The 72089-nt window shown below is 28.0% G+C and overlaps 2 protein-coding genes across 2 annotated transcripts; one reads left to right on the forward strand and one right to left on the reverse strand.

Moving 5' to 3' along the window:
* The first annotated feature begins 3097 nt into the window (after positions 1–3097).
* Positions 3098–4272, forward strand: LOC124934287 (auxin-responsive protein IAA34-like). The gene is made up of 4 exons (XM_047474791.1): positions 3098–3269; positions 3408–3563; positions 3632–3773; positions 4036–4272. Exons 1-4 carry the CDS (start codon positions 3146–3148, stop codon positions 4082–4084), a joined length of 471 nt encoding a protein of 156 aa, XP_047330747.1. The 5' UTR covers positions 3098–3145; the 3' UTR covers positions 4085–4272.
* Positions 4206–6830, reverse strand: LOC124934286 (receptor protein kinase-like protein ZAR1). The gene is made up of 2 exons (XM_047474790.1): positions 5187–6830; positions 4206–5037 (listed from the first exon to the last, which is right to left on the reverse strand). The coding sequence occupies exons 1-2, from the start codon at positions 6646–6648 to the stop codon at positions 4409–4411; spliced, it is 2091 nt and encodes a 696-aa protein (XP_047330746.1). The 5' UTR covers positions 6649–6830; the 3' UTR covers positions 4206–4408.
* Between the last annotated feature and the right edge of the window lie 65259 nt (positions 6831–72089).

The raw sequence follows: 72089 nt of genomic DNA on the forward strand, positions 1-72089 counted from the left end.
ATTCTTGTTGTGTATGCATGATATATTATATATAATTGTCTAAGATTTCAAACCCATTTTTATCTTGTGATATGATTATTGTAACATTAGTTACCTTAATATCATTTGCCCGGGGAATATCTTACCACACTCGACAATATATATCGTTCTAGTTTGAGAGTTTAAGAGGTGAATATCCCAGCCTTCTTGAGAAGTCATGGGTTCGAGTCTGTCAGGCGACAAGTTCTGCAGCTGTTAGATGGTTAAGTTTGTTTGCAGGCAATATGCTTAACCCCTTGTGATCACATATTTTTTTCTAGTTTGAGAGTTTTTTTTATTACCATTAGTGCTCTGATTCAATCGCGATGCAACATATTATCTGCATAGGGCCACATATTTTTTTTTTTTACTCTTAAATATTTACTTTCTATGCCCATTCCCATCCTTCTATTGTCCATATATGGAGATTGTTGTTGTGTATGCATTATTTATATAATGATTTCAAACTCATTTTTATCTTGTGATATCATTATTGTAACATTAATTAATCTATATTATAAACCCTAATATCATTCGAGTGGGGGAATATCTTACCACACCTGATAATACCGTTTGGTTAATTTGAGATTTTTCTTCATAATATCATCTCCATAATCTTTTAGTATTAGAAAATCCATGCGTGCGAGACACTATTTGTTTTGTCTATCATAAAATCATCATATTGATAATATAATTTACAAAGATTGTAAAGAAATAATGAAAATTTCATAAAATATATTTCAAACCCATTTTTATCTTGCAATGATCATTGAACATTAATTAATTTGTTAAAAACCCTAATACCACCATTCTTCTTTGAATTGTCTTCTTACTTCATGGTTTTAGAAAAAAAACATGATATGCACCATTTTTTTCTAGGATATAATTATTTTATTAGTCCATAATTTTTATGATAAGTAAAAGTACTTATGACATGATTTATAAAAATACCCATAAAATATAATCAGGCACAAATGATAAGATTTATCATATAAAACACTCAACACCAAATTACTAATCAACATACTTAAGGACATCAAAATAGAAACTCAAAACACCAGTAAGACGAGAAAGTCTAAATCGGAATCCTTATCGTCTAAGAGTTTTTCAAGACCGTGCTAAACGCCTTACGCCTTGCTCGTCAAAGAGTTTTCCTTTTCACCTTAATTTGCCACCCACTCCGAGTTTCAGCCTCTAAATAAATGGGGACCTCATTTCCACCCTCTTCTGAGTTCTTAGCTATTAATTGTCAAGCACAACCACCTTAGGACCAGACTCTCAGCCTCAAGTATGGGTTTCATCCCTGGTTTAAGGGCTACATATTAATTGTTCACAGACAGGTAATATTTATACTATAAATAATAATAATAAATTATTTGTACTAAAATTGGTTTTAGTTAATTATATATATATAATCTAATAAATTCAATAATATTAACACTAATATAAAAAATACAAATTTAGTATTTTAATAAAATAATATAGATATATATATTTAAGTAATATTTAAAATAAACAAAGATGGCCGAGTTGGTCTAAGGCGCCAGTTTCAGGTACTGGTCCGAAAGGGCATGGGTTCAAATCCCATTCTTGACAAAAACTTTTATTTTTTTATTTTCAAATAGTGAAATAAATATGATTTTTTTAAAACAAACAAAATAATAATATTGAAAGAATATATTATAAATGAGAAAATAAACTAACACTAAAAGTCTTCATTTTTCATGCTTTCATGACTTTATAAGCCAACTTTATTTTTTAAATAGTGAAATAAATATGACCCTTTCAAAACAAACAAAATATAATATTGAAAGAATATATTATAAATGAATAAATAAACACACTAAAAGTCTTCATTTCTCATGCTTTCATGCATTTATGAGCCTCCATTTGAGTTATACTTATATCTTTGTAAACTTCTTCTCCAAACTTTTGTATAACTTGAATTATACAAGTTAGTTTAGTCTTAATTAATGAAATTTAAATTGCTTGTTTGTGAATTTATAAAATAATCTCATTTTTAAACATATATATATATATATACACACATTAGTAGTAGAGGATGCATGTAAAACTTGTATTATGCGATACCGTTCATTTTGGGGACAATTGTCTATACGGTATAAAATTGTAGTCTTTATCTAATATCTATCTATCTATATAATGTTTTCGAGGACATAAAACACTTTTCCGCCTCCTTAAATGTCGTTTACACTTTCAAATATAATTTTACTTACTAATTTACTTCATATTTAAAGAATATTATGCATAATTATATTATGTCCTAAAGTGATTAGTATTAGTGAAGATATAAACTGTTATGTCATATACATGTTTAGGGTTTACATATAGGTTGGGACAAGATATTTTTGACTTTTCTATATGATGAACTCCATCAAGTATACTCATTCTAATATAATGTAATTAGTAACTTCCTTTTTTCTTTCTTTTTACTAGTGAGATTGGTTTTAACCGATTCTGAGTACAACCAAACTCACATCTACATAATAAATTATGACATCAATTACCATAACAAAATACATAAAAAAGGAAATTGTCCAAGAAATTAAACAACTCAAAGGTGAAGATTGAATGAAATGTGATCAACTTGTATAGCATGAGTTGATCTCTTAGAGGATGCATCACTTGCATGAGTAGGTATTGTCCCCTTACATCCACTATAGTCCAAACCGTCGTAAAGTTTTTGTGTTTCTCTTTGGAGTTTGCAATTGCATTCGCGGGTCAATCTATAATCGGGCTATAACCCGCAAACATTGATAAGATACTAGACAAGTTCTTAAAATGGTTCTGTAAATCAAAAAGAACCATCCCTTAATATCTAGATATCCACAACATCTGGCCCCTTAAACCATCCCTCATTTTATCATGAAAAAGAAGAGACTTTTGTCCGTTTCTCCTCAACCTTCTCTTCCAACAGAGAGACAGTACACACCAAGAAAGTAGTCCTATTCCTGTAAGGGATAAAGGCAGCAGAACATCATAACTGCTCTTCATTCATTGTTTATGGGTAAACCCTATTCCTTGTCTTTCAATCTTTGAATTATATATACACCACTGACCACAGCTCTATCTATCTATAGTCTCTATATCCAATATCAAATCAAATATGGATTCAAATACATCAAACTATCTCCTTAACCAAACACCCCTAATTGATCACCCCTTCATTGACTTGGGACTTAGTCTCAACACTTTCCATCATCATCATCATCATCATCATCATACTTCTGGTATATGTCAATTACTAAAATGGTTAAACCAGTTTAGTTTCTAGCAAGCAAATCATATACTTTCGGTTTAACTAGTTTCATCTTCTTCTTTAATTTTTACAGAATGATTGGATTTTGAGTTTTTTGTTTTTGGATCAGATGATTACAATGATCTGATTGACTGGAATAGTGAGAGGAAGGAAAGGTTGGGCTATGTGAAGGTGAACATGGATGGGATGATTGTTGGTAGGAAAATTTGCATGCTTGATCATGTGGGTTATTCTAGTCTTGTTCTTCAGCTTGAGGATATGTTTGGTAAGCTTTTTAAAAATACATTATTATATATATGTCTTCATGAATTTGAATTCCTTGTTCACAAACAGGGCCTCCGGTTCACTCTTTTTGGACAGGAAAACAGAGCATATCTGGTATAAGGTTGTTCCAACCCAACTCAGAATATTTCCTAGCTTACATGGATAGAGATCATGAAAGTTGGATGGCAGTTGGTGATCATGTTCCATGGAAGTGAGCTCTCTTTCTCTTTTTCTTTTCTTAAAATCCCACATGATCTATTAAGGTTGGGTCCATTTGAAAACAATTTTCTTCCTTAGAACTAAATCTAGATCTAAAAGAGAAATGTCAAGGAATTTCTGAATTTGTGTATGATTTAAGTCTATTTTCAAACTTCAAAATGAGATGCTTGAAAAAACAATGTTTTTAACAATTTCGCAACTAGATTCATTACCCAGACTCAGATCTAAAGTGTAATAACTTCTACTATGAACAGGGAGTTTGCATTTCGTGTCAAAAGGCTTCGGATTGCAAGGAAAAGTTAGCTTTTAGTACTTAGAGGCCTTGTATCATCTTGTTGTCTTATCTTTTTCCGATAATAATGTCTTTATTGAATCATTCAACGATCTTATACATAATGTCTAATCTAACTTGACACTCATGAGCAGTTGCAATGACAGTGAAGAAACTTGACAGTTACATAGTTTATTACAAGGAAACAAGATTTAACATAGTACAAGATAGGAAAAGAGATAAACTAATAATAGAGAAATAATTTCATCAAACAAAACAAATTGGAAACAACATAGAAACAAACAAATGGCATGTCATGATCAGACCACAATCTTAACCGAGCTTCTGATTTTAGTTTAGTTCGGTGAGGATTCTAATCGTTCCAAACTTTCACTAATATGTTTCATGGAAGGTCTCCTTTCGGGGTTGCTTTGTATACAAGCCATAGCAATCTTCAAAACCGCGATAATTTCCTCTTCCTTATCGGCATCTTCAGCCAAACAAGGATCAAGGACATCAGAAAGTGGTGTTTTCTCTTCAATGCAAAGCTCAATCCAATTCACAAGATTCATCTCTTTCTTTCCCACTTGAACAATTGGCGTCCTTCCACTTATCAATTCCAATAGGATCACCCCATAAGAATACACATCCCACTTTTGCGACGGTTTTAGGGTCTTTAAAGCTTCCGGGGCTTGATAACATGAACTTAAATTCCCATGTGATGATGGGTCGTATGAGGTCATTTCAATGTAAGGAAGAGTTGGGGTTAATCCACCCGTTATGTTGGCCAACCGACCTAGTCCAAAGTCGGAAATTTTAGGGTCCATATTTGAATCAAGCAATATATTGCTCGGTTTAAGGTCTCCATGGACATACTTTTTGGGGATAAGTTCATGCAAATAAACAAGACCTTTAGCTGTTCCTTTCATAATCTTCATTCTTATGGACCATGGAAGAGGATTAAATGATTCAATTCCAGCCTTACCTACATATTCATAAGAACAAGTAATACATTTGTTATAAAATCAACATGTTACGACATGCCACGTCAGCTGCTGACATGGCTTAACATGTGGAGCTTTAACTAAAATTCACAAATGAACTGAACATATAAATATACAATAAAGTTCTTACCATGAATTGCATTGACCAAGTTTCCATTGGAGACAAAATCATAAATGAGAAGCTTCTCATCAACAGACCAGTAATAAGCTCGAAGAGACAAAACATTAGGATGTTTTAACTTCCCAATTGCTTCAACTTCTGTCTGAAATTCTTTAAACCTTTGAGAACCGCCTTCTCCCAATCTCCTAACAGTCAGTTCAATTCCATTTTCAAGAACAACCCTATACACAATCCCAACTCCACTCTTTCCCAACACAAAAGCCGAAGCCTTTAGCAATTCGTCAAGATTAAATGGCAAATCATGTTGATCCAATGAGACAAGTTCGTGCTGCTCCAAATTCTCGGACAAACTTTCAGATTCCTCATTACCAAAACAAACACACCCACTGTTCTTTGATCCTCCTCCTTTCCCTTCATTTGCAAACATGAACCCTGTTTTTGATTTCCTTTTGATAATCACCCGAGTTAGTTTCGAATAACAATAAGACAACAGCAAACCGATGACGAACACGCCAATTATATCACCCAATACAATCACAATAACAGAGCATTTACTTAGCCCTCTTCTGTTCTTATCTTTAGCAGGGGAATAACTACCGGGCAAGTGAGGATAGGATTGACTAGAATTTGCACATGGGTTCTTCAATGGAGGACCACATAGAGCCGGGTTTCCAATAAAAGCTGTGGGTCCTCGGGTTATAAGAGCACCGGTTTGAGGAATTTGACCGCTTAGATTGTTGTAAGTTAGATCAATGTAAACTTTTTCAGGAAGATTACCTAAAGTAGCAGGAATTGAACCTGAAAACTCATTATGTGAAAGATCAACAGTTCCTCGTAAATTAGACAAGTTTCCCAAATCCATAGGAATTGAACCGCTAAATCTATTGAAGGAAAGATTGAGATTCTCAAGCAAACCCAAATTAGCCCCGAAACCATCAGGTAGACGGCCGGTGAAGTTATTCCGGCCGAGATCGACGGTCGTCAATCTCTTGCATCGAATTAATGATTCCGGCAGTGACCCATTTAAGTTATTCATAGAAAAATCTAGAATTTGGAGATAATCGAGATTACCAAGTTCAAAAGGGATAGACCCAGATAAAGAATTACCATAAAGAATCAAACTCTTGAGTTTCGAGGCTTTGTAGAGCTCCGACGGTAAAGTACCGGAGATGTTGTTGTTTCTTAAATTGAGACGCCGGAGCTCAGAGAGAGAACCAATTGAGGGAGAGAGAAAGCCGGAGAGTTTCTTGTTTGGTATTGTAACAGAGACGACTTTTTGGGCATTGCATGTTATACCATTCCATGAACAAGGGTTTTCATCTGAAATGTTCCAGTTAAGTAAAGACCCTTCTGGGTCTTCCCAAATGGATAGCTTGAAATCTAAAAGAGAGTGTCCTTCTTCATTTAAAGAACTGACCAAAGATAATTGAGAGTTGCAGAGTATAAAAATGAAGAGAGATAGAGGCAGCATTTCAAGAAATCAGAAAATAAGTGAGCTTTGGAACTTGAAAGTGAAAATGGGTTTCTGAAAGCTCTTACCTTTTTTTGACCAGAAACCAATCGGAGCTCAGAGAGAGAGATAGAGATGAAGGTGAAGAGTGTGAAAGCTTTTACACTAATTAGAAAAATGGTAACTATCTAGTCTGTACCTAGTACTACCCTACAGAGGCTGGGAGAGAAGGGATGATTGCATAACTTGCATTTAATTTTTTATTTTTTTAAACTAAAATTCCAATTATATATATAGAGACCAAATCCAAATCTAAAAAACATTGTATCATGCCACTAAGACGTGAAGATATGGGCTAGAAGCAACTAAAAATGTTATCATACTGCACGGATTGAAATTACTTAGTATCCCTAAGTAAGCTGAAAAAAAGACCCATCAGCCTTTATGAACGAATACATTACTAACATCATGCTTTATCATTTTGAAGATGTCACGATGTTGCATCTTTTCCCTAGATACTTGACATATATCACCCTATAATGGTATATCGCTTTATATCAAACTATGGAAGAACTATTAAAAAAAATTATACACGATAAAAACCGGTCAGTTTAGCTCTGGATCTTATATTGTTTCTACTCTTTTATATATATATATGTTTTTATCGTGGAGGGAAATTTATTATATTGAATGTGATGATCGAAAACGTAAGACAATAAAACTAGACTTTATAGTTAACTTCATAACAAACTCTCCTGTCGAATCTCAAATGAGATTGAAAATATAATGATAAGTTGACATTGATTTCTTTTCAACTTTTCAATTCAAGAATAAATTTCACGATTAAAGAATCGGCACTTAATTTTCTCATAAAATTAAAAAATTGATTTAGGTGTATGCACGCCATAATCTATATTTGTTTGGTGTCGGTTATTTGTGAAAAATGGCTAAAAGCAGCATGTCCCACCTACACTTTGGCCTTTTAGAAAAATACATTTACACTTTACATTTTAGTTTTTCATTTTATCATCTTTAACTTAACGCTAAGGTTGATGTGATAGAAAAATTTATCAGTATCCTAATCATGAATATAGACTATAATTATAACGCAGCGGAAGCGTACCTGAAGATGATCTCATTGTAGATCCGGATTGATCTGTTCTTGAAAGGAACGGCTAGGTCTTCCAAGACTAAGTATTATCCGTTCTCCTCTGATATTGACGGGGGAAATCAAAGGACAAGATTACGGAGGAGAGTTGAGAGAGAGAATGCGTGAGAGTTCTTCTTTGAATCTCCCTCTCCCGTTTCTTAAATAATATTTGTCTCAGGGACCTAACCCTAGTTGAAGCCCATATATTGTTAAAGCCCACAATATAAGAAGGTCCACCACATTATTAATACTTATTTTGTCACATCACCAAATAAACAAATACTAAACGGATATCTATAATTATTCATTTCATAATCATTAAGCCCATGACTTTAATATAATAATATGTTCTACATATATATTTAAATCCAAAATCCAACAATCTCCCACTGGAATTAATATGTATCCAAATGAACACATTATTCTTCAAGAGCTCAATTTATCAGTCAATAAAAATAAAGGGCTTATAACAATTTGGTCCATCAATCATATCAATATAAGACTAAAGAAGCATTCGTCATATTTATGGCTAAACTAACAATAATCACTGATACTACTGCAATCAAACGACATAGATCAATTATGAAACATGTAGAGAAAAAATCACATTAATGTGACCTGAATATATGTCAATTTTCTCTGGTCCAAACTTAATGAGATCATTATCTTTGAATATAATGTACAAAAGTGTCAAAAAATAAACTTTATTTCTGATCAGAAAAGTGTTTTAGAAAACATCGCGCAATTGACAAAAAATTAATTGTAGCATACTCTCCCACTATAATGAAGCTTCCTTAAATTGTAACACACCCATACGTGCAGTATGCCCGTAAAATACCATAGGTGTTACACCTTTAGTTAGGGGGTTTGTTAACATAGATTTTGTTCCTATATGCTCGATACAAATCTGACCACTTTGTACCATTTCTTTCACACGTAGGAACTTAATGTCAATATTCTTTGACTTCGACGAGCTCCTATTGTTATTGGAATACAAAACAACTGAATTATTGTCACAAAAATCTTAATAGGTCTTTCGACCCCCGGAATAATGCGCAGCCTTATGACAAAATTCTTTAACTAAATTCCTTGATGTGATGCTTCAAAACATGCCACAAATTCAGCTTCCATAGTAGAGCTGGTAACAAGTGTCTGTTTGGCACTACGCCAAGAAATGGCTCCTCCAGCCAATGTATAAACGCAGTTAGATGTAGATCTCCTACTATCTGGGCAACCCGCAAAATCGGAATCAGAATACCCAACGATCTCCAACTGCTCTGACCTCCTATATGTGAGCATATAATCCTTTGTTTTCTTTAGGTATCTCATCACCCTTTTAGCTGCTTTCCAGTGATCCATTCCAGGATTATTGAGATATCTGCCTAACACACCAACTATGAACGCAATATCCAGACGCGTACATACTTGTGCATACATAAGACTTCCAACTGCAGAAGCATATGGAATCTTTTGCATTTCCTGGATGTCTAAACTTGATTTTGGACATTGATTTAAACTGAATTTGTCTCCTTTGGCAACTGGGGTATTTCCTGGTTTGCAATTCTGCATGCCAAATCGTTCAAGCACTTTATCGATATAGCTCCTTTGAGATAACCCAAGAATATACTGAGATCTTTCACGGTATATTTGGATCCCTAATACAAAAGATGCTTCACCAAGATCTTTCATTAAAAAGTTATTCGAAAGAAATTTCTTAGTTTCGTGCAAGAAGCTCACATCGTTTGTGGCAAGTAGAATGTCATCCACATACAAAACCAAAAAAATAAATTTACTCCCACTAAACTTTTGATAAACACAATCATCAACTACATTCATTTCAAAACCGTATGAAAGAATTATTTGATGAAATTTGTGATACCACTGGAGAGACGCTTGTTTTAGTCCATAGATAGATTTTCTTAATTTACAAACCATTTGTTTCGGGTCATCGACCTCAAAAATTTCAGGTTGTACCATATAGATTGTTTCATCAATGTCACCATTTAGAAACGCTGTCTTTACATCCATCTGATGAAGCTCCAAATCAAAATGTGCCACTAGAGCCATGATTGTCCTAAAAGAGTCTTTCGAAGAAACCAGAGAGAAAGTCTCTTTATAGTCAATTCCCTTTTTCTGAGTATAACCTTTAGCTACAAGACGTGCTTTATACCTCTCCACATTACCATTAGCATCCCGTTTGGTTTTAAAAATCAATTTACAACTTACGTGTTTTGCACCTTTTGGTAATAGGACAAGTTTCCAAACCTTATTGTCTTGCATTGATTTATACTCATCACACATTGCTTCGATCCATTTATCCGAATTAGGACCCTTCATGGCATGATAAAAGTTGATAAGATCATCCTCAGTCATGCCACCATTGTCCTCATTTTCTTGAAGAAATGTCACATAATCATTCGGAATGGCATTTCTCCGTTCTCTAGTGGATCTACGTAATAACGTTGGCTCTTCAACACTATGTTCTTGAGTTTCTTGAGTTTTTTCTTCAGCTACAACTTGGTGTTCCCGTTCAATTTGAATGAGTTCCTCAATTGTATCTTGAAACTGTATGGAAGTCGGAATGATTAACCCTTCTTGAGGTGTCAGGTCAATCACTTTGGTGATTTCTTGATTCTCTAAAGAAAAGTCTAAAACTGTATTTCTTCCCCCAAACTCAACATTCTCAAAGAACGTGGCAGTACCCGTCTCAAAAATGTTTCTCGATGTGGGATCATAAAACTTATACCCCTTTGACCGTTCCGAGTAACCAATAAAGTGACTACTCACCGTACGAGATGCTAGCTTTGGTTCATTTGGCATATAACGCCTTGACTCAGCTGGACATCCCCACACCCTAAAATGACGTAAGCTGGGTTTACGCCCAGTCCAAAGTTCATAAGGTGTTTTGATTGTCGCCTTAGTCGGTACTCGATTACGAATGTAGACTACAGTTTTCAATGCTTCCCCCCAAAAAGATTTTGGCAAAGTAGTTTGACATATCATACTTCGAACCATATCTTTTAATGTGCGATTACGTCTCTCTGCAACACCATTCATGCTAGGAGAACCCCGCATGGTGTATTGAGGGACTATTCCACACTCTTTAAGGAATTCAACAAAAGGGCCTGAACGTTGTTCACCCGATCCATCATTTCTACCGTAATATTCACCTCCACGGTCAGATCTAATGATCTTAATGCGTTTGTTGAGTTGATTTTCAACTTCAACCTTAAATGTTTTGAACATGTCCACTGCCTCAGATTTTTCCCTTATGAGGTAAAGATAGCCATATCGAGAATAATCATCTGTGAATGATACAAAGTATTGTTGACCATTCCACGAAGGTGTGAAAAATGACCCACAAATGTCTGTATGTATCAACTCTAAGACTTCTGTAGCTCGATAAGCACCTGTCCTCTTCACTTTGGTCTGTTTACCTTTAATGCAGTTAACACAAACCTCAATATCCGAAAAATCTATGGAATCAAGGATTCCATCCTTAATGAGTCTTTCAACTCGATTTTTCGAAATATGACCTAAACGTTTGTGCCATAATAAACTTGAATTATTTAATTTTCACTTAGTACCTCTCGTTTGCACATTTAGGGTTTCATGATATGAAGTTAAAGTGTCAAGCATGTATAAATTGTCATTCAACATAAAAATACCAAAACCAACCAAATTTGAATTCAAAGACAGTGTAATTTCAGGATAAATTCTTTGGCTCGTAGTAATGCAGTTCGAAATGATACCCTCAAGTTTAGTTTAAAATGGTTCACATGACTCTTAGTATAAATATATTTATAAAATCTCATGATCTCATTTTTAAAAATACTCAGACTCACACACTTGGACCATCAATCCTGAGAAAGTTAATGATATATTTCTCTAGATCTAGTCTTGTAAGTGGAGTCAAAAAAGGATCGTATTTCTATCACCAAGTATGAGTCAACTGGCCTTACTATGTTGCTTCAAATTCATTTCCTGTCATGAGACAAGATGAGAAACTCATTAGCTTTAATTAACCTATTGACCAATTTCTCGTGGGTTAGAGTTCTTTCTTCCTCAACTCCCTCAAGCTTAAGAAGGTCGTTGCACAATGAGTTCACATTCATCTAGAAATTGAGAATATCTTCAGCAATCCATTTTTTTTATATGTTTCTTAAGAATCTCCATCTTAGTAGCCAATTGAAAAGATGTTGAACCCATAATGTTGGTGGTTATCCACCACATCTCAACTTTGGTCTTGAAATTCTCCTTATCAAGCCACCTATTATAAAAAAACAAAAGGTCTAGAAATCCAGTTATTAGCTTTCATGACAAAGATGATCAGGTGAACACTCTAAGGAAGAGCTTTCTAATGAATGAACATTGATGCATAATCGAATCTTTAGTAGAAAAGGAAGCGATTAATATGAGACATCGAGTCGTTCATTTTCCACGTAAATAATCATGCAACTCCACATATTTCTCAATTCATTAATAAAAATATTAAATATTATTTATTTTAAAAAATAAATATTTTATTATTATATATTAATCTTTTAAATCATTCTACCAAAAAAAAAAAAAAAATTCACTTTCTCAACCAAATTTATTTAAATAAACATCTTCTTTAAAAAAAAGGAAAAAAAACATTTGAATCTGTTTTTCTCCTATCACATCATCTTTTATCCCTCCATGGTTATAATTGATCTATGATTTTTTTCTCTCTAGATAATTCATCTATGATTCTCTCTATCTCTTAGCCTTATGGGAATGGTCGGCTCAATGTAAGTCAAGTAACCGGGGCCCTAAGTGGGGCAATCCTCTCAAAAGGAAAAATCATTATTGTCTGATTTTACTTATTATAATTGAAAATTTATTTTGCAAATTTGAATATTAGTGTTATTGATTTATTTTAATTTTAGAAAAAATATTATTTATATATTCAAACAATTAAATCATTCCATTCATTAATCAGAATATTAAAACACATTTACTTTACTTTTATTAAAATTTAATTTAATATATATATTTATATTTAATTAATTATATCATTAAAAATCCTATATAACTCACCTTTTATATAATAAGCTTTTTAAAAAAAATAAAAAACCAAGATCAAATCATCTCTAGTTTCTATAACTTATTTTAACCACTTTAAATCAATTTAATAACCTAACAAAAGATTAAGATCTACATGTCTATTAATAGATATTAGACTTATAATATTGTATATTTTTTTATATTAAATGAACAACAAAAAAAACAAGTTTATTCAACTATAAGGATACTGGATACATTAGTCGAGATGGACTCCACCAATGACCCCATAGAAATGTGTCTAAAATTAAATTATTTTTAAACAATCCTTAAGATATGAATATGAAATCAATGATATATAATCATTACTATTATTAGTTTATGCTAAGAATAGTGGACTTATTTTTTAATATAATAAAACTGACTGAGGATTACACACTTATATAATTCCAAATATTTATTATAATGATATATTAACTTAACCCATGAAGAAAAAGAAGAAAGGCCAAGAATGACATGATCAAGGCACGTGCTCTAGTAGCCATAAGTGTAGAATAATAAGGAACAAGATTGACGGTCAAGATTGTTCTTTGAGTTATGGGCCCATTTTACATAGTTTGTGTCGCTGTGCTTGATCAACCGTCCATAAAGTAATTTCACTCAAATTGCAATTTTGCAAACTTAATTATCAGTTTAAATTGTCAAGTTCAAGGTTAACCCATTTTGATATGATATTTGTAATTAAATAATTATCAAGAGATTTGTGTGAGACTAGTTTATATTTCATTCCTATAATGTAAAATCTAAGTTATGATATCATACTTTTGGTACTAGAGTGCTATATATAAAAAGAAAATAAATTTTCAATATTTTTCAATTTCAATGAACCGATAAAAAAAATTTTAGATTGTTTGGGGGAGGAGTCTCACCCGTTGGATCGAAAACAAATAAGCATTAAAAATAATAACGATTTTATTCCGCCTCGAAGCCTTTGATACGATTTGATACGATTTGTCTTGTTTGAATCGGTTTTTTTCTCTCGAATTGATATGTTGTTCACTCGAGATCAAGCTGAGTTTTATTTGTACTACTAGCCCTGTCAAGCACTTCTAACAATAATAATTGTTGTAAATTTATAATTGTTTTTTTCTCGAACTGATACGTGGTTGACTCGAGACGAAGTTTGAGTGTTATTTGTATTACTAGCTTTATTAAGTATTTCTAACAATAATAATTGTTGTAAATTTATAATAGTTCTAATTACTAATATGGTCATTTTTGTGATTTGAGACACCAATTTATAGAATGGAATACTATTATTATTTTTTAAAAGATTAATATATATATATATATATATATATATATATATATATATCAATTTAGTAGGTATATTTTTAACTGGATTTAAGCCCAATTAAAGCCCATGAAATTGGACAACATTTGTGAGTATGTAGTGTAGGTATTATCGGACTAGCCCATGTTTTGGACCACCCTTTATATCTGGCAGACCTGGTCATTAATTCAGGATGTATTATTCATTATTGCATGATGATAAATAAATATTTTATATGACTTCTTTAATATGATACAAAATTAAAAAAATAGAAAAATCAATTATTCAATATTAAAAGTAATATAATATATACTTTTTATTTTTAAATATAGATCTATAAAATGCAAAGAAAATATAAATACTCAGGACACACATATTTTAATAGAATAGTTTAAGCAGTAGTAATTTTTTATTTTATTTTTTTATGTCTAGTTTACAAGTTCGGAAATTGTTATAAGTATTTTAAAACCCCTTTCTAAAATTGATCGATTCAAGCCTTAGTATGAATTCAAATGCAGAAATACAAACTGTAAAAGTTGAACTGAGTTGAAAATTATTCATATATTTAGAGTGAATAAATTAACTGAAATTAAACATTTTATAACTGGAATCTTCTTGTAAGAAAATAAACCAATAATGAAACATGTTTTTGAGGCAACCCAATTATATTAAGGTAAGAGTTTGTTTAAATATTTTTGACAAGATATATGAGATAATTAGGTATTTTATGTGTAGTCTAATATAAATATATATATACTACTCAAAATTTAAATTTAAATAATATATAGACTTGTATAAAAAAGTATTATAATTTACACAGAAAATTAGTTACTATTAACTTTCAAACTTTTCAATTTTTTTTTTAAGATCTGATTTAATATTAGATTTTTCTTATTTTACATAACTCATCTTATTTATTTTCAATATTAATTCAAATTATTAACTAAAATATTAAAATATACTGACAAATATCTATATATATATATATATATAATGATGCTTAATTTTTAAAGTGTCCGTATTGCCGGGTCGAGAGCTGTGGTTAATTTGGATACTTGGGTCGGATTGTGGGTTGACCCGTTTTTAAATTTAAAACGGTTAAAAATAAAATTAAAAATGCTAGAGGTATGTTTCGAACTTCCAACCTAACAAAACAAGTACAACTCTTTAACCAATTAGGCTAAAAGACTTTATATTTTAAATTCAACACCAAATTTGATAAACGCGAGACGTTTTAATATTAATATAAGTTCAACTTTTTAACTAACTAATATATAATGATGTTGACTAAATGGATACTTAGTTCGGATTGTGGGGTTGACCCACCCATAAATTTAAAACGGTTAAAAATAAAATTAAAAATGTTATCTGTAATTTTTTTTTACGGTTTTTTATATTATTACTCGTGCAAATGCACGGCTAAATGCTAGTTATAGTAATAATAATAAAAAACTAAAAACTCAAATAACTTACTTTATTTATATCGAACAAGATTTTTTAAAATAAAAACCCAAAATAACCTAACATGAAACAAGAATTACAGCTCGTTTTCGTTTGAGGAATTCTGGCTTATTTGGAATTTATATGGATTTTCTAAAAAAAAAACTTGTTTAATGAAATGAGATAAAAACCAATTTTTTAATGTTTATTATCATTAATAACCCTGCACATATTCTCTTTATTTATAATTAATAATAACTTTTTTAATATTAAAATAATTTAATTTATATTAAAATAAAATTTAAAATATAATAAAATAAAATTTAAAAAATTATACACATGTTAATGTTAAGTTTTATTAATATAGAAATAAAATTTTAAATTAATAGATATATTTATAAATTAATTAGTATTTTTTATTTAAATATATTCAACTTGATTTTTTAATATAATTAATTATTTATTTGAATATTTAACATTTAAATGTTATATTAGATAATTTGGTATGTTATACTTGTATTTATATTCTGTTTTATTTTTATTTAATGTAATTAATATAATATTTTTATAATTTAATTTATATTAAAATAAATTTTAAAATGTAATAAAATAAATATTATATATGTATTAATATTAATTTTTATTAATATAAAATAAAATATTTAAGTAGAAGGTAATTTTAGTATTTAAATTTATAAAATAAATAATTAAATAATTGATATAATTGTTGATTTTAGAATAAAACTTGGTTTTATTCCAATAACTAAATATCAAACAAGTCCTTAGAGACTGTCCCAGCCACGTGATCTTCCTCATCCACTATCAGCATCTTCTGCAAATTATGTCTTCCCCCCCTACTGTTGTGATTTGTTTCCTACATAAATTACAGCAGCCTTTTTCTGTCTTTATTTTTCCTTTCCCACTATCAGTATTTTCATTTTGCTTAATAATTGTAACTTATACCATATTTTTCATCAAGAAGATTCATCTAAATTGAATTCAGAATAGTGCAGAGAATTTGAAATGATTCAAGAAAATCATGATTATGTTCTTGAATAGAAGCAGTTTGATGGTGGAAACCGAAAGATGTACTAACTTATATGTTTTCTCCACCTTTGTAGAATATAAAGGACTAACCATTTTATAATATCAAATTAAATGTGTATCTAAAAAATTGTTGTTAACAAATATATTTATTCGGCTTAGTTGAGGTCAGAGCCCTGCCCCAACCCGGTAAAAAAAAATCGATATACTTTTTTGTTGCACTAGGTCTAGTTTTAAAAATTGATAAAAAAATAATTTACTTTTAATGAAATTTGAACCCATAATCATGTTGAAACTCTAAATTTTTATCTTGGGTAGTACTACCCAGCTATAACCATTTATGTTTAAAATTACAATAAATTTAACTAAATAATTTGATATTTTAACAAATGGTCTGCCCTGGGGAGTGGGCTGTCCTAGCCCGAAGGCTTGCCGGACTTACCCCAGGGCCGGCCTTGGTTGAGGTAAATTAAATAATGAAAATATCAAGAAAATAAAATGAATTATTTATTAAAGCTTTCTAATCAAAGAACTGATTGTTAATCAATTCTCTAATTAGTTCTTTATCTTTCTTGTTTAGGAATAGATGAGTTGGCTTCTTTTTTTATGATGGAACTATGCATGCCAATTAAAAAAAAACAAAGCAGAACTAATTGGATGCGGATTTCTTCATCTTGACTCAAGGGAATCGGGTTGATCGGGAAGGGGATCTGAACAGCTAATTGTCATCCTTATGTGGAACAAGATGGAATAAAGTTATTGAAATAATTTATGTTTTATTTTAATAATCTTGCTTGATATAAATTTAAAAGAAAAAGTTGATTTTTGGATAGAAGTACTTAAAATGTAATAATATATGGCCCAAAATAATAAATTGGGCTTTTTATCTTGGCTAGTTTAATTTGGGACATTTTTTTTAAAACTCGCTTCTTAATGGAGATCAATTGCAGTTTAGAATCTTTTCTTTTGAACATTATAATTTATGGCTCTTTATATCTCAAATTATAATTCGAGACCTCTTCTTTCGAGTCTCACAATTTGAGGCTCCATATTTTCAAGTTTGTACAAAATGAGATTTTTCCATAACGGACGTTCGTCAAAATAAATATTATATATGTGTCTTTTATAATTAAAAATTAAAAGTGACACATAATTTTAATTGCCCGAAGCCCAACTCAATTTCATTTCATCGTGATGTGAAAAGGAGGAGAGTTAGAGTATGGTAAGGGCAGTTGAGCGTCGCGATATGAATGACAAGAGAGTCAAACTAGGGTGCAAGAGAAGTTTAATTTGAGTTTGGGATGGATATAGTTTTTATTTTTTTTATTTTTTGTTTTTAATGAATTGACATTTATTTAAAAAAAATATATGACATTTAAAAGTAAATATCACTATTAATTTTTTAATTAGAAAGGCCACGTAATACATTTCTTTTACGAACGTCTATGTCCATTAAGTCAAAACCCCATTTTGTACAAACGTGACAATGCGGAGTTCTAAATTGTAAGGTTTAAAATAAGAGATCTCAAATCACAATTGGCTTCAATAAGGAGTTCCAAATTGTGAGGTTTAAAAGAAGAGATCTCAAATTACAATTAAGCTCAATAAGGATCCCCAAATTGTAAAGTTCAAAAGCAGAGGTCTCAAATTACAATTAGTTCAACAAGGAGCCCTAATTTATTATTTCGACATAATATATAATTATAAAATAAATTTAAAAATTAATAAATAAAAAATATTTTAATTAATGAACTGTGTTTTGTGTAAACCAGAGTGAAAAGAAATAATATTTGAATAAGTTGAAATTATTAAGAGAAAATCAAACAAAAAAATTATATTTTTTATTTAGTTGTTATATATTTATTATTCAATTCAAACCAGATGATAAGACACAAATGGTAAGGTTTTTGTCACACAGTGATATGTGAAATCAACAGTGATACATAATTCTAAATGCCCGGAGCCCGACTCAACTTCATTTTACCATGATGTGAAAAGTAAGAGAGTTAGGGTATGGTAAGGACAGTTAAGCGTCGCAATATGAATAGTAAGGGAGTCAAACTAGGGTGCAAAGGATGAAGTTTAATTTGAGTTTGGGATGGATATAGGTTTTTTTTTTTCATTTTTTTGTTTCTAATGAATTGACATTTAATTAAAAAATTATGTGATATTTAAAAGTAAATGTCACTATTAATTTTTTTTAATGATAAAGGTCACGTAATACATTTTTTTACGGACGTCTATGTCCATTAAGTCAAAACTCCATTTTGTATAAACGTGACAATGTAGAGTTTTAAATTGTAAGGTTTAAAATAAGAGGTCTCAAATCACAATTGGACTCAATAAGGAGCTCCAAATTGTGAGGTTCAAAAGAAGATGTCTCTAATTACAATTAAACTCAATAAGGAGCCCCAAATTGTAAAGTTCAAAAGAAGAGATCCCAAATTACAATTAGCTCAATAAGGAGCCCTAATTTATTATTTCGACTAATAATATATAATGATAAAATAAATTTAAAAAAAATAAATAAAAAATATTTTAATTAATGAATTGGGTTATGTAAACCCGAGTGAAAAGAAATAATATTTGAATAAGTTGAAATTATTAAGAAAAAATCAACCTAACAAAATAATATTTTTTATTTAGTTGTTATATCTTTATTATTCAATTCAAACGAGATGATAAGACACAAATGATAAGTTTTTTTGTCACATAATGATGTGAAATTAATAGTGACACATAATTCTAAATGCCCGAAGCCCGACTCAACTTCATTTCACCATGATGTGAAAAGGAAGAGAGTTAGGGTATGGTAAGGGCAGTTGAGCGTCGCAATATGAATGGTAAGGGAGTTAAACTAGGGTGCAAAGGATGAAGTTTTATTTGAGTTTGGGATGGATATAGGTTTTTTTTCATTTTTTGTTTCTAATTAATTGACATTTATTTAAAAAAATATGTGATATTTAAAAGTACATGTCACTAATAATTTTTTAATTATAAAGGCCACGTAATATAAATCATAGTTATTTTTTATTTTTTTATTTATATATTATTAATTAAATATTAATATATTTTTTCTCTCCTTCTTTTTTATTAATTGATGATTTTCTTTATTTTTTATCATAAAATTTTTATTATTCTTATATGAGTATTTATTATTAATTATTTTAATTTGATCTTTTATATATATATATATATATATATTTTTTCTTATATTAACATTATTAAGTATTTTAAAATTGTTTGGATTAAATGATTAAAATAATGAAGGATCCATTTAACAATAAAAATCTTTCGACACAAAAATAAATTAACTAATAATCAAGAATTGAATAATAATAATAATAATAATAGCAACTCATTTATCAAACAACAAAAAATAATAACCAAATATTAGACAAAATAATATTTCTTACTACTACTATAACATGAATCAAAAATTAAATAAGAAAAAAAAAATTTCACAGTATAACAAAATTCATAAAAAAAATTGTTAAAATTTCTTTAAACATATGAATTAAAATAAAAAAAAAGTTAATAAAAAAAAATAAAGATGAAATAATATAAAGAGAAACTAATAAAAAATAATAAAAAATTTAAAAGATTTAATTAATAAAAATGAAGGAGAATGAAAATATATTAATATTTAATTAATAAATATATAAATAAAAAAATAAAAATTAACTATATTCTTTACTAACCGAGGCTATATGAGCTATATTTTGATATTAGGTATATTTAAATGATCTTTTATTATTTAACGTATAAATAAGCTAGTTGTAAGTATTATATGTATAATAAGTGAGTTTTTTTCTAAAATAAAATTTAAAAATTATGTTTTTTTTTTCTAATTTAATAAAAAAAATGTTATTTGGAAAAACTCACATAAAATTCAAATAATTCATACATCTTTAAAACCTGACTCATTTATTAAAATAAAACATTATTTCATTCTCATTATAATTTATTATAATATTTAATTCATTAATTAAAATAATAAAATATATTTTAAATATATATATTTATTTAATAGTAATGCATCTTCTATATATATATATATATATATATATATATATATATATATATATATATATATATATATATATATATATATATATATATATATATATATATATATATATATAGTGTATGATAAAGCATTTTTATATGGAGGCGCCACTTTCGATCGTTGAGGGGTTTGATTGACTGACATGGATACGGACTTGTTTCCTTTCAGATTGCTCTGTACATTTGATTTTCGAATGTTCAGTTTTTAAGAATCAGAAGCTTCGGAAAGAGACATTATACATGCACACACGACAGTATTATATTTTATTTTTTAAACAATATTATTCTGATATTAAATTTGTTCCTTTTTATTAATCATTATATATTTGTTGATTGGAAAGATGACCATAACAATATTATTAGGAGGTGGGTTATTTAAAAATCAGTATAGGTAAAAAAAATGGAATAATGAGTGATAATTTTAAGAAAATAATATTATTTTTTTATAAAAAGATTTAAAAATATTGATATATAAAGAAAATAAAATATAATAATTGAAAATAAAATGTATTTTAATATTTTGATTAATGAATTAAGTAATGTGATTGATGAGACGAGAGTGCGGTGGCTCGGAGCGGTGAATACATTTATCATCCCGTCCAGTTTTTACTTCGGGATCCCACGGAACATTTTTATATCATATTTTTTTAAAAAATAAAAAATTATATAATAAAATTATTTAAATGAATTTTTATATTTAAATTTTTTATTATTATATAGAAAATAAACTTACCACTCTTATAAAATATAAATAAATAAATATATGAGTGATTTTATATATATAATTGTGTTTATAATGTTTGGGCAAAATCGGAGTGAAATCGAGCGGGTCGGGACGGGAACATAAATATCATTCATGTTCTATCCCCGATCAACTACCGATCAAACTGGAGACAAACGTTCCAAACGAAATAATTCAGTTCGATTACATAAGTTTCAAATTATTATCTTTAGGCCTAATTCATTTTATAACTAACTCATTTTATTCGTCCAATAATTTATTTTTTCAAAAGTCAATAAAAAAAAAAACTCAATTACCAACATAAAAAATGCCCTTAATCAATATGTTTGACATGTTGATGATAGAACAAACACATTATTACCTAGGTTTGTGAACATGATTTTTTTGGTCTCCTTTGGCACTTGCAGGTTTGAAGAGACGAAAATTTGGGTAGGGTCCAGTCTTGTTTGGTATTCAGTTTTTTTTTTTTTATTTGAATAACTTAGGCTTTGTTTGGATTAGAATTTTTTAAAAACCTATAGGGAGAAAAAAATAATGATAGTGGATGATTTTGAAGAGGTGGTTATTATTTTTGATAAAAAGACTTGAATCAATTCCTGTTCTACCCACCTTTTAAACAATTTTTCCTAAACTATCCATCTTTTCATTCACTTTCATAAACTACCCACATTTCTCTCTCTAAATCATTAATTATCCTTTTAATTACACATCTTTTATACTAATCCACTAATTACTCTATTTTATAAATATAAATATATATAATTCAAATTAATAATATATATATTAAATAAAATATATTACAGAAATATTAAAATAATATATATATACATTATTTTTACTTAATTTTATTAATATAATATATAATTAAAAAGAAATCACCCCTCAACAATCACATCACTAATTTTATTAACTAAAATACTAAAATACCCTATATTTTAAATTATTAATTTTTATTTTATTCATATATATATTAATACCTTTTAAGTCTTTTTATCAAAAATAATTATAACTTCCTCAAAATCATTATTAATTATTATTTTTTATCACTTTAAATTTTTTAAAACCCCAATTCGAACAATTCTTAAATGATAATTTATAATATATTGTATTTTAATTAATGAAATAGTGATATGTTCGTTGAAAATTAAAAGTAATTGATTAGAAAATTAATTTTGTTTAAATTTTTAAAAAACCCAAATACAACTTGCCTTTTGAGATTATAAGAAAATATCAAAACATTATAAATAAATAGAGCACAAAAGAAAATCCAGAACTCATTAAGACAAATATTATCCAAATTCGTTGTAGTTCCAAACAAGCCCTTAAAAATTATTCAGTCGGCACCCACATCTAACTAGAAAAGAAGGAAGATAAATCTCTGTTCTCTTCTTCCATTAAAAGAGTGTCATCTCTCTCACTTCTCTTCAAGTTTCTTCATCTCACTCTCTCTCTCTCTCACACATACACATACAATCTCTCTCTCTTTAAGAAAATGAATGATAACTATGAAGGATTCGTGGAATATGATGATGATATTATTCTGAATTACGATATCTCTGACCTGTTGTATGATGATCTTCTGAATCTCCCAACTGATATTAATCATCCAGTTCAACCACTATACAACAACAACAACAACCCTACTAGTTCTTTTATTATGCCACCCACCGCCGCACCTGCCCTAGCCGGAGGAGTTACGGTCTTGAACGCTGCGATTGGCGGCGACCACCAGCCGCAAACCTATCACTATCAGTCTCCAATCGCACAAACTGTTCAAGTGAGTAATAAATATTTACCCAAAATTTATCAGCTTACATGACTACGTGGTTAATAATCAGTTAATAAACCGGTTTTAATAAAAATCCAACATAAAATTTCTTATACCTTGTTTGGTTTGAAATTATTTAAATCATTTCAACCTAATAACATATTGTTTAACCTAATAATCACTCAATTTATTATATATTAAAATTTTTATTTGAGATAAGATCTCAATCTAATTAACTTTTGCTGTTCATACAAAGTATCCTAAACCCTAAAACTTGTTAAAGTTTATGTTCTTATATTTTTTAATAAAAACTAGGTTTAGAAAATTATAAGAGTAACCACCGCTTGAGTTATTTATTTAAAATTTATTCTATGATAATTGGACATTTTTTTTCTTACTTTTTAGGTTTGGGTCCCACACTTCATTATTTGAGGCTTGGAGTCTTTTAATATTTAACTTAATCAACTTTAATTGATTATTGGACGGGTTAAATAACATTAGTATATAGTTTATTACAATTTACATCAATATTACAAATTAAGATGAATCAAACTAACCCTAAAGCCCTAATATATGTTATCTATCTAATTAACTCATATTTCAGCGGGAGGGAGATGGAGCAAGAGAATCACATAAAAGAAAATATTCTACTCAAATTCACAATGTTCTTGAAAGGGTATTTAAGCATAATAAATGTTTAATCATTAAAAATGTTTTTATTTTATATAAATAATAATAATATTGAGATGAATATGTATTTAATTTGTTTTGAGCAGAAGCGAAGAGGGAATATCAGGGGGAAAATAGAATATCTTCATCATATGATACCCTACTCCAATAATAAGGTGATTAATTATTTATAATCTATTTATTTAAATATATCACGAATAATTTAATTACATCATTTTTTTTTTCAGACTGACATATCCTCAATGCTAGACAATGTCATTCAATATACCCAAACTCTCAGGCATCAGGCAGATGTACTATCTTTAATAATCTTTTTTTGAATTTATATTGATTATCATTATCATTATCATTATACTAATTATAATTATATCATAAACAGGTAATCATGTTTTATCAAAATCAAGTGGCAATGCCTGGTCAGCCCTACATTCCTATTGGGCCAAATCCCTTTGACATGGGATCAAATGGAGCCGTAATGAACAATAGTCTACCATGGGCTCATACGATGGTGCTCGTCCCAAACCAGAATCTAATTATGTTTAATCCGCTAGCACCTTTTCTGCCTCCACCGCCACCGCCGCAGCCACAAGGCCCACAACCTTAGTGTTTTTGCTACTTCATTGGAGACAATCTAATGATCTTTGGGAGAAGAGTATGTTTAGTTTGATAAAATTATACTTTATAAGAGTATGTTTAGTTTGATAAAATTATACTTTATATGTTTTTTTGGAACTTGTATCAGTGTTTTTTTTAAGAATCTTAATGGGTTGGGTACGGTACCTTATTAGTTAGATTTAAGTTTTCCTAAACTAAGTACGAAACTCTAGTTTGACTTGTTTATTTTCAACCATTGTATCGTTTTTTTTTATTCCGTGTTAAGAATCACAACGGAATGAGTATGAATTGATCGATGCAATGAGACAAGTCATGATTATGGCGTGTTTTCAAATATGACAAATTCCTTTTACTTTTCTTTTATTGTCGTTTGAAAAGACAGTGTACCTTACAAAATACAAGAAAAAAATGAAACAATAGAAAAAATTGTACATAGATTGTGTTCTGATAGATTTTGCACTCCTAGGAATTGGGCTTCCCTATGCGTGGGCTGAGACTGTTTTAACTCAGGGCAGGGCCTACTTTCATTAATCTAAACCGGTTAAATATTCTTATGGGGTCTATTTTAAAGTTATTTATAAATTTTGGACCTTTAGGGTTTTTGAGAGAAAGAAAAATTACTGTACTTTATAACTGGAATCTTCTTATAAGAAAATAAACCAATAATGAAACATGCTTTTCCAGGAACACAATATATTAAGGTGGTAAGAGTTTGTTTTATTTTATTTTGACAAGATAAATGAGATTTGGGTATTTTATGTGAATATTCCAATATATATATATATATATTAAAACACACTACTCAAAACTTAAATAATTTTTAAAGAGTTGTGTAAAAAAATATTATAATTTACACTGAAAATTAGTTACTATTAACTTTCATACATTTTTAGAGCTTGATCATTGTTTTCTTTGGGTTATTTTAAAAACCAACACAAAATAAATTTTCTAATCAATCATTTCTTGTCAATCACATTACTCATTTCATTAATCAAAATATTAAAATATCTTTTATTTTAAATTATTATTTTTTATTTTATTTATATATATATCAATACAGTCTTTTTACCAAAAATAATTATTACATCCTCAAAATCATCCCCATCATTCAATTTTTCTCTCTCTCGATTCTTTAAAAAACCCATAACCGAACAAGACCTTGTTTGATATTGGATTTTTTCGTAATTTTACATAACTCAATAACTTATTTGTTTTCAATTAATGTGGCGCAAGGAGAAGAGAACATCCGTCATTGCTTGTTTGGTTGGAATGAGCGGCATGCAAACATAGGGACTGTCTTGGTCACGTGATCGATCGATCAGCATCTTCTGCATATTTTGTCTTTTCCCCCCCTACTCTTGTGATTTGTTTCCTACATAAATTACAGCAGCTTTTTCTGTCTTTCTTTTACCTTTCCCACTATCATCATTTTCATTTTACTTAATAATTGTAACTTATACCATATTTTCATCAAGCAGATTCATCTAATTTGAATTCAAAATAGTGCAGAGAATTTGAGATGATTCAAGAAAATCATGATTATGTTCTTGAATAGAAGCAGTTTGATGGTGGAAACCGAAAGATGTACTAACTTATATGTTTTATCAGTTTTTCATGGTAAATTTTTAGAAAAAAATTTGTTTATATAATTTACAAAATAATATGAATTTTTGTGGACAAGGAGAATCCGATGTTATATAACAAAAATTTCCGTACGAAATCGGGATGGGGATATCACTCCACAAAACCATTATCATCCTTAGCTGGAATATGTCGAAATAAGATTATTGAATTAATTTGTGAATTATTTTAATAATCTTATTTAGTATAAATTTTGAAGATGTTAATTTTTTTTTGAAGTAAAAAGACTTATAATGTAATAATATATAGTGATAAAATAAAATAAAATAAAATATATTTATAATTATAATTTATAATTTTAATTATTTAATTAGTAATAAAAAAGTCAAATGATATTTGACTAAGTTAAAATTATATAATAAATTTCTACTGAACAAGGTCTTATTTATTTTTGGAAAATCGATGAAAACGGTTAGTGGAAAAACTATATTTTTGAAGACGTCTAGCTCATTACTGTTAGAGTTTATGTTTTGTGATAAACACTCGTGTTTTTATATTGTTTTTATCGTCATGCTTAAACGACTATATTTATATCGTATTGGATTGATTTTTTTTTTTAAAAAAAAATCATTACTCTTTTGTTTAGTTGCTATATCTTTATCATTTTAATTCAAACTAGAAGATAAATCACAAATTTTAAGGTTTTATCTCGCAATAAAAAGTGAATATTATAAATGCGAGAATGTAAGTTCTTTGATGTTGTGTAGAAATGTTTTAAATAAGTAGTTTAAGTTAATTTTTTTTAAATGGAGTGAAAATCAATTATAACATATTTTGTATATGAATTAAAAATCGAATTGACAAATAAGATGGCCAATAAAAACGGTGATATAAACAACCAGAAAGTATTTAGATGATGTGCTAAAAGCTACAAGGAGTAAATATATACATTTTTTTTTAAATTACAAGAAATGAGATTGTCGCCTAACCAAATATATAAATTAACTGGCTATACTTATCTCAGGACATCATACACATCCTTTCGAAAAATACATTTAATTGCTCTCTATTAAGAAGATGTGAGAGTTTATTTGAATTCACGAATTCTATCAACAAAAATTAGCTCGGGACAAATAAGTGTGATATTTTATAAAGTTCTATCTATATTTTAATTAAAATTTTATATAGAAAAATACCATCGTGCTTAGAAAGATAAGGTAATCAATATAAGAGTGTGTAATAACTTAGATTGAAACAAATAGAAAAGTGTGTAATGACTTAGATTGAACATGTTAGTACGAGAGAATATTGTACACATACTTGAATTGCTAAAAAACAAGCAATCGTTTCCAATCAAAACATTAGTTTCCAGACTTTTCCGGCGAGGGCTACGAATAGACTAAAATCTTAACATAAAATAGTTTATCTAAATCAATGTAGACTTTATTTCTCTTGAGAACACCCTACTCACATTTGACATACCTTTACTTTATTTTAGTCATCTTATTCATTTTTAATCATTGTGTATTTTTCTGAAAATTGTATGTCTTTTATTGTATTTGATGTTTAATTTGATTTAATTTTGTATCAATTTAAGTCACAACTTGATTTATACTCACTCCTATAAGAGTCACAATATTCATGTGTTTTTTTGGAGGATAAAATATTTATAATTTTATAAAAAAAATAGAATCAAGAAAACCCTAAAAGAACAAAAGAGGTATACTCAATTAAAAATTCCACATTCTTTTGTTTGTCACATAATTAATTATATAGTGTCTAAGTCGGTATGGCTCATTTGTAATAGGACCTTTCGTACCGAAGCACGACACATCACATAATGTCAGGTTTGTGTAGTCTATACTATTCACATTTACAATTTTTGGCATGCCCCATCGTTTTGTCAACACTACCACCATAAAAATTATTTTCTTGTGTGTAATTCTTTTTATTATTTTTAAAATAGATATAATTACATAATATATTTTACATTATAGTTTAATGTATAAGATGTTTAATAATTTTCAAATTAACCATTATTATTATAAATATTTTAATCATTTTATATATTATTTTTATTTAAATCAAATATGTCTCTGTGTCATCTCAATTGTGTAATCCTGTGGCTGTTTCAATTTATAAAAAATTACTTGGCCTATGATCTCCTACAAAGTTATTGATGTGTTGTGTCATTAGTGTTGAAACGAGTCAAGCCAAAGTATCTGACTCTATTATTCTCGCAATTACCTTTACAAATTATTTATTTTTAAAAATAATATTTTATTACTTTTAAAAATAATTTATTAATTTAATATTAATAAATAAATAAAGTAATGCATTTTATAAGTTGGCGCCGTTTTCAAGAATTGAGGGGTTTGATTGACTGACAGAGAGGTACTGTGGATTACTATTAGATTACTCAGTACATTCGATTTTCTCGAATGTTCAGTTCTGAAGAATCAGCAGCTTCGGAAAGAGACATGTTACATGCCCGCACAACATTATTATATATATTTGTTTTATATTAAACAATATTATTTGTATTAAATTTGTTCTTTTTCATTAATCATTATATATATGTTGATGGGCTAAGATCAAAGTGCCAATAAATATTTTTACACTTAATTTTCAGAATAACTTAATTTGATGTGCATATTCAAGGCTTATTTCCTTCCGTTTATTTAAATAAGTTTATTTTTAAATAAGTTTGATATATTTAATTTATTTTAATTGCTAATTTCTTACTAACTTTAGATTCTTTTGATATTATAACATTAACTATATTTTTAATAATCATAATAATATTTAATATTTAATATTATATATATTTAGATATTTGTTTTCCGAATATTAGTAATTTTAATTTTGTAACAATTTCTTTTTTATAATTTATTAATAATAATAATTCACTGCTTAATTATATATTTATAATTTTAATATGTTTTACTTAAAATAATTTGATTTTTAATTATTAATAAATTACCTAAATTTTAAAATAAAAATAAAAATTAATTATATAAATATATTAGTTTCTATAAACTTTTATTAATATATAATTGTAAAATTTAATAAAAAAAATATATAAAAGATAAAACATTGCTTATTATCAGAAATTTTTCTGAAATAATGAATAGGAATGTCCAAATAATAAAAGTTACATAGAAAAACTAGCTAATTTGATTCAAATTATATAAATTTTTAAAAAGTGTCAAAATATAGTGTTATGCATAATAATTAATACCTTATTTAAAAATATGCACTTAAGAGAATAGAACAAAAACTTAATATATAATTTATCTCATTAATCACTAATTAAACAATTAATAAAAATCAATATTATATAAAAATATCAAATACACTAATTCTATTTTTTTTTAACTGAATTTATACTTAATACAACACATACATAAATCTACCCCATAATCCGAAAATGGTTGAGTTAGAGAATAATATAAATTATTATAATTTTAAATTTAAAAGGATTTTGGTTTGTAAGTTATATATATGAAAAGAATCCTTATGTTATTAAATGAACTCAGAATGTATTATTGTTTGTTTCATTATTTATATCTAACTAACTAAAACTTATGACATATCACTAATGTTTGCATATTGATTAAATTCTAATGCAATATATAAATAAGATTTTTCTTAAGAAAGTGCATGTATATTATAAATAAGGAAAGTTCTAACCTAGTGTCAAAAGTAATAAAAAGAACTTTGAATGTCTAAAATGACACCAAACACACCGAAACACATCAAGACTAACCAAATGAGAAACAACAATAAAAACATGAACAAAATATGTTCATCAACGAACCAACATAAAAAAAACTAGTATTAAAAAGCTCGGATATTATCAAAATTATTTATGAGCTTACCGACTGTTTCCACCAGTATTTTAAAGAAGACATTTATATCGTCGTAAAAATAATGTTGTAGAATAAATTCATCAGTTGACTGCGATCACCACTTAACAAAATATATAATTTATTTTAAGTCAAATCGTCCATAAAAAATAACTATAATAGAAACTGATGATTCAAGACATCACACACTAAATAACACTAATGTTTCAAATAAATAAGTAAGAAGTTGAAAATTTATATATTTTATAATTTTTTTTAAGAAGTTCTTATAATATAATAAAAATAAGTCAACCAATAAATTATAAAATAAGTGACTCAAGGTGCATTCAAAGACAAACAAAACAAGATTATCAGTAAATTATAAATTATCAGTAAAAACAACCAACCAAACAAAATGTTTTTGCACAACAAATTATAAGTTAGGAGTTTATAGTTATTCATTTCTTTTAAAAAAATTATTTATCTTTAGATAAATATTTATTGTCTTGCATAGGTTTATCTCAGTAATAAAATATAATATTCATAATTATAAGGTTCTTAGATAGAGCTGTATGATCATTTAAAAAAATAAAAAAACATATATTATGAACTTTTAAGAGGTTATTTGATAATCAGTATTTGTTGATTTTTATTAAAAATCATTTTTTTAAAAATCAAATAACTTAACTAATTAAAATATTTTTATTTTACTTTTTTAAATAAAAAAATTATTTCAATAAATTTAAAAATTAAGCGGTTTTAAGTTATTAAGAAAAATAATAATTGATATTGATTTTGAGTAGTCGTGATTTTTTTGGTAAAAAATTAAAAGTATATATAATGATATAATAAAAAATTATAGTTTAAAATAAAAAAATATTTTAATATTTTAATTAATTAATTAAAGAAGGTAATAAATGAGAGGGAAAGTGAAATTATATTTTGATTTTAGTTACTCAAATAATTTAAAACGAACTATTCCATCCAATAATTGTTTTTAAAAATTTAATAGAAAAACTCAAATACCAACATAAAATGCCCTTAATCAATATGCATGTTTGACATGTGGATGCTATAGGACAAATACATTACCCAGTTTGTGAACATGATTTTTGTCTCATTCTTTGGCACTTGCAGGTTTGAAGAGATGAAAATTTGAGTAGAGCATTGTGTCTTGTTTGGTATTCAGTTCTTTTCTCAAACTCTAATGAGAATAACCCAGAGAAAATGTAAATATTTTCATATTTCTAAAAAAAACATCAAAACATTATAAATAAATATACTACAAAAGAAATCATGTACTCATGTACAGTGGCGGACCTACAAGGGGGGCCTTGGGGGGCCCGGGCCTCCCCCAACCATGGTAAAAATTTTAAGATATTATATATATTTATCAAATAAGGCTTTGCCTCAGTGGTTTTGGAGTTGACCTCTATAGTAGAGGTCAGGTGATCGAACCCTGCCTCTACTATAATTATAACCTCACACTTTTTTTTATAAAATTTTTATTTTATACAAACACTATTTTCTAATATTTATAATTTCTTTTTATAAATTTTTTATTTTATACCAACATTATTTTCTAATATTTATAATAAATTAACCCTTCCTTTTATAAAAATTAATAAAAAAACTAATTCATAATTATATTATTCTAATTTCAAATATAATTTTATTAAAGTAATTATTATATATATATATATATATATTATTAATTTTAATATAATTAATAATACAAATTACTTATAAATATAAGGGTAAAATAACCATTTATATAAATATAAGGGTAAAAAATTATTTTATATTTCTTAATTTTAAATTATTTCAACAAATAAATATATTTGTTATATTTTGTATAGGGGTTGTGACACATATTTATTTTTAATCATTTATTTTATGTAGGATATAGAATAATGAAGATGCTCTATAAACGAATTTGTACTTCTACATCACATGACCAACATGAGTCTTCTCAATCAATTAATGAGCTTACTAATGAGTCTAATGTTACTGATCAAATATACATGGTTAGAATATAGCATATCAAAAGATGCATTATTTTGTTTTTGGTGTTATTTTTTCAAACCTTTAAATAGAGAAAACGTAGATGATACATTTAGAGGAGATGAGTACAAAAATTGGAAAAGAGCATTAGAAAGATTCAATCGTCATATGAGAACTTCAAATAGTTGTCATATTGAAGCTAGAATTCAATTTGAATCATTTTAAGATCAAAGACATAACGTGAGAAACGTTTTACGTACACATGGTCGTGATATATAAATAAATTATCACACATGTTTAACGACAATATTTGATGTAACACGCTTTCTATTGAGGCAAGAATTACCTTTTCGAGGACATGATGAGTCAAGTAGTTCATCAAATAAAGAAAATTTTCTTGAATTGATTGATTGGTATTGTCAACGTAATGAAGATATTTGTCTTCTTTTATACCGACTCATGGACAAGAATAATTTAGTAATTGTGCTTATTAGTATTTTTATGTAATTATCGAGTAAAATTTTAATTAAAAAATGCATTTATTTGATTGCCAAAAAAATGCTACGTTATTATGTATTTGGCCCCCCCGAGAAAATATTTCTGGGTCCGCCACTGCTCATGTACTCATGAAAGAATTATATATTATTCAAATTAAGTTAATATCACTATGGACGTAGCACAAACTTAAGTAATATAATAAAAAAAATAGAAGTGATTGAACTTAATATAATAATTATAGATTTGGGGAAACTTGAACTTAGAACAAAATATACTTGTATATCATAAAAATCATTCTACTATTACTATCATATACTTGATAGTTTTGAATATATAAATATATAGCAATTAAATAAAAAAAATATTTGTTAGACTTAAACTTAATATAGTTCCTATATATATATATAGATTTGTTCTTAAATATCATCTTAATAAGTCTAGATCTTTTAAAAATAGATTAATTTCTTTAACGAGAATATTTGAGTTGGATATAAAAACTTATTATATTTGTTAACCTTTATAATTAATATTAAATAAAATATTTGAAAAAAATAAAATTTAAAATAAATTTATAATTAGTTTAAAACCCATTTTCAGCTAAGTTTTGTTTGGATTCATATTATTTAAAAATAACGATTTACGATAATTTTGAAGATTTATATATTTTTTCGGAAAAATGATTTAAAGGGTATTAATATATAATGAAAAAATAAATTTTAATTTTTTAAATAATTAATATTTTATTATATTGATTAATGAATTAAGTGGTGTGATGAATAAAAACGGAAATAAAATATTGATTATCATATTAAATTATTTAAATAACTTAAATAGAACAATGAAGTAGAATAATTTCAAACAAGTTTGGTTTAAATTATTTAAATAATAAAAACCAAAACAATATTTAGCTCCCTCCTCTCTCTCTCTCTTTATTCGATTTTAGATTATTAATTTTTTTAATTTATGGTTATTATTATCATTTAATCTTTCTATAAAAAAAAAAATTAAAAAAAACTACTTATCCTTAGGGCTATGAGCTGTTTTGAATTGGTTGCAGTTCCAAACAAACCCTAAGGGATAAATCTCGTTTTCTCTTCTTCCATAAAATGAGTGTCATCTCTCTCATTTCTCTTCATTGTTCTTCATCTCTCTCTCTCTAACAAAATGAATGGTAACTACGAAGGATTCATGGAAGAAGATGACGATATTATGAATTACGATTTCTCTGACCTGATGATTGATGATTTTCTGTATCCAGATCAACCACTATTCATTAACAACCCTACTAGTTCTTCTATTATGCCTCCCACCGCCGCCCCTGCCCTAGACGGAGGAGTTACAGACTTGAACGCTGCGATTGGCGGCGACCACCAGCTGCAAACCTATCACTACCAGTCTCCAATCGCACAAACTCATCTAGTAAGCACCTTTCTTCCCTTATTAATAATAAATATTAATTACCCAAAACTTATTCTTTCAATATTTATCAGCTTACCTAAATCGGGTATAAGGGTTTGCATAATAATCAAACATTTTTTGTGTTTAAACCTAATTTAATATAAAGTGAGAATAAGATGTAAACTATCCAACTATATCTGAGCTGTATCAAACCTAGCTATCTATGTGTTTAATAATTAGTTAATAATCCGGTTTTAATATGAATAAAATTTCATATATAATAAAAAAAAAACACTTTTACCCACTACCAAACAAGGTCTTTATTTGAGATAAGATCTCAACCTAGTTAAATATGCAGGGTCGGTTCTTACAAGGTACCCTAAACCCTAAAACTTGTTAAGATTTATGTTGTTTCAAATATTTTATATTATTTATTAACTTCAATAATTAAAAAAATTATATATAATTTTTATTTTTCAAATAAAAGTAATCTAAACACAACATAACAAATTACCGCTAGAGTTATTTATATATTTTATTTTATTATATTACAATTAGACATTTTCTTTATATATTTCCATTTCTTTTTCTTATTTTTATGTTTGGGTCCACTTCATTCTATAGAGTCTCTTGAATATTTAACTTAATCAATTTTATGATTGAAATTTGGGCGAGGTTAAGTAATATTTGTTGCTTAATCATTAATAAATAGTTTATTGCAATTTACATAATCACGATTAAGATTAATCAAACTAGTTCATAATATATGTTATCTATCTATCAAACTCATTTCAGGGAGGTGGGTCAAGAGAATCACCGAAACGACAATATTCTACTCAATGTCACAGTGTTCGTGAAAGGGTATTTAAGCATAATAAATGTTTTTATTTGAAATAAATAATAATAATATTAAGATGAATATGTATTTAATTTGTTTTGAGCAGAAGCGAAGAGGAAAAATCAGGGAGAAAATAGAAAATCTTTATCATACGATACCCTATTCCAATAAAAAGGTGATTAATTATTTATAATCTATTTATTTAAATATATCACTAATAATTTAATGACATCATTTTTTTTTTCAGACTAACATATCCTCAATGCTAGACAATGTCATTCAATATACCCAAAATCTCATTCATCAGGCTGATGTACTATCTTTAATCATCTCTATTTGATTTTATATTAATTATAATTATCATTATACTAATTATAATTATAATCATAAGCAGATAATAAAGTCTTTGCCCTCCATTCATATTGTGCCAAATTCCTTTGATTTGGGCCCAAATGAAACCATAATGAACAATAGTCTACTATTCAACAACAACCCTACTAGTTTTTCTATTATGCCTCCCGCCGCACCTGCCCTGGCCGGAGGAGTTACGATTGGCGGCGACCACCAGCCGGAAACCTATCTCTATCAGTCTCCAATCGCACAAACTGTTCAAGTAAGCATGCACCTTTCTTCCCTTTTTAGTCATAGTAATAAATATTTACCCTAACTTATTCTGCCAAAATTTATTGCAATTTACATAATCACGATTAAGATTAATCAAACTAAGTAACTAACCCTAATATATGTTATCTATCTATCTATCAAACTTATTCAAGGGAGGTGGATCAAGAGAATCACAGAAACGAGAATATTCTACTCAAAATCATAATGTTCTTGAAAGGGTATTACATAAATTTTATTATTAAAAATGCTTTAATTTAATATAAAGATTCATTAAATAAATATTAATAATAATATTGAGATGAAAATATATTTTGTTTTGAGCAGAGGCGAAAAGAGGAAATCAGGGGGAAAATACAATATCTTCATAATATGATACCCTTCTCGAATAATAAGGTGATTAATTATTTTGCCTATTTATAATATATTTATCTAAATATATCGCTAATAACTTAATTACATCATTTTTCAGATCGACTCATGCACAATGCTAGACAATGTCATTCAATTTAATAACACTCTCAGGCATCATGCAGATGTACTCTCTTTAATATCTTCCTTTTATTTTATATTGATTATCATTATCATTATCATTATCATTATCATTATACTAATTATAATTATTTCATAAGCAGGTAGTCATGTCTTATTATAATCAAGTGGCAGTGTCGGGTCATCCCTGCTTTCCTATTGAGCCAAATTCCTTTGAGTTGGGTCCAAATGGAACCGCAATAAACAATATTCCACCATGGGCTCACGTCCCAAACCAGAATCAACCTATGTTTAGTCCGGTTGCATATTTTCTGCCGCCACCATCACCTCCACATCCTTAGTTATTGCAATTTCATTCGAGACTATCTAAAGATCTTTGAGATAAGAGTATGTTTAGTTCAATGAAATTTATTTTATCAAGTTTCTTTTAGCACTTGTATTAGTGTTTTTTTTTTGTTAAGAATGTTAATGGGTTGTGTACGGTACGATTATTTGCTAGACCTTATTATTGCTATTTCATTCTTGACAATTTAAAGATATGTGGGAGAAGAATATGTTTTGTTTCAATGAAACTTTACTTTATCTAATTTCTTTTTTTTCACTTATATCAAAGTTTTTATTGTTAAGAATGTAAACGGACTAAGTCCTATACATTATTAGTTTCCTAAACTACTTACAAAACTCTAGTGTGTTGTATCTATTTTTTAAATAATCTTTAGAGTTTTATAAAAAATATATTGTAATTTATACTGAAAATATTTTGTTATTATTATCTTTCAAACTTTCAGATTTTTTTTAGAGCTGGTTTTATATTAAATAAGTGTTGCTAAAACTTACACCCACCCTACTTTTGGCAACATAAGATTAAGGGTCGTGATCTTTTTGGCGACGCTTTTAAGGGTTGGCAGAAGTCCTTTTAAGCGTTGCCGAAAGTCCTTTTTGTTGTAGTGAATTTGTTATTATTATTTTCAAACTTTCCTACTTTTTTTCTAGAGCTGGTTTTATATTGAATTTTTATAATTTTAAATAACTCATCTTATTTCTTTTCAAAGAATGCATTTATTCAAGAACATTATAATAATACAATAAACTAAAAACTCAAATAACCTACTTTTTTGAAAAAGAATCGAATAATAACCGAACATAAAACAAGAGATTTCAGACAATGCAGTGCAAGGAAAAGAGAACATCCGTCTTTGCCTGTTTGGTTGGAATGGGCGGCATGCAAACATAGATTACAGTAGCATCTTCGATCATCCACCGTTGATCAGCATCTTCTGCAGATTCTGTCTTTTTCCTCCCTAGTGTTGTGATTTGTTTCCTACATAAATTACAGCAGCTTTTTCTGTCTTCTTTTTCTTTTGCTTTCCCATTGCTAGCTGTTTCATTTTACCATTTTTTGATCAAGCAGAAAAAGGTTCATCTAATTTGAATTCAAAATAATGCAGAGAATTTTAGATGAATCAAGAAAACCATGATTATGTTCTTGATCAATAGAAGAAGTTTAATAGACACTATGATGGTGGAAATCAAAAGATCCAACATAGATTTATTTTTTATTTTTTATATGATTTTCTTGATTGTTACAACGAATTATCCATTTTATAATATCATTGAATGAAAAGTGCATTGTTAGCAAATATATTTATTCGACTGTTATGGAATAAATGACGAAGTTTTTTTTTTAATTTTTATTTTTTATGATTGAACTATAGACAATTAAAAAGAAGTTAGACAGTAACTGGGCCAAACCGATTTGAACGGATTTCTTTACTTTGACTGGAAATCGGAACGAAATTAGAAAATACTAAGAAAGTTTGACTGCCAATTGAGGTGAGTATAGTAACTTTTTGCTCTTCCCGAAACTGTCCCTAATGCATGCAATTACAATAATATCATTATAATAAAAAATATATTTTTATTATAACTTTCAAATATAAAAATAAAGATGTAAACTAATTAATTTATAACTTGCCTAACCTAATTAAGTGACTAAAAACATTATTAATAAAAAACAATATCAAGATATATTTTAACTACCAATTCTTATAGTTTTTAACTAAAAATATTTAGACAAATATTTAATCTATCCTATATTTTTTTTCTCTATAATTTTCTTTTATAAGTTAAAGAATTAAAAGTAAGGATAGTATATTTCTGGACTTTTCAAAGTAAGTATTTAGAAAATATTTGCTGATATCATTTTAAAAAATAATATGAATCTTTGTTGCACCGCCCAGAAATTCATGTTCCCAATCGGAACGGAAATGTTATATAATATAAATATTCGTGGGATCGGGGCGTGTCTGATAGACTTTGGAGGATTGGGGATGTATTACCACTGCACGACTTCAATCCGATCTATTGTCATCCTTGTTTTCAATAAGTCGGAATAAGGTTATTGAAATAATTTGTGGACTATTTTAAAAATCTTATTTGGTATAATTTTAAAAAAGTTGAGTTTTTGTTAAAAAGATTTAAAATGTAGTAATATGTAATAATAAAATATTTTTTAAAATAAAAAATGATGTTTTAATATTTTATTTAATAAATTGAGTGATATAATTAATGAGAGATAAAAATTAATTATTAGTGATTATTTTGAGGATTTGAAGATTTTTTTTTGGTAAAATAATTTAAAATGTATAAATATAAAAATAAAAATAAAAGTAATAATTTAGAAAATATAATATTTTAATATTTTTATTAATAAATTAAGTGATAGAATGAAAAGAACCAATTTAAAAATATTTCGAATAGTTTGAATTATTTAAATAATTCAACTGTCATATGTTTTTCCATGTCTTTATTATTTAATTTCTAAAGAGATATAAAAAGTCATATGTTTTTCCATGTCTTTATTATTTAATTTCTAAAGAGATATAAAACATATTTAATTTCTAAAGAGATATAAATCACAAATTGTAATATTTTTATCACGTAATAGAAAATGTGAAATGTGATTGTAATTATATATTTGATTAATATTTTTTTTTTTATTAAAAAAGTTCTTTAATTTACTAAAGTGAATTAATTTTGATATTTTTGTAATGGAATTAAAGATTGAAATGAGTGATAAGAAGTCTAGAACGTTGAAGAAGAAAGAAGAACTTGAAGTTACTCATTAAAAGTTGAATCTAACAAATTAAAGACCAACTATAGTATATGCAACTACAAGGTATTTAGATGATGAATTATATATAGGTTACGGGCAACTATATACTTGTTTTAAAAAAAAAAAAATTAAGAGAATATGATTATTATGTAAAATAAATAAATAAATCAGTTGTTTCGGTTGAGTTATGGAGTCTACACTTATAATAAATTCTACATTGTTAATTAGAGTTTATTGGATTTTCTTTTTGGTTTTGAGTTTGGGCCTGACCAAAGTTATTTAGGTTTATTACCTGAATGTTTACCCTATAAATATGTGATTATTAAGGGTTTATATTGTAAAAAGACAGAATTTTAGAGAGATAAAGTGTGAGACAAAAACTCTGTATTCTTTCTTCTTCTTCATAGTAAATCTGGTGGTGGCTGAAGTGGATGTAGCTCAATTTGAGTGTACCACTATAAATCTGTGTGTTCTTGTGTTCTTCTTTCTTGTGTTTTTACAGATTGTTTTCAAGCAGGTCGGATTTGGGAGATACAAATCCTAACAACTGGTATCAGAGCAACTAGGCTAGATCTAAGCATTGGAAATGATGGCAAGTGAGAACAGTATAAGACATGGGATTGAAAAATTTGATGGGACAGATTATGCTTTCTAGAGAATGCAGATTGGAGATTATCTCTATGGAAAGAAGCTTCATGTTCCTTTGAGTGAGAAACCAGAGAAGATGGATGAAGCTGAATGGAAACTCCTTGATAGACAGATTTTGGGAGTTGTCCGATTGACGCTAGCCAAGACGGTTGCTCACAATGTAGCAAAGGAGAAGACCACCATGGGTCTGATGAAAACTCTTTCTGATATGTATGAAAAACCATCTGCTAACAACAATGTACACTTAATGAAAAGACTCTTTTACTTAAGAATGGTTGATGGTACTTCTGTCACTACTCATTTGAATGAATTCAATACAACTGTGAATCAATTGCTATCTGTTGAGATTGATTTTGGGGATGAAATTAGTGCCCTGATTTTGTTAGCATCTCTACCAAATAGCTGGGAACCTATGAGGGCAGCAATTAATAATTTAGTTGGAAATGCTAAACTGAAATTTGTTGAAGTTAGAGATCGTATTCTTGCTGAAGAGGTTCGTAAAATTGATTCTGGTGAAACGTTTAAAGGTTCTGGGAAAACAGGGGCATATGTAATGATAGAAATTTCAACCGAGGTAAGAGCAGATCTATGTCGAGGAGCAATGGGAGTCAGTCCAAGTATGGGAGGACATTTGAGTGCTGGAATTGTGGTAAACAAGGTCATTTAAAGAGGAACTGCAAAGCACCGAAGAAAAATGGTAATGATAAAAATGATGCAGCCAACGTTGTTACAGAATCTGTCACTGATGTGTTACTTCTGTCTGTTGATAGCCCGATAGATTCATGGGTTTTAGACTCGGGAGCGTCTTTCCACACCACTGCCCACAAAGAATTAATGGAGAATTATGTGGCTGGAAACTATGGGAAAGTTTATCTCGTAGATGGTGAGCCACTGGATATTGTTGGCTTAGGGGACATCAAATTGAAGATGACAAATGGTTCTGTTTGGAAGATTAATAAGGTGAGACACATTCCAGGTTTAATGCGCAATTTGATTTCTATTACACAACTTGATGAAGAAGGTCACAATTTCAGTTGTGAAAATGGTGCATGGAAGATGATTAAAGGAGGAATTGTTGTTGCTCGAGGTCACAAAACTAGAACGTTATACACGACTTCAACTTGCAGAGAAACAATTGCTGCTGTAATTGATGACTCGAAGAACAGTGAGCTATGGCATTGCAGGTTGGGCAATATGAGCAAAAAAGGGATGAAAATTCTTTTGATGAATGAATAGATTCCAGAACTGAAGTCTGTTGAACATCAGTTATGTGAAAACTGCATTCTTGGATAACAGAAACGAGTGAGTTTCTTTAAAACTGGGAAGGAGCTCAAGAAAGAAAGACTAGAGTTGGTACACACTGATGTGTGGGGACCTAAACCTGTTTCTTCTATTGGCAGATCATACTACTATGTGACTTTTATAGATGATTCAACAAGAAAAGTATGAGTTTACTTTATGAAGCACAAGTCTGAAGTATTTGCTATTTTCAAGAAGTGGAAGGCTTTAGTTGAAAATGAAACAAATTAGAAAGTTAATTGCTTGAGATCCGACAACGGAGGTGAATATATCAATTCAGATTTCAAAGAGTATTGTGCTGAGAATGAGATCAGTATGGTGAAGACTGTTCCCCGAACGCCTCAAGAGAATGGAGTAGCTGAAAGAATGAATCGAACATTGAACGAGCGTGCTAGAAGCATGAGATTGCATGTAGGGCTGCCTAAAACCTTCTGGGCAGAAGCTATAAATACTGCTGCCTATTTGATAAACAGGGGACCCTCTGTTCCTCTTGAATTCAGAATTCCTGAAGAAACCTGGAGTAATAAAAAGGTAAACCTTTCTTATTTGAAAGTGTTTGGTTGTTTATCATATGTTCATATTAATGAATGTGATAGGAGCAAGCTTGATTCAAAGTCTAATAAATGTTTTTTCATTGGTTATGGTGATATCGAGTTTGGTTATCGTTTCTGGGATAATCAAAATCGGAAGATCATTCGTAGCAGAAATGTTATCTTCAATGAACAGGTTCTCTACAAAGATTTTGTTGGGAAGACATCAGATGGTAATTCCAAGTTGAAAGAGACTGGTACAGTCGATTTGAGAGAATTTTCAGCTGAATATATACCGGTTGTCGAAGAAGAACAATGTGTTGTTGAAGATGAAATCATTGAGAACGTGGCCCCAGAGGTAAATCAACAAACACCGGTTATACAGTTGAGAGGATCATCAAGGAATCGAAAACCAGTTGAGAGGTGATCTCCATCTCTGAACTATATCTTGTTGACATATAGAGGTGAGCTTGAATGTTATGAGGAAGCAATACAATCTGATGAATCGATTAAGTGGGAGTCTGCTATGAAAGATGAGATGGATTCTTTGATGTTGAATCAGACTTGGGAGCTCACTGAGCTACCAAAGGGAAAGAAAGCACTTCACAACAAATGGATCTTCAGGATTAAAGAAGAACATGATAAAACCATGAGGTACAAGGAAGGATTGGTTGTGAAAGGATTTCAACAGAAAGAAGGTATTGACTACAATGAGATCTTCTCTCCAGTAGTTAAATTGTTGACAATCAAAACTATTTTGAGTTTGGTTGTGAAAGAAGACCTTTATCTTCAACAAATGGATGTCAAAACTGCTTTTCTTCATGGTGATTTAGATGAAGAGATTTATATGCGACAACCAGAAGGATTTGAAATCAAAGGAAAAGATGAGCTTGTGTGTAAGCTTCAGAGGAGTCTGTATGGTTTGAAATAGGCTCCAAGGCAATGGTACAAGAAGTTCGATAGCTTCATGAAAAGTAAAAATTTTCTAAGGTGTGAAGCTGATCATTGTTGTTATATAAATAGATTTGATAAATCGTACATTATTCTGCTCCTCTACGTTGATGACATGTTGATTGCTGGAGCAAGCTTGTATGAGATTAACAAGCTCAATAAAGAGTTGTCTAAAAAGTTTGCAATGAAGGATTTGGGTGCTGCTAAACAAATTCTTGGGATGAGAAATTTTAGGGATGAAGAAGTTCTCAAGCTTTCACAAGAAGAATATATGAAGAAAGTTTTTAGCAGGTTCAACTTGTATGATGCAAAACTAGTTACTACCCCCTTAGCTAGTCACTTCAGACTATCTAAAGATCTGTCGCCTTCAACAGAGGAGGAGAAAAATTACATGGCCATTGTTCCGTATGCCTCTGTCATTGATTGTATTATCTATGCGATGGTTTGCACAAGACCAGACATAACACATGTAGTGGGAGTTGTTAGCAGATTCATGAGCAACCCGAGTAGACAATATTGGGAAGCAGTAAAATGGATACTACGATACTTAAGAGAAAGTACAGGTCTCGCTTTGTGTTTTCGAAAGTCTAATATGAGTTTGGAAGAATATGTTAATGCTGACAATGGTGGTGATGTTGATAGTAGAAAGAACACAACAGGGTATATTTATACTCTGGGAGGTACTGCAATCAGTTGGGTTTCAAAATTACAGAAGATTGTTGCTCTTTCTAGTTGTGAGGCAGAGTATGTTGCTGTGACATTGGATGGAAAGCCGCCACCGATCGAGAGATGATGAAGTTAGTCTCCAAGTGGGAGATTATTGAGTTATAGAGCCTACACTTATAATAAATTCTACATTGTTAATTACAGTTTATTGGATTTTCTTTTTGGTTTTGGGCTTGGGCGTGACCAAAGTTATTTATGTTTATTACCTGAATGTTTACCCTATAAATATGTGATTATTAAGGGTTTACATTGTAAAAAGACAGAATTCTAGAGAGATAAAGTGTGAGGCAAAAACTATGTATTCCTTCTTCTTCTTCATAGTAAATCAGTGTGTTCTCGTATTCTTTTTTCTTGTGTTTTTTCCAAATTGTTTTCAAGTAGATCGAATTTGGGAGATACAAATCCTAACAGTTTAACCTTAATTATCCTAATAAGTAACAACATACACAATTAAGCGGTTAGAGTATACAAGGAGAGTACATTGACAAATTAAACGAATGATGATAATATCGGAGAATACATTTAATTGCTCCACAATGAGAAGAGGTGAAAATTTGTTTGAATTGACGAACTCAATTCACAACAAAATCTAACTAGTATGAGTGAGTGAGAAAAATATTATAAAGTTTAATATATATATATATATATATATATATATATATATATATATATATATATATATATATATATATAATTGGAGAACTTAATAGAAAAGAGAATGTAACAACATACCTTACTTTTTTTAACCTTCCTATTGATGAAATATTTTCTAACCTTGTATATTTTTAATGAAACTTTTATGTTTCTAGTGTCTCTTTGATGTTTTATTTGATTTAATTTTGTATCAGTATAAGTGACAAATTAATTTATACTCGATTATTTCTTTTCTATAGTCATGATATTATTGTATTTTGTTAGACGAATATAATATTTATTATGGGAAGATTGTCAATTATATTTACAAAGTTAGAACGAGGTGTTAATTTTATATATAAAGTCACAAAATTCTATTTTTTATATAAAGTTTTCAAAAAGTGTAAAAAATAAATAAGATAACGGAAATCATTTAACGAGGTTAGATTTGTATCCACGTGGAATTCACGTATTTTATATATATATATATATTTTTAAGTTATTTTTTTATATATTTCAAACGAACCTAACTCAGTAAATAAATAATTAAAATTAGCTTGTTTTTTTACATATCTAACTTACCTCATTCCTCACTTTACCGCAGCCGTCGAAGCCGACCTCTTCACTAGCAATTTTCGCCGCCCCCTCTTCACCAACCGTCATCGTTGCCGCCCTCTTCACCATCCGTCGTCGTAACCATTCTCTTGACCACGACAATAGTTTGTCCATCGCGACCTTCGCCACAACCCTAATATGGACAGATGTAAGTTTTATCATACATAATTAAAGAAACCTGAATCTTCATGTTTTAGGGTCTTTTAGGCAAACAATTTTTGTTCATGAATCGTTCTCTTAAATCTTGCTCTTTGGTGTCAAGATTTGAATTCTTTCTTAAACTTTTGTAATTCTTCATGTTTGGGATGTTCTGGACGGTGGTTGCGATGATTAATAATAACATGATGGATGTCTCTTGAGTCTTGATGTTAGTTTCGTATTGAAGTTGTTATGAACTTCTTTTCTTTGATGGTTTTGAACTAAAGATGGAAACATATCCATATCCATTTCCATGAGTTTGGTCATGATATTTGGAGTAATCTTTTTAGTGTTTGGTACTCTATTATTGTTTGTTGTTGTTGTTTCTCTTTTGACGAATTTCTTCTTCATTGAATCCTCTTCCTCTATGAATCTTTAAACATTCATGTTTAAACAGTTCATATGAGTACTAAAAAGGGAAACATATAAAAGAGAGTGAAAACTGAATATATGTTTTCTTTTTCTAGTTTAGAATAACCTGTTTAGATATTACATCAATCAAAAGCTTTCATCGTTCCATATGGAACCATTCATGTATAGAAAATAGTTATAAAAATCTGTTTGGGCACTACATCAATCAAGAGTTTTCCATTGTTTTATTTTTCAATAGATGCATTGGTAGTTATTAACATGTTTATGCCTTTTGAAATTTTTTATTTGTAGTCAATTAAATTTGTTTGTCATTTTTATATATATACTAACTTTTCTATTGTTTTTCTTTTTCAGTTTGCGAGAATATATATTGTCTATAAATCAAAGAGGAACATTTTACACATGTCAGGATGAAGCGACACAATATGTCAATGGATTGGAACACCCGGTAATTATAGGTGATTTGGGCATATTTTCATACTGGGATATTCTTGAGATAATTTAAAATTTGGGGTATACAAATACCAATAATAATAAATTGTATTACTGTATACATGGTCTTGGATTAACTATTGGTCTTATCTCCATCAGTGGAGACAAATAAATTTTGGAAATATCTTCATATCTAGTCAGCATAAACATGTTTCTGTTTACCTGGTGAATGAACCCGAGTAACCATTTTCTATTAAGAAGGATCCGATCTTATATTTAGAAGGAGAACAAGTTGACGCTAAAGAAAATGAACGAGTTGAAACTGAAGAGGAAGAAGAACGAGTTGAAGAAGAAAAAATGATTGAAGTTGAAGCTGAAGAAAGGGAACGAGTTGAAATTGAAGCGAAAGAAGAACGAGCTGAAGAAGAAGAACCGATTAAAATTGAAGTTGAAGAAATAGAATAAGTTGAAACTGAAGAGGAAGAAGAACGAGTTGTAGAAGAAGAAAGTGATAGTGAAGAAAATTCGACATATGTTCAACCCGTTAATGAAGAAGAAATCGATGAAAAAAGAAAGTATTGATTTTAGGGAAAAAACATATGATAATTCGGATGTGGGGAGCTTCACTAATGGAGATGGGATAGATGTGAACCTTAATAATTTTAATATCGAGAAATTGGAGAATGAATTAGTGAGAAAACCAAGTAGAAGCTATGCATTTAATCCTAATATTAATGGTACTATAAAGTTTATAACATGTATGACATTCAGTACAAAAGAAGACGTTAAATTAGCCATATCTGAATATAGTTGTGTTAATAAGTATTCTTTGAGGTAAAGTGTTGCAAATAAAACATAATATCAAAGCAATATGTAGTAAAGGAAAGTGTACTTGGACAATGTTCATTAGAAAAGATAACACAACAAATACTTGGATGATCAAAAGAATTCAATCTTAGCTTACTTGTAATAAGATTAACAAGATTGGTTTAGTAACAACCAAATTCATTGCCTCCAAATTCGAGAATAATATTAGGTTAGTTCCTTCAGTTATAATATCCGTTCTTGGTGAATTATGTAAGACAAAGTTAAATACTGAAGTGACAAAGTCAATGCTTGTAAGAGCTAAACGAATGATTATTGAAGATTTGAAAGACAATTCTTTGATGGAGTTTCGGAAAATATTTGGTTATGTTGCTGAAATAAAATGCACAAATCCTGGATTAACAACTGAGTTGAAACTTACGCGTGATGAAGAAACAAATGAACTATATTTTCAACGAATTTATTATGCTTTGATGTAGTGAAGATGGTTTGATTGTTAGGGTGCAGACCAATACTCAGAGTAGACAGATGTTTTTTAAAACTAATTACAAAGGTCAACTTTTATCTGCAGTTGGCCGAGATGGAAACGACGGATTATACCCTCTTGCATGGGCTGTTGTAGAATCCGAGAGCACAAACTCGTGGCATTAGTTTTTTAAACTTACTAACAAAAGATAACGGATTAGATTTATTAGATGGTGTTGGTTTGAACCTAATATCTGATATGCAAAATGGACTAATAAGAGCCGTAAAAAATATATTTCCACAAGCTGAGCACATATTTTGTACGAGACATTGGTATACCAATTGGGCTAAAAAATTTAAAGGTCGGGAACTCAAATTCCGGTTTTGGAATTGTGCTAAATCAACATATGTGGAACAACTAAATTAGAATATGATCAAGTTGGAAGCATTGATGGAGGGTGCGACAAAAAGTGCGGTTATATCCCAGAAAAGATGGACAAAGACTTTCAATCAAAGACCCCCAAAATATGATGTTGTGGACAATAACATGTACAAGAGTTTTAACTCTTCTATCCTTCGTGCGAGATAAAAATATATTCACTATGCTAGAGTTAATCAAGTCGAAAGTAATAGAAAAGAGAGCTAAGTGTCACGGCCCATTAGAGTTCATTCTTGCGTTTGAGTTCTTCTTGCATTGTGTTTAGAAAGGCTTTCTAAGCTAGAATCAGGGTCGATTTAGCTTAGTGCCGCACGGGTCGAATTTTAGCCCGTGACATAAGTATCAAAAGTTACTGCAAAAATGGCCTCACAACATATCACCAAATGTCAAAAGTCAACTTGAAGAAAATAAGTCTCAACATCACACCTACACCTACACCTGTCATTTGAACTTTTATAAGCGCCTCAAGTTGGTGTGACGTGGAGCCCGTGAGGCCATGGTTTTATTATTAAAATAATTAGTTTTGGGTTGAGCATTAAAAATCTCAACTAACATCTTTTTTTTAATTTCAAAAGAAATTAAGGATTAAAATGATAATTTTAATAAATAATTAAAATTAATAATCAATTTAGTTAAGAGTCATTATTTGATAAGAATCCAGAATATTTTATGCATACAAACATAATTTTATCATAGATTTTTTTGTTGGAATCGATGTTTAGTAAAACTCAGAAAAGGCTTGCGATGTGTTATCTGTATGTGTTAAAAACGAATTTTACTTTACCAAATTTTGACATTTTATTTTAGAAAGTTGGATTCTCATATTTTTATTTATTTAATTAATTTTCATAATTTAGACATTTATTTAAATTTAATATTTTAAATTATTAAATAAGCATTGATAAATTCAATTGCTGTACAAAATTATGAAAAATGGCTTAAGAGACCTAGAGGTCACGAGTTCAATTCCATATTAAAGCGTTTTGAATGAAAGCGAAATGTCATGACTGTGGAGTGTTAAGTTTATATCAATTAAAATATTATAATTTAAAAATAAATTCAATCAGACTCTCTTTAATTTTTTATATTAAAAAGTTCTAAATTATTTAAAATTGTTTTCAATGTTTTCAGATATTTTCTAAAAATTATTTAGGACCTTGAATGTCAAAAAAATCATTTAAAATCTAAATACTTATAACAAATAGGCCATTGGCGAGATGTTTATATCGAGAATCAAGCCGGACGCGTGTTTGGTCATGATTCGATCTGGAGTCAATGGGTGCGGGAGCCTAGTCAACGCGAAGGCGATTCCTCGACCGTGCAAGATTTTCTCTATTGAGAAGGGTGTCTAGTTGGTTTTCTAGGTCGAAAATAATGCCAGACTGAATTCTTCTATAAAAAACGAGGCCTAACTGGTTTTCTCGGTCGAAAACGAGACCATGTAAAATTTTCCTTGATCGTCTTCTTCATTGGGCAATAGGCCCAATTTATATTTTATAACTTCTTTTGGAATTCTCAAACTTCTAACCAATTAGATAATAATGATCAAGGGATTATTTAGAACCCAATGATGATCATTCAAGATCACAATCAATCAAAATCTTAAATTATAAATAGAAATTAACTTGGAAAAAAATAAATTTCTTGTTTCACTCCTATATGTTAAAACAGGCTTTCAAGAAGTTTTTTAATGTTTGTTAGAATTGATTTTAACTATAAAATCATAATTAGTTGTAATATTTAACAAGATCAAGAACTTAATTACAAACTTTGCTTGAAATTTTTTAATTTTATGCCAACTCTCTTTAAATTGATTGAAATTAGTTTTAATGTACTGTTAATATCATTTATAAACGATTTAGGATTTAAGAGGTTTTAGAATCATAATTTACAAGTTAGGAATGAAGAATAGAAAACTCAATTTTAAGATTTTTGAAATTGAATTTGGAAAATTTTGATTTAAATCGATTGATTCATTATGACTTTGATTAAAAACTCATAAATCATCTTAGAATCTGTTGGGATCGACGTCAACAACAACTGGTGGAGTTTTGAGTATTATTGAACGACTATCAACTTCCAATTTAGTTTGAACCTTGTTAGAAGTTAAGACCTGTTTCAATTCTCGTGACAAATCTTTGCGAGCTCCTGAATCAGATTCAAGTGCAGAATGACTCGCTAGATTTGAAGCGTATTGATTTAGAATGAATAAGACAGTACGAAATGGACACAAAGTTGTTTATGGATGTTTAGAGATAAAAACTCCTACGTCACCCCTTTTTATATTACTAGAAGGATACACTAGAAGACTTTAAATTGTATAGCCTCTACACAAGCTCGGTCAGAAACCCATGACTTAACAATGCCTGTTCTGAACTCCTAACTCTCACTCTGTTGAACAAACACCCTCTATTCAACTTACAACACTTAATATTCTTAACAGACATTATAAGAATTTCTCTCTAAGCTTATCTTAATGGAAAGTACATAATATATGAATTAGAATTGGGATAGTGAGAGAGTAATCTTGAATAAAGGCAGTAACATGTCTAACAATGTGTGCAACGTATCCATAGTGTCCAACGATTGTTCAACCCCTTCTTGATTAAGATCCATATATATATATATATATATATATATATGAGTCACAGATGCTTTGCATTCAATGATGACGTGTTGTAGAGCTCCGCGTGCTGATGTAGCGTAACTCTACTTGAGTGTTGTAGCCGCACTTGAGTATCGTAGCCCTACTTGAATGGCGTGTGACTATTGAGTTTCTTAGAAGATTTGTATAAATGATGCACGACAATTAATGCAATGGTCGAATCTGAATATTCACATGTGACATTATTCTGTTGATTATTGTACGTGCTGATGTGGTAGTTTTCCGCTTGTCGGGAGATGAGCAGGGAAGATGAGTGGGTGCTTCTTCAGACCAGACCGTCTGTTGAAACCTAGACGTCTGCTAGCGCTTCTTCAGACCAGACCGTCTATTGGAGTCTAGACGTCTGCTAGCGCACTTCTTCAGACAACCCGTCTAATGGATTTCAGACTCCGTCTTTTCGCGCTCTTCTTCAGACAACCCGTGTGATGAAGTTCAGACTCCGTCTGCTCGTGCTCTTCTTCAGACAACCCGTCTGATGAAGTTCCGACTCGATTTTCTCGCGCTCTTCTTCAGACAACTCATATGAAGAAGTTCAGACTTCGTCTTCTCGCGCTCTTTTTCAGACAACCCGTCTGATGAATTTCAAACTCTGTCTGCTCGCGCTCTTTTTCAGACAACCCGTCTGATGAAGTTCAGACTCCGTATGCTTGCGCTCTTCTTCAGACAACCCGTCTAATGAAGTTATGCTTGTTTTACGTCTTTTGGGTTGTATCTGCACAAAGGAAAATTACACAACTTAGTTCTTGTTCAGATCAAGCTTAGTTTTGTTCAGACTACAACTTATTAAAACTATGTCATGTTGAATTAAACTTATTCATCTAAGTTTATTAAGATGTTTTTCCTTAACTAATTATTTCTCTTATAATTAGTTTTTCGTTTTCTTTATTTTATTTATTACAACATAATCAATTTTAGATCAAGAAATTAAGTAATTGGAAGATATTATAAAACACCCGAATTGAAATGTATACATTTCTATTTTTATTAATTATATGAATTTTAATATGAATGGAAGCTTATAATAAGTTGGAGAACATTCATAAACTCTTGTTGAAGCTTTAGGGTGATTTAGAATTGATATTAGAAGTTCTACACCAGATTTCAAACTTAAAATCCTGAAAATATTAATGATGGATCTTTGATGGAGCTTGAATTCGGGACAAAAGTCATTAATGACTTTTATCTTATTCGGTCGGTCCTTATCAATTTAGGTCACGGTTGGACCTAGGATGAAATGTGAAATGATCACCTAGCTAGGGTGATCATTTCGTATTTGAATAATACAATTAGGTCAAGGAATGATCGAGTTCTATCTTTAAAAAATCAAAGATTTCAGCTGATATTTATTATGTCGACGCGAGACGTGGATGTAAGTTCTTCGAGCGTTCTTCGAGTGTTCATTAGCTTTGTTCGCGTTTTGTAAATGGAGAGCGTCTATTCGTCCATGCATTAGTCTTGTCATTTGAGACGTGGAAGCGTGTTGCTTCCGTTGTAGCGGGTGACGCGGTAGGCTGACATTCCTTGGATGATGACTAAGTGCTCATCTAATGGTCGTTTGCTGCAATCTTTTTAAATAAATTTGGCTACACTAGATCATAATTCGTTTTAAGACTTAAGAACTCGTTTGAATTCAATTATTCTTTCATCTTTTTAGTTTTATTTTAGTCTGCAAAATACATAAAATTAATTAATAAACAGAAAATTTATTTTGCCTATTATATTTATTTATTTATTTATTTATGTATTTTAGAGTTATTTAATAATTATTTGGGATTTAGGTAACTATAATATTTCCTCTAAATAATTATTTAATTTATTTGAGACCTTTTAAATATTAATTTGTGATTTAATGAATATAACATTTTTCCAAAATATTTATTTAACTTATTTTGGCCTTTATTTTAATTAATTTGGGATTAACTAATACAATAATATTCCAATTTATTTATTTAATTTTTTTTTTGTCCTTTATATGAATGATTTTAAATATATGGATACAATATTTTAAAATATCAAAATTTATATTTTATAAATTAGAGATGTCGAATTATAGTGCTTATAAAAAAAGATTAAATCAAGAAAACTTTAAGGGTCGGTTTGGATGCGTGAAATTAAAATTCACATTGAAATTTAATTCTCACTATTAAAATATGTACAAATACCGAGAATTATCACCGAGAGTAAAATAATACTCTCGGGAATGTTAATATCATCGAGAGCAAAGAGTTGCTCTCGTAAATAGTTGTTAATCTTATCGAGATTAAATGGTTGCTATCGGTAATAATTGTTATTACCGAGAGCAATTGGATACTCTCGATGATATTCTTCTTATTTTCCTTAATTTTGTTTATTTCTCTCCGTTCCTCTCTTGGGCGCTCCTTCTAAGGCATTATTGTTATTTTTTTTATGAAAAACCGAAGAGACGAACTAGAAAAATAAGGAAATCAATTGACAATGGCGGCAACAGCAGCAAAAGGAGACAAATCAGTAGACGAATGCAATCATCATCATCTACACGTCTTCCATTTCTCCCGTCCTCAAAATCTCTCTTCACTAAATTGGACAATTCTCATTATCTCTACCTAGTTAGTTTTCATCATCTTCTTTGCAAGCACAAGCACCATCAGATCTGATCGATTTTGTAATTACATGATGATCCAGGAAAGGTGAAAACTACAATAGAATGGTAATGACTTGTTTGATCAATCTGTTTAACTTCTAGAACTTGATAGACAAGAGAAGAGAACAAAAAAAACATCAAGACCTTGATCGACGAAAAAGATGGTTCGATCTTCGGAGTTGTTCTTGAATGGGACGGATTCATTTTTATGAGAGCACCCAAGATGGTTTTAGCTCTGAGAGGTACGATTCTTAAGAGTTTGACCATTAGAAGAGATGTTCTTCAATTTCTTTCTTAGGAAACCAACCATCATTCTTCCGTAGTCGGTAGTCAAGTATATGTTATCACCGAGAACATTGACTCTACTCTTGATAAAAGAATTTAATTATCATCGAGAGTTTTTGCCCTCGTTAAAAACCATTTTTTTACTAGTGTCTAATTTTATAAGAATTGATATTTAATTAAAATTAAATTTCTATGTTTAAATAATTATAATCAAATTTCAATTTATATTTTTGAAAAATGAATAGAATAAAAAAAATTTAATTAAATATTATTAAGATATTGGTTTAACAATAACATATTATGGTTTGGTTTTCATTAATAATAAAAAATTATTGATTCGAAATGATAACTTTCTAAACTCAAAAAACAAATATCGGTCTTAAATATTATCCTTCTAAATTACAAAAACGACTTGAAATATTTACTTCTTTATTTTCTAAATAAAAAATATCGATTTAACACATTAATCATGTTGTAATGATAAAATAATAAGATATTTTAAATTAAGAAATGTGGAATTAAGAATTATAAAATTAAATGATGTGAATTATATTAATATCAAATATTAATCTGAAATAGTCGACCAACTTAAGATTTAAAATTATACCTCTAATTTTAATTTGATAGTTACCAAATATACCTTAAAAAACAAAATAAGTACAAAATCAATTAAAAACTATTTTTTTTCTCTTAACTTAATTATATAGTGTTCTATAGAGCCAACATCTAGGACGAGGTATGACTCATTCATGTCTCTCGGGATCTTTAATATAGGAAGCATGACACATTCATGGTATAAATAATATTCACGTATACAAATTTTAAATTGACTTGTCGTTTTTGTAGCCATTTGCCACAAAAAAAAAAACTTATTTTGATTTTTTGTGTAATTCTTTTTTATTTTCTTCATATTTTTAAATACATTTTATATTATATTTTAAAGAATAAAAAGTTTAATAAATTTTAAATTAAATATTATTATTTAAAATATTTTAATCAATGTTATATATATATATATATATATATTAAATCAAATGTGTATTTGGTTATGTTAATTGTGTTCTCCGAATAGTGTATTTCTTGTCGTGTCATAAATGACTAGGCGAAACAATTCAAGTTGTTCACTTTATAGTTGTGTTCGAACTTATGTTATTTAAATATTTTGATGGTTATAAAATATAGTTATTTGTTAAATTTTAAGGTGCTAAATATTTTTTTAGTATAAAAAATTAAAGGTTATTAATATATAATAAAAAAAATTTAAAATAAAAGATAATTTATATCTTTAATTAATGAATTAAATATTAGGATTTAAAAAAAAAGATGAAGTAATATTTTTTTGGTTTTATTATTCAAATAACTTATTATTTAGTATTTTATTAGTTAATTAATTTTTTTTATCAGTTTAATATTAATAAATACATACATAAATAAATAAGGTGATGCATCTTAAAGGCGGCGCCGCTTTACAACCTTGAGGGATTTGATGGACTGAAAGAGAGGTACGGTTTATTCTGTCCTGTCAGAATGCTTAGTACAATGCTCAGTACAGTGGATTTTCGAATGTTCAGTTTTTGAGAATCAGAAACTTCGGAGAGAGACATGTTACATGCACCTACACGGACAGCATTATTAAATTTGTTTTTGTACACAATATTATTCATATTATTTGTTCTTTTTTATTAATCATTATATATTTGTTGATCGACTTAATTTTAGGAATAACTTTAATTTGAATATTAAAGGCTTATTTTCTTTCTGTTATTTAAGTTTATTTTTTAATAAATTGAACAATATTTAACTTGTTTCAATTGCTATTTTTTTTTACTAATTTTTGTTTGATAATGTTGTAACCTTAACTATTTTTTAATAATATTTAATATTATATATTATATTATTTATATATATTGTTTTTCAAATATTAGTAATTTTAATTTTGTACTCAATTATAATAAATTATTACTTAATTATATATTTATAAGTTTAATATTTTTACTGAAAATTATTTAATTATATTAATTATTATTAATAAATAACTCAATGCTTATATTTTTTATTAACTTAATTTTAATTATTAAAAAATACTTAAATTAAAAATAAATGAATCAAATGAATAGATTTGTTTCTATACATATTTATTAATATATAATTCTAAAATTTAATTAAAACAAATAATTAGATAAGTAAAAAAAATAAAATGTATAAAAGATAGAACTTTCCTTATTAATAATATTAATTCTGAAATAATGAATATGAATTAATGTTCTAAATAATAAAAGTAAGTGATAGAAAAATACGTGTTTGATTTAACTTATATAGTTTTTTTTTTAAAGTATCAAAATATAGTGTTATGTATCATAATTAAAACCTTATTTAAAATATGGGATCGGATCCTCTGCTACCACTTGAGGGTGTTCCCTCTGTTCCTCCTCACAAGGGGAGGGGCATTATGGTAATAAAAGAAAAGTTTACTTTTCTTTTATTACCATAATGCCCCTCCCCTTGTGAGGAGGAACAGAGGGAACACCCTCAAGTGGTAGCAGAGGATCCCATGGGTTAAAATATTCACTTTAAAAGAAATAAAACACAAAAGTTATTATATATAATTTATCATAATAACCACTAAATAATTAATTAAAATACACAAATGTTTTATATTTAATATTTTTTGTAGAGAAATCAAAATTATAAATTGTCAAAATTTTGAATGAGATTGGTTTTGTTTGAAAAAATTATATGAAAAGAGCCTTGTTATTTAGTTTAACTCTATGTATTATTGTTTGTTCATTATGTATATCTAGTTAACTAGAACTTACAATAAAATTGAGTTTATTGACCTATCAAAAATGTTTGCATAATGATTGAATTCTATTGTAATAAATAAATAAGAATTAAAAAAATATTACAATTTAAACCAAAAAATGAATGAAAAAACACGCGAGTGTCTAAAGTATTATCAAATTTCCCGAAACACAATGAGACTAGTCATATGAAAAACAATAATTAAAACACAAACAAACAAAATATGTTCACCAACGAAAAAAATAAAAATTAATATTAACGAGCTCGGAGATGGTAAAAATGATCTATGAGTTCACCGACCACATTTACAATTTTTTTTTTTAGAATAGACCTCTTATATTATCATAATAATATCGATATAAATGAATCGGTCGACGGTGATCACTTCTACAATTTCTTTCGAGCCAAATATTCTTTTACAAGATAATTGAGATAAGAACTCATTCTTTAATAAGCTTACGATTTCGATTCAAACTTCACACCAACTTACCAAGTTCCAAATAAATAAGTAAGAAGTTAAAAGTTTATTTATTATTGTTATTGTTATTATTATATTTTTAAAAAATCATATAATATAAATAAAAATATTTTAATTTAACCAACTAAATTAAAAAAAACAATGGCCTAATTGAACTCAATCAAAACAAAAACAAGACAAAATAAAACAATCAAGCAAACAACATGAGATGACTAATTAAAGTTTATTAATTATTTATTTTTTAAATTATTTATTTTTTAAATTATTTATTTTAATTAAATATTTATTATATTACATATTGGTTTCTCTCAATAATAAATTCAATATTTATAATAAGGGTAGTTTGTTACCGCTTATTCGTTTCAAAATTTTAATTTATATTCACTTTATTCGTTTTAACATATTCCCAAGAAGAAGGATGTTGAAAAAAAGTTGCGTTTAAAAGCAAAATATATTTTATTATAATTTTTACGTAATATTATTACATAAAATTATTTTAACACGTAAAATTATTGTAACAGATTATTACGCAAATGTTATGTGATCAAATTAAACCCGGAAAAACAACATATTTATTTTATTGTTTTTTAAGTTATAAAATAGCTTAAATTTTCAATTAAAATATAAAAAAATGAAAATATTATAATAATGCAATAAATTAAAAACATAAATAATTTTTTTTATTAAATAAGTGTTGTTTTAAATTTTAATAAAAAAACCCAAATAACCAACATAAAAACAAAGCCTATCAATATGCTTGACACGTCGATGCTACATAGGTGTTGAGAGAGGACAAACAAACAAATTACCAAGGCTTGTGAACATTATTATTTAGCATTTGATGAAACTTTGGGTAGAGAGTGTCTTGTTTGATATTCATTCCTTTTTTTTTTTTTCTAGTAAGAATAACTTAGAGAGAAAATGTATATATCAAAACATTATAACTAAATAGAATTTTTATAAATAAATAGAATTTTGAGAACTCTAGCTGTTGGACTTTGTTCCCTATTTTGATTATTTGAGGAGTTTGTTTTATAAAGATGAAATAAATATATTTTATATTTTAGTTTATAAAATAAGTTATTTTACGATTAAAATGGTAATTATATAATAAAGAGAATGTCCATATCTAAACGAGTAAAATAGAAAACCAAGAATCTGATCAAAGAATTTAGAAACTAAGCATCGCAGTAAATATTATAAATATATAGTGATAAATTCCCCTAAGAAAATGTTTAAGTTTCATCTCAACCAAATGCAGAATCTAACTACATCTCAATTGTTTTGAAAAGAGATTTTGGTTGAAAATTTATTAAACTAGATTAGAAGAAGACACTTTATAGTCTTGACATCTTGTTTTTATATGACATTTTGGTCTCTTAGGTGGGTTACTTCAATATTTTCACTTAGTCGATGTTATTATATTAATTAATTTATAAAATTAAAATGTATTTTTGTAACTTTATATCATTTAAATATTTTAAAATGAAATCTTTTTAAAAAAAGTTTTTAATATTTTAATAATTATAAAAAAAAACAATTTCAGAGTAGGTGATTCCAAACAAACCCTAGGGTGGCACCCACCTCTAGCTAGAAAAGAAGGAAGATAAATCACTGTCTATCTTCTTGTATAAAATGAGTATCTCTCTCATTTCTCTTCAATGTTCTTCATCTCACTCTCTCTCTCACATACACACAATCTCTCTCTAACAAAATGAATGATAACTATGAAGGTTTCATGGAAGATGAAGATGATATTCTGAATTATGATATCTCTGACCTGTTGTATGATGATCTTCTGAATCTCCCAACTGATATTAATCATCCAGATCAACTACTATTCAACAACAACAACAACCCTACTAGTTCTTTTATTATGCCTCCCACCGCCGCACCTGCCCTGACCGGAGGAGTTACAGACTTGAACGCTGTGATTGGCGGCGACCACCAGCCGCAAACCTATCACTATCAGTCTCCAATCGCACAAACTGTTCAAGTGAGTAATAAATATTTACCCAAAATTTATCAGCTTACCTCACTATGTGTTTAATAATTAGTTAATAATCCATAAAAAATTGTTAGTATTTAATTGGTTGAGATTATAAAAATAATTTTAACATATAAAAAAAGCCTATATTTGAGATAAAATCTCTAACCTACTTAAATTTGTACGGCAGGACTTATTTGAGATAAATCTCAACCTAGTTAAATTTGAACGGCGGGTTCTAACTAGGGTACCCTAACCCTAAAACTTTTATTGGACATTTTCTTACATTTTAGGCTTGGGTCCCACATCATTATTAGAGGCTTGGAGTCTCGTGAATATTTACTTAATCAACTGTAATTGATTTTAAGACGGGGTTAAGTAATATTTGCTGATTAATAGTTAATAATAGTTTATTGCAATTTACATATCAATATCACAAATTATGATGAATCAAACTAGCCCTAATATATGTTATCTATCTAATATTAACTCATTTCAGGGAGGTGGAGCAAGACAATATTCTACTCAAAATCAGAACGTTCTTGAAAGGGTATTTAAGCATAATAAATATTTTATCATTATAAATGTTTTTATTTAAAATAAATAAATAATAATAATATTGAGATGAATATGTATTTTGTTTTGAGTAGAGGCGAAGAGATAAAATCAGGTGGAGATTAGATTATCTCCGTAATATAATACCCTACTCAATTAAGGTGATTAATTATTTTCCCTATTTATCATCTATTTATTTAAATATATTACTAATAACTTATTTACATCATTTTTCAGACTGACATAGCCTCAATACTAGACAATGTCATTCAATATATCAAAACTCTCAAGCATGAGGCTGATGTACTATCTTTAATAATCTCCCATTGATTTTATATTGATTATCATTATCATTATCATTATACTAATTCTAATTATATCATAAGCAGATAATCACATCTTATAATAATCAAGTGACAGTGTCGGGACAGCCCTACATTCCTATTGAGCCAAATTCCTTTGATTTGGGCCCAACTGGAACCACAATTAACAATAGTCCACCATGGGCTTATGGGATGGACATCGTCCCAAATCAGAATCCAACTATGTTTAGTCCGGTTGCACCTTTTCTGCCGCCGCCACCACCACCGCCACAAACTTAGTTATTGCTACTTCATTCCTAGACAATCTAAAGATTTTTGAGATAAGTATGTTTGGTTCAATGAAATTTGCTTTATCAAGTTTTTTTTCCCACTTGTTTCAGTGTTTTTTTTGCTAAGAATGTTAATGGGTTGTGTACGGTACGTTATTAGCTATATTTTAGTTTACCTTAAGTTATTGCTACTTCATTCTAGACAAGTAAGATATGTGGGAGAAAAGTATGTTTTGTTCGATGAAACTTTAGTTTTTATGTATCAGAGTTTTTATCGTTAAGAATGTATACGGGTTGGGTCCTATACATTATTAGTTTCCCTGATCTACTTACAAAATTTTAGTTTGTTGTATCTGTTTTTTAAATAATCTAAAGTTTTTATAAAAAAAATATTGTAATTTACACTGAAAATTTATTATTATCTTTCAAACATTCATACTTTTTTTAGAGCTGGTTTGATATTGAATTTTATAATTTTATATAACTCATCTTATTTCTTTTCAAAGAATGCATTTAGAACATTATGATAATTCAATAAACTAAATACTCAAATAACCTACCTTATCTGTATCGAAACAAACTTTTTTTGAAAAGAAAATCGAATAATAACCGAACATAAAACAAAAGATTTTAGACAATGCTGCGCAAGGAAAAGTGAGCATCTATCCGTCATTGTCTGTTTGGTTGGAATGAGTGGCATGCAAACATAGGGACTGTCTTGGGCAGTGATCGATCATCCATCGTTGATCAGCATCTTCTGCATATTATGTCTTTTTCCTCCACTGTTGTGATTTGTTTCCTGCATAAATTACAGCAGCTTTTTCTGTCTTCTTTTTTGTTTTGTTTTTCCCATTGTTAGCTGTTTCATTTTACCATATTTTGATCAAAGCAGAAAAAGGTTCATCTAAATTGAATTCAAAATAATGCAGAGAGTTTTAGATGATTCAAGAAAACCATGATTATGTTCTTGAATAGAAGCAGTTTGATAAACTGTATGATGGTGGAAATTGAAAGGTCGATGTGGTCGAGAATTCTTTTGAAGGATCTTCGCACTCACACTAGTTTTTTATTTTGTTTTTTATATGGTTTGTTTGACCGCTTCAGTTATTGTCCATTTTATAATATCATTACTAATATAAAATAAAAATAATTATGTATTAATCTCTTACTAATCAAATAACTAATTGTTAATTAGTTCTCTAACTAGTTCTTTTTCTTTATTGTTTGGGAATATAATGAAAACTTTTTTTATGATGAAACTATGGTTGACAGAAATTAACAAAAGTTCAACTATAACCGAACCTAACCGAACTGACTAGAGGCGGCGGTTCTACTGGGAATCGTCGTTCGATCTCCGTCCCGAAGGTATAAAATTAGAATTATTTTATTATATATGTATTTTTTTTATTATATTATGATATGCATAAAAATATTTTTAATAGAACTTTCAATGATAAAAATAAAGATCTAATTGAATTATAGCTTGACTAACCTTTTGTTGTCCCATTTTTTTAGCTTGTCTAACTTAATTAAGTGACTAGCTAGAAGCATTATTAACAAAACAAAATATCATGATTTTTTTATCTACCAATTCTTCTAGTTTTTAACTAAAAATATTTAGACAAATATTTAATCTATTCTATTATTTTTCTCTGTAATATTTAATTTTCTTTTATAAATTCAAGCATTAAGAGTTAAAATGATATTATTCTCTGCTAAGTATTTTGAAAATATTTGTTTATATTATTTTAAAAAATAATATAAATATTTGGGAATCAATATACGCGATGGGAACGGTGATGTTATATAATAAAAATCTCCGTCGCGTTTCACGACGGAAATGTTAGACATTCGGTGAACAGGGACGGGAATACCACTTGACGCCCCAAACCATCCCATTGTCGTCTTATGTGAAACAATTTAAAATAAGGTTATTGAATTATTTTGAGGATTTTATTAATAATTTTGATAGAAAAAATAATTTATTTTAATAAAATAATTTAAAATATAATAATATATAATAAAAAAATATATTTTTAAATTTTTAAATAAATAAAATAAATATTATTTTAGAATTTTATTTAATAAATTAAGTTATATGATTTATTAGGGTGAGTGAAATGATATTTAATTAGGTTAATATTATTTTAAAAAATTAACCAAATAGATAACTTATTGTTTTTGTTTAGTTAGTAAATCATTATTATTTCAATTCAAACTTAGATTATAGGCACAAATGGTAAGGTGAATATGTGAGTGTTAATTATTTGATGTTATAGTATAAATGTAATTTTTTGTTATAAGTAATTAATTCTCATTAAATTGAAATTAAGCTATATGATAAATTAATTAATAAATAATATAAAATAATGTATACAAAATCAATAATTGATAATCTAGATATCAAATTAAATAAACAATTTATAAAAATAAAACTCTAACTATAAAAGATTCAATGATTATGTGATTTTTTTAAGGATTTCTTCAAAGACGAATTTGTTTGAGTTCTTGAACGATGACTATTGAAGTAGAGCAAATCGAACGAATTAATAAAACGATGTCGGAAAAATCTCTACAAAAGATTATGAACAACAGTTAAAATTATCCTTAGCTGGGGGTTGGTAAGCAAAGCCGAAAAAGGTTATACCAAGTGAAAATAGTGAGAAATGCATACAAATCATGGAAGTATGCATGTAAGAGGTTCTCTATATGAATGATCAAATCGAGTAATTTTTATTGAAAAGATGAAAAATAACTTTAGATCTTATTATTTTGTCTCATTTGTTGCTAAGAAATAGACATACATAGACTAAAAAAAGATCACTTACACAATCGGAGGGTATGAGCAGCAAATGATTCACCAACGATTATGAGTATAAATGTATTAAATAAGTAGTTGTTTATATATATATATATATATATATATATATATATATATATATATATATATATATATATATATATATATATATATATATATATATATATATATATATATAAATATAAAGTGAATCAATTTTGATAGGTTTTAATACGGAAAATAGAAGATCGAATTGAACAATAAGAAGGCGATAAAAACATTATCATATCATAGGAATGGTGAAGAAGAAAGAAGAACTCGAAGTTTACTAAGTACAAATTTGAATACAACAAATAAATATCAACAATATAGTATAAACAACTATAACAAAAAGAAGTTAATATTCCCAGCTTCAAAACAATCAACAATTCTATTGATAAAAATTCTCTACTTGAATGAAAATCTTAGGAGTTGATAAACCACAAATAAAGGTAGAAATAAAAACGACACAATAACACACGATATTTTTACGTGGAAAACCTCATAAAATCAAGGAGAAAAACCACGAGAAAGCAATAGAATAACAAAGTCACGAGGAGAGAATTTTTGCATAAATACACAATGGTCGAAAGTAGTCTTCTTATAGCCATGTTACTTCATAAATAACTCAAACTTCTAGTACCATTGTCATGAAGTTTGTTTCAAGTGATACAAATTCTTTAACTTGCAAACAAAATTCTCTTTACCTTTGACTTCAAAACTATATCACCGTAAAGAAAAGTTGTATTGACATATATTTGTTCAAACGCCAAATCAAGACTGCTGCCAAAGTAAAACAGTTCTAATCGAAGTCATCTTAATATTAGGAGAAAAAAAATCGTCAAAGTCAATTCCCTTTTTTTGGCTAAAACATTTCACAACCAAACGAGCTTTGTACCGTGGAGTTGAAGAATTCTCATTTTGCTTCAATCTATATACCCACCTATTCTTCAAAACTTTCTTTTCTTTTAGTAATTATACCAACTCAAATGTATGATTGTCATGTAGAGATTGCATCTCATCTTTTATAAAATCAACCCATTGCTATTTTGAATCACTATCCATGGCCTCTTCATATGACTCTAGCTCTCCCCCATCTATAACTAACACATATTCATTTTAGAATATTTCGTGAAAAGTTGTCAATTTCTCGTGGATCTTAGAATTGGAATTATAGACAATTCATCTTGCTCACAACTAACATTCTCCATGTGAAATTTATGTTCAGTTTAATTATCAAATTGAGCATCATCATGTTGCATATGATTTTTTATTGAACAAGATGAGTGCGATAATTGAATTGGATCTAAATCAATCCACTCAAATATTCCTTTCAACTCACTGTTTTTCGCTTTATCAATGTCTTCAATAGTCTCATTTTCAAAGAAGATGACATCGTGAATTTTGATAATCTTCTTTGAAACTGGATTGTACAATCTATAACTAAATTCATCTTATCCATAACCCAAAAAAATACACTCACGACTCTTCACATTCAATGTTGATCTTTCATCCTTAGGAAAATGAAACAACACCTACATCCAAATACTTGTAAATAATCATAAGAAACATGTTTACTTGTCCAAATCTTATTTGGAACTTCATCATCCAAAACTACTATCGAACTAAAATTAATAACATGTACCATCAAGTATAATGCTTCTCTCCAAAATGTTTGAGGCAATTTTGTTTCAAAAGTAAACATCTAATCATTTCAACAATTGTTCTGTTCATTCTTTCTACAAGTTCATTCAATTAAGGAGTCTCTATAGGTGTCTTTTGATGTTGGATTCTATATTGTCTACAATATGCATCAAAGGGACAACAATACTCACCACCATTATCAATACAGATGCACTTGATTTTCTTTCTAGTCTCTCTTACAACTAGAGCTTGAAACTCCATCTTTAGTCTTTAAAACATATACTCAAATCTTCTTGGAATGATCATCAACAAACATTACAATGTAAAGAGCACCACATTACAATTCAATTATCTTCAAAAGACCACAAACATCTGAATGTACCAGCTCTAAGAGATATGACATTATTGAAAGATATTATAGTTTGCTTTCCTTCTATACAATGAGCATTTCTCCAAATATGTCTCACTTAAACCAAAAATAGCATTCTTCTTAATCAATGAATTAAGTCCCTTGACACTAATATGATCAAGTCTTCGGTGCCACAATTTGGAAGCATCTTTACTATGTACAACATTCACACTATCCTTGTTTTTTTGTCGTTTTCATCACATATAAATTTGAACTTTTATCTCCTTCAGCTACAATCATGTTGCCTTTCAAATATTTCTATTTTTTAGAACCAAAAGAGCTCTTGAAACCATCATCGTCGAGCTTTGGAATTTAAATCAAATTCAACCTAATATCTGGAGAATGACAAATATTTTTCAACAACTTGATCCCATTCTTGGTATCTAAGCAAACACCACTAATACCAATAAATTTACTTGAGTCATCATTACCCATCTTCAATACTCTTAAATCACTAAAAGTATAAGATGTATATTATTCTTTCTTTAGTGTCACATGTAAGGCAACATCGGTGTCAATCACCCAACTTGAATATTCATAGATAAGGTTGACCACATTTTCATTGTGAATAGTGACAAGATTATTTGAAGTCGTTATAGATATACGATCTTCACCCCATCTTTTTTTTTCTTAGATTCGTTGATTTAATTCTTAAGCTTCTAACCATATTTCTTGATATGCCCATTTTTACCATAATGGTGAAATTTAAGAAACTTGTATTTTCCTCTATATTTGCTTCGACTCTTCGGTCTTGTGTTATCTTTTCCATCCATGTTATTCTGTCTTTCCTCATTTTAAGTAACTAACACGTGTGATTGTGATGAAGACCTTTGAAATTTTCTTCTCACCCTTGAGATTTTCTTCTCAACTCTTTATTTAAAAAACCACTTAAATTGAACATGTTAGTACGAGAGAATATTGTACACATACTTGAATTGCTAAAAAAAAATAAGCAATCGTTCAATAGACTAAAATCTTAATTAACATAAAATAGTTTATCTAAATCAATGTAGTCTTTATTTCTCTTGAGAACACCCTACTCACATTTGACATACCTTTACTTTATTTTAGTCATCTTATTCATTTTTAATCATTGTGTATTTTTCTGAAAATTGTATGTCTTTGATTGTATTTGATGTTTAATTTGATTTAATTTTGTATCAATTTAAGTCGCAACTTAATTTATACTCACTCCTATAAGAGTCACAATATTCATGTGTTTTGTAGGCGAATAAAATATTTATATTTTTATATATAAAAAAATAGAATCAAGAAAACCCTAAAAGAACAAAAGTGATATACTCAATTAAAAATTTCACTTTCTTTTGTTTGTCACATAATTAATTATACAGTGTTTTCAAGAGGTGGAAATCTAAGTCGATATGGCTCATTTATATCAGGACCTTTCGTACCGAAGCACATCACATCACAATATGTCACGTCTGTGTCGTCTATACTATTCACATTTACAATTTTTGGCATGACCCATCATTTTGTCAACACTACCACCATAATTTTTTTTGTGTAATTCTTTTATTATTTTTTAAATATATTTTACATTATAGTTTAAAGTATAAGATATTTAATAATTTTCAAATTAAACATGATTATTATAAATATTTTAATCATTTTATATATTATATATATTTAAATCAAATAAATTTCTGGGTCATCTCAATTGTGTTGTGGCAGTGTCAATTTATAAAAAATAACCATGTTTGTGATCTCATATGTGTTGTGTCATTAGTGTTGAAACGAGTCAAGCCAAAGTATCCGACTCTATTATTCTCTTAATTACCTTTACAAATTATTTATTTTTAAAAATAATATTTTATTAGTTTTAAAAATAATTTTATCAATTTAATATTAATAAATAAATAAAGTAATGCATTTTATAAGTTGGCGCTGTTTTCAAGAGTTGAGCGGTTTGATGAACTGACAGAGAGGTACGGTATTACTCAGTACATTCGATTTTCGAATGTTCAGTTCTGAAGAATCGGCATCTTCGGAAAGAGACATGTTACATGCCCGCACAACATTATTATATATATTTGTTTTATATTAAACAATATTATTTGTATTAAATTTGTTCTTTTTCATTAATCATTATATATTTGTTTATGGGCTAAGATCAAAGTGTCAATAAATATTTTTGAATTTAATTTTAGGAATAACTTTGATTTGCATATTCAAGGCTTATTTCCTTCCGTTTATTTAAATAAGTTTGATATATTTAATTTATTTTAATTGCTATTTTCTTACTAACTTTAGATTCTTTTGATATTATAACATTAACTATATTTTTAATATTTATAATAATATTTAATATTATATATATTTAGATATTTGTTTTCCGAATATTAGTAATTTTAATTTTGTAACAATTTCTTTTTTTATAATTTAATAATAATAATAATTCACTGCTTAATTATATATTTATATTTTTAATATGTTTTACTTAAAATAATTTGATTTTTAATTATTAATAAATTACCTAATTTAAAAAAAAATAATTATATAAATATATTAGTTTTTATAAACTTTTATTAATTTATAATTATAAAATTTAATAAAAAAAATATATAAAAGATAAAACATTGCTTATTATCAGAAATATTTCTGAAATAATGAATAGGAATGTCCAAATAATAAAAGTTACAAAGAAAAACTAGCTAATTTGATTCAAATTATATAGAATTTTAAAAAGTGTCATAATATAGTGTTATGTATAATATAATTAATACCTTATTTAAAAACATGCACTTGAGAGAATAGAACACAAACTTAATATATAATTTATCTTATTAATCACTAATTAAACAATATATTAATAAAAATCAATATTATATAAAATATAAAAATACATTAATTCTATTTTTTTTCGAAATGAATTTATACTTAATACAACACATACATAAATCTACCCCATAATCCGAAAATGGTTGAGTTAGAGAATAATATAAATTATTATAATTTTAAATTTAAAAGAATTTTGGTTTGTAAGTTATATATGAAAAGAATCCTTATGTTATTAAATGAACTCATAATGTATTATTGTTTGTTTCATTATTTATATCTAACTAACTAAAACTTATGGCATATCACTAATGTTTGCATATTGATTAAATTCTAATGCAATATATAAATAAGATTTTTCTTAAGAAAGTGCATGTATATTATAAATAAGGAAAGTTCAAACCTAGTGTCAAAAATAATAAAAAAAAACTTTGAATGTCTAAAATGATACCAAACACATCAAGACTAACTAGATGAGAAACAATAATAAAAACATAAACAAAAAAATGTTTACCAACAAACCAACATAAAAAGAACTAGTATTAAAGAGCTCGGACATTATCAAAATTATCTATGAGAGCTTACTGACTGTCTCTACCAGTATTTCAAATTAGATATTTACATCGTCGTAATAATAGTGTTGTAGAGTAAACATCAGTTGACTGCGATCACCGAATATCCTACCGTTCCTTTTAAGACAAATTGTTTCTAAATATATATATAATTCCTTTTAAGTCAAATTGTTCATAAAAAATAACTATAATAAAAACTGAAGACTCACGACATTGCGCACTAACTAAATAACATTAATGTTTCAAATAAATAAGTAAGAGGTTGAAAGTTTATATATTTTTATAATTTTTTTAAGAAGTTCTTATAATATAATAAAAACAAGTCAACCAATAAATTATAAAATAAGTGACTCAAGGTGCAATCAAGGTGCAATCAAAGACAAACAAAACAAGATTATCATTGAAAAACAAGCAACCAAACAAAATGGTTTTGCACAACAAATTATAAGTTATGAATTTATAGTTATTCATTTTTTAAAATAAATTATTTATCTTTAGATAAATATTTATTGTCTTGCATAGGTTTATCTCAGTAATAAAATATAATATTCATAATTATAAGGTTCTTAGATCGAGCTGTGTGATCATTTAAAAAAAATAAAAAAACATATATTATGAACTTTTAAGAGGTTGTTTGATAATCAGTTATTTGTTGATTTTTATTAAAAATCATTTAAAAAAAAATCAAATAACTTAATTAAATAAAATATTTTTATTTTACTTTTATAAATAAAAAAATTATTTCAATAAATTTAAAAATTAAGCAGATTTAAGTTATTAAGAAAAATAATAATTGATATTGATTTTGAGTAGTTCATTTTTTTTTTTGGTAAAAAATTAAAAGTATATATAATGATATAATAAAAAATATTTTAATTAATTAATTAATTAAAGAAGGTAATAAATGAGAGGGAAAGTGAAATTATATTTTGATTTTAGTTATTCAAATAATTTAAAACGAACTATTTCATCTAATAATTGTTTTTAAAAATTTAATAGAAAAACTCAAATACCAGCATAAAATGCCCTTAATCAATATGCATGTTTGACATGTGGATGCTATAGGACAAATACATTACCCAGTTTGTGAACGTGATTTTTGTCTCATTCTTTGGCACTTGCAGGTTTGAAGAGATGAAAATTTGAGTAGAGCATTGTGTCTTGTTTGGTATTCTTTTTTCAAACTCTTAATGAGAATAACCCAGAGAAATTGTAAATATTTTCATATTTCTAAAAAAAAACATCAAAACGTTATAAATAAATATACTACAAAAGAAATATGTACTCATGAAAGAATTATATATTATCCAAATTAAGTTAATATCACTTACATGGACGTAACACAAAATTAAGTAATATAAAACAAATAGAAGTGATTGAACTTAATATAATAATAGATTTGTGAAACTTGAACTTAGAACAAAATATACTTGTATATCATAAAAATCATTCTACTACTACTATCATATACATGATAGATTTGAATATATAAATATATAGTAATTAAATAAAAAAATATTTGTTAGGCTTAAACTTAATATAGTTCCTATATAGATTAATTTGTTCCTAAATATCATCTAAATAAGTCTAGATCTTTTAAAAATAGATTAATTTCTTTAACAAAAATATTTGAGTTGGATATAAAAACGTTATTAAATTTATTAATCTTTATAATTAATATTCAAATAAAATATTTGAAAAAAATAAGTTTTAAAATAAATTTATAATTAGTTTAAAACTCATTTTCATCTAAGTTTTGTTTGGATTCATATTATTTAAAAATAACGATTTACGATGATTTTGAAGATTTATATATTTTTTTGAAAAAATTATTTAAAGGGTATTAATATATAATGAAAAAATAAAATTTAAATTTTTAAATAATTAATATTTTAATATTTTGATTAATAAATTAAGTGATGTTAAATTATTTAATTAACTCAAAATAGAACTAATTAAAGTGATTTCAATCTAATTCAGTTTTGATTATTTTAGATTATTATTTTTTTAATTTATGGTTATTATTATCATTTAAGTCTTCCTATAAAAAAAAAAACTACTTATCCTTAGGGCCTTGAGCTGTTTTGAATTGGTTGCAGTTCCAAACAAACCCTAAGGGATAAATCTCGTTTTCTCTTCTTCCATAAAATGAGTGTCATCTCTCTCATTTCTCTTCATTGTTCTTCATCTCTCTCTCTCTAACAAAATGAATGGTAACTACGAAGGATTCATGGAAGAAGATGATGATATTATGAATTACGATTTCTCTGACCTGTTGATTGATGATTTTCTGTATCCAGATCAACCACTATTCATTAACAACCCTACTAGTTCTTCTATTATGCCTCCCACCGCCGCCCCTGCCCTAGACGGAGGAGTTACAGACTTGAACGCTGCGATTGGCGGCGACCACCAGCTGCAAACCTATCACTATCAGTCTCCAATCGCACAAACTCATCTAGTAAGCACCTTTCTTCCCTTATTAATAATAAATATTAATTACCCAAAACTTATTCTTTCAATATTTATCAGCTTACCTAAATCGGGTATAAGGGTTTGCATAATAATCAAACATATTTTTTGTTTAAACCTAATTTAATATAAAGTGAGAATAAGATGTAAACTATCCAACCGTATCTGAGCTTATTATAAGCTGTAAATAGGTTGTTTATGTGTTGAATAATTAGTTAATAATCCGGTTTTAATAAGAATAAAATTTCATATATTATATAAAAAAATAAAAATTTACCAACTACCAAACAAGGTCTTATTTGAGATAAGATCTCAACCTAGTTAAATGTGCAGGGTCGGTTCTTACAAGGTACCCTAAACCTTAAAACTTGTTAAGATTTATGTTGTTTCAAATATTCTATATTATTTATTAACTTCAATAATTAGAAAATTATATATAATTTTTATTTTTCAAATAAAAGTAATCTAAACACAAATTAACAAATGACCGCTAGAGTTATTTATATATTTTATTATATTGCAATTAGACATTTTTTTTTTTATATATTTCAATTTCCTTTTCTTATTTTTATTTTTATGCTGGGGTCCACTTCATTCTTTAGAGTCTCGTGAATATTTAACTTAATTATCTTTATGATTGAATTTTGGACGGGTTAAGTATTATTTGTTGCTTAATAATTAATAATAGTTTATTGCAATTTACATAATCACAGATTAATCAAACTAGCCCCTAATATATGTTATCTATCTATCAAACTCATTTCAGGGAGGTGGGTCAAGAGAATCACTGAAACGACGATATTCTACACGACAATATTCTACTAAATATCACAGTGTTCGTGAAAGGGTATTTAAGCATAATAAATGTTTTTATTTGAAATAAATAATAATAATATTAAGATGAATATGTATTTAATTTGTTTTGAGCAGAAACGAAGATGGAAAATCAGGGAGAAAATAGAAAATCTTTATCATACGATACCCTATTCCAATAATAATAAGGTGATTAATTATTTATAATCTATTTATTTAAATATATCACTAATAATTTAATTACATCATTTTTTTTCAGACTAATATATCCTCAATGCTGGACAATGTCATTCAATATACCCAAACTCTCATTCATCAGGCTGATGTACTATCTTTAATCATCTCTATTTGATTTTATATTAATTATGATTATCATTATACTAATTATAATTATAATTATAATCATAAGCAGATAATAAAGTCTTTGCCCTACATTCATATTGTGCCAAATTCCTTTGATTTGAACAATAGTCCACTATTCAACAACAACAACCCTACTAGTTCTTCTATTATGCCTCCCGCCGCCGCACCTGCCCTGGCCGGAGGAGTTACGATTGGCGGCTATCAGTCTCCAATCGCACAAACTGTTCAAGTAAGCACCTTTCTTCCCTTTTTAGTCATAGTAATAAATATTTACCCTAACTTATTATGCCAAAATTTATTGCAATTTACATAATCACAATTAAGATTAATCAAACTAACCATAATATATGTTATCTATCTATCAAACTTATTCCAGGGAGGTGGATCAAGAGAATCACATAAAAAAGAATATTCTATTCAAAATCATAATGTTCTTGAAAGAGTATTATACTTTATCATTAAAAATGTTTTAATTTAAGATAAAGATTCAATAAATAAATAAATATTAATAATAATATTGTGATGAATATATATTTTGTTTTGAGCAGAGGAGAAAAGAGAACATCAGGGGGAAAATACAATATCTTCATAATATGATACCCTTCTCGAATAATAAGGTGATTAATTATTTTGCCTATTTATAATCTATTTATTTAAATATATCGCTAATAACTTAATTACATCATTTTTCAGATCGACTCATGCACAATGCTAGAAAATGTCATTCAATTTAATAACACTCTCAGGCATCATGCAGATGTACTATCATTAATAATCTCCCTTTGATTTTATATTGATTATCATTATTATTATACTAATTATAATTATTTTATAAGCAGGTAGTCATGTCTTATTATAATCAAGTGCCAGTGCCGGGTCATTCCTGCTTTCCTATTGAGCCAAATTCCTTTGATTTGGGTCCAAATGGAACCCAATAAACAATATTGCACCATGGGCTCACAGGAGGTTATTCGTCCCAAACCAGAATCCAACTATGTTTAGTCCAGTTGCATATTTTCTGCCGCCACCACCGCCGCCACAACCTTAGTTTTTGCAATTTCATTCGAGACAATCTAAAGATCTTTGAGATAAGAGTATGTTTAATTCAATGAAATTTATTTTATCAAGTTTCTTTTTGCACTTGTATTAGTGTTTTTTTTGTTAAGA

This window comes from Impatiens glandulifera, chromosome 4 (assembly GCF_907164915.1).
Source record: "Impatiens glandulifera chromosome 4, dImpGla2.1, whole genome shotgun sequence".
Taxonomy (NCBI): domain Eukaryota; kingdom Viridiplantae; phylum Streptophyta; class Magnoliopsida; order Ericales; family Balsaminaceae; genus Impatiens; species Impatiens glandulifera.

Coding starts and splice junctions, on each gene's coding strand:
- LOC124934287 (XM_047474791.1), top strand. CDS start 3,146: ATGGATTCAAATACATCAAACTATCTCCTTAACCAAACACCCCTAATT. Junction 3,270..3,407: donor TCATCATCATCATACTTCTG/GTATATGTCAAT, acceptor TTTTTGGATCAG/ATGATTACAATGATCTGATT. Junction 3,774..4,035: donor GGTGATCATGTTCCATGGAA/GTGAGCTCTCTT, acceptor TACTATGAACAG/GGAGTTTGCATTTCGTGTCA.
- LOC124934286 (XM_047474790.1), bottom strand. CDS start 6,648: ATGCTGCCTCTATCTCTCTTCATTTTTATACTCTGCAACTCTCAATTA. Junction 5,038..5,186: donor CTTGGTCAATGCAATTCATG/GTAAGAACTTTA, acceptor ATGAATATGTAG/GTAAGGCTGGAATTGAATCA.